At 41.5% G+C, this 60,948-nt stretch overlaps 2 protein-coding genes across 2 annotated transcripts; one reads left to right on the forward strand and one right to left on the reverse strand.

The window, feature by feature from the left end:
- Positions 1-1,181: 1,181 nt before the first annotated feature.
- ATP6AP2 (ATPase H+ transporting accessory protein 2) lies at positions 1,182-11,406 on the forward strand. The gene is made up of 9 exons (XM_027449006.3): positions 1,182-1,339; positions 3,428-3,558; positions 5,519-5,647; positions 6,776-6,871; positions 7,067-7,204; positions 7,508-7,561; positions 8,490-8,639; positions 9,432-9,548; positions 10,393-11,406. The coding sequence occupies exons 1-9, from the start codon at positions 1,282-1,284 to the stop codon at positions 10,585-10,587; spliced, it is 1,068 nt and encodes a 355-aa protein (XP_027304807.3). The 5' UTR covers positions 1,182-1,281; the 3' UTR covers positions 10,588-11,406.
- An 11,463-nt stretch (positions 11,407-22,869) lies between these two features.
- MED14 (mediator complex subunit 14) lies at positions 22,870-60,317 on the reverse strand. Its single transcript, XM_027449005.3, has 31 exons — positions 60,023-60,317; positions 58,350-58,376; positions 51,703-51,808; positions 50,844-51,017; positions 49,963-50,092; positions 47,765-47,893; positions 47,263-47,370; positions 46,598-46,730; positions 45,920-46,070; positions 43,616-43,727; positions 42,518-42,643; positions 41,815-41,893; positions 40,064-40,223; positions 39,495-39,689; positions 38,776-38,910; positions 38,237-38,313; positions 36,633-36,793; positions 36,211-36,357; positions 36,031-36,122; positions 34,788-34,940; positions 34,283-34,552; positions 33,299-33,454; positions 32,659-32,770; positions 31,882-32,013; positions 30,495-30,677; positions 29,586-29,821; positions 28,739-28,918; positions 28,420-28,527; positions 27,848-27,973; positions 27,084-27,273; positions 22,870-23,458 (listed from the first exon to the last, which is right to left on the reverse strand). The coding sequence occupies exons 1-31, from the start codon at positions 60,202-60,204 to the stop codon at positions 23,385-23,387; spliced, it is 4,344 nt and encodes a 1,447-aa protein (XP_027304806.1). The 5' UTR covers positions 60,205-60,317; the 3' UTR covers positions 22,870-23,384.
- Positions 60,318-60,948: the final 631 nt, after the last annotated feature.

A 60,948-nucleotide genomic window follows, 5' to 3' on the forward strand; every position in this document is an offset into this window, starting at 1 on the left:
GTCTTATTTACCCTGTCCCCTTCTTTAACACTTCACATTTTAAAGAAATCCTTGATTTAGACAAAGGAAGAAACTTCTTCCTTTGTATTCTGCTTTCTCTGCTCTGCACTTCCCACTACATCTCCATCTAAGACATCATCACATACCCCTAACGCCCTCCAGCAGTTTCACAACCTTACTGCTTTGAGGCACTGTCCTGCCCCTATTTCTATCAACATTTTGGGTGTATATCCAGTCCAAACGGGGGCTGGACTAAGGGTGACTGTGCAGCTCACAGGAGCTCGCAAATACCACAAATGAGGTAGCACACATAACCTTCAACTGCAACCCATGGACGCACACGTTGTGCGAGCATCGTTAGCTTACAGGATAGTTTTTAACATGTATTTCTGTCTTTCTCAGTGAAGAGAATGGGCCAGGGTCACTGAAAAAGCAGTTATTCAATGTCCTTGTTTAATGATCGTCATCGTTATGTTCTCTTAGCCCTGCTGAGAAGGCAGGAGAGACCACAAGCGGCCTGGTCACACTCTTACTGTGGTGTCCACAAACTATTTGCATTTACTCTACAGCAGCCGTTGTGTGGTGCTGGTTTCGTCATGCGCCAAGCAGAGCATTAATTACGTGGGTGTTAATTGGAAGTGCCCGTGACTCGCACAGCGTGGTTTATGAAGGTTATGGTGACTTAAGGGGAGGCTGGCCGTGGTGCTTAGGGACACGGTTGAGTGGTGGCAGTGGGTGGTCGGACATGGAGCCCCTGGAGCCCTCCTCCAGCCCTAAGGGCTGTGGAACTGCCCCCATCACTAACGGCTCCCACACCCACTGCCCCTCACCGCGCCTCATGGAGCCTGTGATTGGTTGGTTTGCCTGTCAATCAGAGATTTTCCCTCCCCCCGCACGGCCGCGGTGAGGGGGCGGTGGGAGGGGCGAGGCCCTGACCTCTCGCGCTTCGATTGGACAAAGCGGTTGTCATTCACTCCCACTAGGCTCCGCCTCCTTGCCAATTTACCGGTAGGGGGAAATGCCGCAGAGCTCCCCCACGCGATCTGATTGGCCCAGCCGAAACGCCACTCAAACCACGGCCCCGCCCCCTAGCGAGGCAGCGCCTCACCTGACGGGCCGGGCCGGGGAGTGGGCGGGGCTATCCCCTCGGTCCCGCCCCTCCGCCGGGAACCCCGCCCTCTCATTGGCCGCGCCGGCTGCCCGTCAGCGCTCGGCAGGGGGGGGCCGGGCGTCTTCCCGGCCGGGCCTGGCAGTGCGGCGGCGGCCGGCGGCGGGGGTGCCATGGGGCGGAGGGGCGTGGTGCCCGCGGCGGTGCTGCTGGTCGCGGCCTGCCTGGCCGGTGAGGCGGCGGGGGCAGGGAGGGAGTGAGGTGGGCGGCCGGTAGCGGCTGGTAACGGCCGTAACGGTCGTTAACGGCCGGTCGCGCGCCTCAACGGCCAGGCCGCAGCGGTTGGGAAGGGGCGCGCGCGGGGGCGGGTGGGGGAGGGCTGGGGTTGGGGGGCGAGCGGCGGCTCAGCATGGGCTCTGTGGGCTGGGGGGGCGTCGTGTGGGGGCGGGGGCTGGCTGGGGAACGAGGGGACCCCAAAGGCCACCTGGTTCCGCCCCCCTGCCATGGGCAGGGACACCTCCCCCCAGCCCAGGCTGCCCAAAGCCCCATCCAGCCTGGCCTTGAGCACCTCCAGGGATGGGGCAGCCACAGCTTCTCTGGGCAGCCTATGCCAGGGCCTCACCAGCCTCCAGTTACAGAATTTCTTCCAAATATCTATCCTAAATCCATCTTCTTTCAGTTTAAACCATTCCCCCTTGTCCTGTCACTATTTGATTGAGCAAAGCTGTAATTGTAAATTCCTTCTTAAGCAAACTGTCATGGAAACCTGCATGTTTTTCAAGATATGGTTTGCTATACCATTACACTTGATAGCAGGCCACCCAGAGAACCTATATCAATTTAAAACAAAAGTGTTTTTGAACCGGCTCCGTATGCATCTGTTGATTTGGCCTCCTGCCTGCCTTTTGCCACCCTTCCCTGACCTGCTTCACAGTACTTTGTTCCTTTAGTGTGTTTATTGTAACATAGCTCAGGTTTACTGTCAACATTGGTATGCATGATCATGACCCAGGTTTAAAGCAACATCTTCAAGGTCGAATTGGTTAAACTAATGTCAAGACAAATTATAATTGCGCTTCACATCAGTTACTACTGATGCTTGCTTTTTTTATGTGTGTATGTGTAGGGCCTTTAGATTTACAGATCCCCTGGAGAAGTACTTTCTATAGCTGCTCAGGCTGGTAACTAATTTTCAGTGGTCATGAGAGTAGCTGCTTATATTTTCTTTAAAAGTTTACCACAAATGTGTAAGTTTGAAGCACGTAATCAGACTGATGGTGTAATTGGAACTGAAGCTTAGGTGGCCTGCAAGTATTTGTTGCTTTCTTCCTTGGTTTTCTTAAGCATTGTATCAGATCATTTTTATGGTAGAAGCATATTTCTGAAACTCTGCATTGTGTGTGTGACTGCTTACATACAGATTTGCACCAAATATGTTTTAGAATTGATTTAGATAAGCTGTTAGGTGTTTGTGTACACACAGTCTTGCTGTTCTGCCTAAGTGACGTTAAGTAGGCAGCTAGACTGAAATAACTCTCTCATTTCTATGTAGTCCTCTCTGACCTTATTACAGCATAAATGGCATTGTACTACACCCTACAAGGATATGTAGTCAGCTTTGTTGTTGAATGTAACAGGGAAGAGAGGAAAGAGGGATCCCAGGTAAGTGAAAACCCAGCACGAGGAGTACAGCGAGTCGTGGCTTTGCACAGTCAGCTGAGGCCCAGTGCTGCATCAAGCGAGAAGTCTTGTGACCTCCCGTGCTGGAGGAGGCAGGGCAGAGACACCGGAGCTGTTCTGCAGGAGCCAGACTGTTCCTGGCAGCGCTCTGTTTAAACCAGCGCTGATGAGCTCAACCGATCCTGGCTGCTCTGGGCTCGGTGTGCAGGCTGTTTACTACACAAATAGAGGGGTTACGCTGTGCAGTCCTGGAAGGAAACAGAGCCGTGTTGGTGCATGGCTGCTGCTGAGCTGGGTGTTTGGATTCTGCCTGGCTCTGCTGAGGGTTGGCTTTGCCAGTCCTGAGTTGTCACACAGCTCGTGGCCTGCTAGTGAGTAGGTAGAAGCCTGCTGTGCTGTTGGCTTTAGTTATCATCCAGTTTTTGTCACTGTGGATTTGTCCATTCTTAGTCTTTGCTGTATAGATCCGTTGCCTCCTGTTACAGAGCACTAAAGCCAACGTTACTTGTTACATATTCGGCATAAAGTGGTAGGTATGAGAAAGACAAGAATGAATGAAAGCTCTGGTATGCTTTGCTTCTGTGAGGAGAGAGAGAGACTGTAAGAAATGTGACAGCTTGCTTGTTTGTCTGTTTTCAGGTGTGCGCGGTGATGAATTCAGTATCTTACGGACACCTCAGTCAGTTGTTTTTCGAGATGGAAGTTGGCCAATTCCTGGCGATCGGATCCCAGATGTGGCTGCGTTATCCATGGGCTTTTCTGTTGAAGAGGTATGTTAGATGTCTTCATTTTGAAACAACTCTAAAACTAGGGACTTGCTTGGTTAACATACAAATCTTCCTATCATGTGCTGGAATATATAAAATATCATCCTGTCTTGAGGCATGGATGACTTGTCTGAGCGTGGTTTCCAAACCCGGAGCTGTATCAGTCATATGAGCAGAAGGAGGCTGTGCTAGCTGGCTAGTTTGAATCATCAGCTATAGAAGGAAGCAAGCCTGCAGAGTCTGTAGCAGTCACGGTCATCAGTTGTTCAGAGGCCCAGCTACGTGCTGTTTCCCACCCTCTGTAGTCTTGTAGTGAGAACTTGTGGAATCCTCTCCAAATTCTTGTGAGCTATCCAGAGGGATCTTTTCTTGGGTATTCTGAAAATGATGAGAAATGTCTTGGCTAAGCAAGCGTTTTGTCAGGTCAGCAAGTTTGTCTGCTAAGCATAGTTAATTAGAACAAGTGAAAAGGTTGCTTAGGAAGTAATTGAAGCACTTGAAAACCTAATTTGTTTCCCAGATTAGTTTTTTGGATAAACATAGCTTTAGTGATACTTGAAGTGGGGCAGACAAGTAAGAGTTCATGGACAGATTCCACATTGCTTACTGATTTTTTTTTTGCTGGGCTGCAGAAAGAACAAGTGACTATTGAAGTAGCCTATGAAAGTTTTTAATGGCAAGGTGTCTAGCAGCGTCTGTGCGCAGCCAGATGCTGAAAGCTGCAAGCTGGGATATCCTCAGAGTGCTGGCAGGGGAGTTCAGTTCCCATTTCTTCCATACAGCATCTGGGCAAGAGGTCTGATAACGCTGGTTTGAATGCAGGTCTGTTTAGCCTGTATTTTGGGACTTGTTTTACGTAGCACGGTGTCAATTAATTATGCTTGTAGTCGTGAAACTAGTAAAATAAATTTCTACGCCTAGTGTTCAAATAAGTATATTTGCATTATTAAGAAAAAAAAACAAAAACAGAGATCACAAGGTAGGCACCTTCCGACACTGCTGTTGAGAATACTGTGGGTCCAAAACACTCGTTTTGCAGTTTACATCAAGGCTGTAGTCTAGGAAACTAATCTGACAGCGCAGTAGGTTACACTGTAAAGATTTTTAAATATGTACTGCATTAGATTGGCAAAAATAGTCATTAGGTAGTCTTCCCCTTGTTGAGGGAAGGTCAAACTGAACGAAGTTTTCGTCCCTGTTGATGTTATAAAAGGTTTTTTCTTCTGTTTAAAGTGACACAGTTCATAATGTCAGTGACATTTTACATCCAAAATCCAAACAATTTGGTTTCATAAAACTTATAAATAAATAAATAAATAAAGGCAGTTACATCTTTTACACAAATGGAGAAACGTGTTTGAATTCATGACAAACAGTTGAGTTTGTATTTGTGTGCCTGAGTAAACTAGCCATGTACCACAGACTGTGCTCTTCCCCATATGTAACGGTAGTTAGTTACTAAGGAATCCTTTTATGTCTCTATGGAAGTTTGTGGGTTTTTAGGTTGGTGATAGTCTATTAGTACTATTAGCACCCCTCCTCCTATTTCTTTGTGGTGCTGACATATCAAGATGTTAGTGTTTTAGTGTGTCTAAATATGTTTCTGTGTTGTTTTGTGGAAGCTTTTTTTGTTTTGTTTTAAAATCAGAGCTTTACTTAACGAGTACAGACTGTATGTTTACTTTTCTATGGGAAATAGCTCTTGAAGTATCCAGTATGTATAATGTTCTCTCAATGCAGACTTCATTGTGAAATTGCTGGTAGCTTGTAGAGTAGCAGTTTTCCTCATGGAAGCATTCTAGTCATACTTATTTCCCCATGAAATTTCCAGTAGGATGTCCTGTACAGAGATATCAACAAGATAAGTTATTTTGCTGTAATGGTCAGGGAGGATTCCCCTCTGTCTTTCCTCCTGTGTAATACAACTGGTTGTTTTGTTTTGTCTTCCACTATTTTGTAACAGGACCTTTCCTGGCCTGGGCTTGCAGTGGGTGATCTGTTCCACAGACCACGAGCTACTGTGTTAGTAACGGTGAAGGGAGTAGACAAGCTGACCTTGCCTGTGAAAGGAATTTCTTACCCTATTGAGAACGTGAGTATCCGTATCTGGACCAGTCTTTCCCCTTCTGTGAATCTTTTGATCTAATTAGAAGTGCCAGGCTTTCTACTGTAGTCCTTGAAGTTCTCAGAATTCTTAACTTTGGTTGAAGTTCACGTATCCCCCTAGAATGATGGATCAGGCTGTATCGATAAATAATCCAGTCTGACTGCTGTACAAGGTCAGAGGCCTTTGAAGTTGATGTAGGCTCTCCTGCGCTGAGTTTGTTTGACAAAAGGACGACAGAACCCTTACATATAGGGTAGTAGTCTTCAGTCATATGCACGCTTGTAACTTGTAAAAGTTCAGAGGTGTACTTAATGCCTATTTATTTCCCATTAAAATAAATTAAGATTCCTAGTCTTCAGCTTTTTCACTGCTGTGGCTTCAAATGAGCTGCTTCAAATGTATACTGGTTCTCTGGTATTCAAGAATAATTTCAAATGATTATTGCCAAGTTCATGTTCGGGGCCACTGGGTACTAATTATCCTAACCTACAGACTTAGCAATATCTATTAGAAAAAAGATGTTTGTGCTCTTTAACTAATGAATGGAAATGTCATTCTGCTTCTTTCTGGATAAAACCTAGAAATAAGTGTTTAGAAAAACTTTAGAGTTTTATTCGCATACCTGTAATGGCTCTAATGCCATGCTAGGACTTCTCTTGCTCTCGGTAATTTGCATGTGGTTCATTTCTTCGGTATTTCAGCAATTGGTCTTTCTACCGATATATTTTCATTCCACAGCTTTCTGTGGTTCATAACTTTCAATCTATGGTAACGTGGGTTCAGCCTTTTGTATTGCTTTTATATTTGTTGGTCTGGCTTCCTCGGGAAATGAGGCTATACTTTCAGCTTAAATTAGCCTCGTAATGACACAATCATGGCCTCTTGGAGTTCTTAAAAATGTGTGGTGTTCACCATATTTGCAAGTAGTCTGTTAACAGTTGTGCAATTGTTATTTTTTACCTTGGCTCTGATTGGTATCACTTTGAGCAGAGTATGAATAATTCCAAAAAGAGTGTCTCCTATTTTTCCAGACTTCCGTAGTTAAGTAGTTTTCTCCTTTTATGTCATTACATCTGGCTTTACCCCAAAATATAACTAGACTTTGTGTTTCAGGCTGTTCCTTTCAGCATGGACAGTGTTGCGAATGCTATTCATAATTTGTTCTCTGAGGAGACTCCTGTGGTCTTGCAGCTGGCCCCCAGCGAGGAAGTGAGTATTGCTTCAGTTCTGATTGCAAATGCTCTAAATAGGAAGAACACTTTCCACTTGTATGGTTGGAGCAGAAGCAGTTACATGAAAGTATTTTACGTTGGAGTATGATTTGCAAGTATGGTTGATTGTTAATGTGTGATTGGAGCAACTAAAAAACAAACGTCTCTTATTAAACAATGGCTATTCCTGCAGAGAGTGTACATGGTGGGCAAGGCAAACTCTGTATTTGAAGATCTTTCTGTCACGCTGCGCCAACTGCGAAACCGCTTATTCCAGGACAACTCCATTCTCAGCTCCCTTCCTCTCAACTCCCTCAGCAGAAACAACGAGGTAAAGGAAAAAAAAAAAAAAAAAACATAACCAATGAGTACTTGTAGGTTATTTTTTAATATGCTTTTCCACTTTCTTCTTCCTTTGCCTAGAAGAGCACCCTTTTTCTAATTGAATTCTAAAAACTATGGTTTAAGTTCTTCTGTAAGTAACTTTATTAAAAGTAATTGCCTTCTAGTGTGTTTTGATGCTGGAGCAGACATAACCTGTTAGAAAATATGGAGGCTTGCAACAAAATAAGGCTTCTCTGACTCTCCTTTCATCATAAGAAACACATCTTTTTCTTTTTGTATCCTTCCCCAGGTTGACTTGCTTTTTCTGTCAGAACTACAAGTCCTACATGATATTGCAAGCCTGGTAAGATATTTTTATTTTTTTATTTTTTTTGTGAAACATTTCCTACACCTGAGGTCTCAAACTTCAAAGATACTGTTTAAAGGTAGAGAAGCCATAGCCAGGGTACTTGGCAAACAGTGATATGCACTCAAGTGTATCATTGTTTGGTTGCATCAGTTTAAATAATGTGTTCTCCAGGTATTTGAATCAGCCTAAGTGTTATGGAAGGAAATGAGAACTTTGGTTCTCTGTCGCTTCTTTTTTGTTGTGTTCTGAGCTACTATTTCTCCATACCCACAGGAAGTACTCAACGAGGAATTTGCAGGTCTTTCCTTGTTTTCTTACTTGAAGTGTAATGGTAGTTAAGAACATGTTCTTTGCCCTGTCTACCATTTCACTTCAAAATGTCATTGTTCCATTTACTTGAAAAAGATAGCGATTTCTGTAGCATGAATTGTGATGAATAGATAATACTCCTTAAGTAAAATACTTCTGTACGTGGGCAACAGTAAGGTGGAAGTTGCAATTTACTCGCTTCTGCAGGGCCAAGCTTCAGTGGAGGGAATAGTAGTGTCCAGGTATTGTCGTTAAGTTTTTTTTTTTCCAACTTTTATTTTTAAGGCAAGTATAGAGAGAGGATTCTGACAAGAATAAAAGCATGTTTCTTTTACTAGAGCTCTAGATTACATGTATGCAATCTCATGTTATAAATAGATGCTACATGATGATTGTCTGCTTTCTTCTGTAGGTTAAGGAAAAATAAAAATAAAAACAAAACAACACACTTGTGGACACCTTTGTAGTTAAGTTGGCCAAAAATCTCTAGTCAATGTGGAATATGACTGGAAAGTGAGGCTGGATTAGTCCCAGCATACTGAATTTGTGAAAATGTTTTTCAAGTAACCTGTTTATGAATTAAATTCTTCCTGTCCTCAATTGTGTCCCAAAGCTGTCTCGACACAAGCACTTGGCCAAAGATCACTCTCCAGACCTGTATTCTCTGGAGCTGTCTGGTTTGGAAGAAGTTGGAAAACGGTATGGGGAAGACTCTCAGCAATTCAAGGATGCTTCTCAAATTCTTGTAGACTCCTTGCAAAAGGTATACTTTCTAGCTAAGGAACAAAACTCATAGCAATACTAAGGAAAGACTTTTTTTTTTTGTGTTAACAACATAGGATTTAGCTTTTTGATCGTGTTCTGCTGTGAACTGCCACTTAATTAGTGATGGCCTTACTGATGTTTGTTTTGGTTTTTTTATTGATTTCTACAACACATTTGCTCAGTTATAAAATTGAATATTAGAACTTGTTGCTGTATAGAATCATGTCACAATATCTTAAATGCTTTGGATGAAGGAGTAGGAATGTATTAAAACCTTATGTAAGATATGAGGTGATACATCTGTCTTTCCTAAACAAACATCTTGCATTTAAAAACCACCAGCATGTCTCACCAATACTGGCCAGTGAAATGTGGAAATCTTTTTTTATCCTGGGGTACAGTGATTAGTCTCCCCTTGCCATGAAGTTATATAAACCTTAATTTCCAACCATTCAAGAAAGTATTGCTTTAGCTGGTCTTACATAATTGTTAGCTAATATTTATTAAGACCTGACACCAGTAAGTTTCAAGTTTCAAAAGCATGATGGAAAAGTGTAAAAGCATGAATTTACTAAGACAAGTAACTGTTTACTCTGAGATGTTGTAAACCAGCTGGAAGTTGGCCCTTTCTTGCTGGAACTCAAAAATAGTAGCTTTTATTTTACAACTTTCTACAATCGTCTTAATCCTGAAACTGACATGTTACAGTTTAGTACATCTTGCTTACAAAGTACTCCTTAATTCCTGTCTACGGTTTAGGCTTTCAATTAAGTCACTTTTGCTCTTCTAGTTTGCAGATGAGATGTATAATCTGTATAGTGGGAATGCAGTAGTAGAAGTGGTGGCTGTGAAGACGTTTAATTCTCCCCTCACAAGGAAGACTCGCTCCATTCTCCAGTCTTCACAGGTATTATACGTACCTTTTTTTGTATCTCATCTATTGACAGCACAAATACATACAAACTGCATCACTTCTTTACCCAAGCATAACTTTTTAAGGACTAAGGTACTCACTTTGATGTAGGCATGGGTGTGAAGAGGTCAGCTTACCTTTAATGATTTTGAATAAACCATACAGTAATTTAGTTTAAAGACAGCTTCAAGATGTGGTCTAATCTGCTCAAAGCAGGATTAATTTAGGAGTTTGATCAGGCTCCGTAGGTCCTTGTCCTGCCAAGTTCTTGAAATGTCTAGAGAGGCTGCGGAACTTGTAGCCTTGGACAACCTGTTCCAAAATCAAACCACTCTGACTGTGAAAACTTCCCTCGTTTCTTGTTAGAATTTGTACTCCTGCACTGTTTTCCCCAGTATAGTAGTGCACGCAAGCCCTGCTTCATGGGAGTTGGGTAGAGAGAAACCTTCTTTGACCTGCTGCAGCTGAGGATGCAGTTTACCTTCATTGTGGCAGGGGCAGACTGCTGGCTCTGTTCACCCTGTCCAACGGGCCCCCTCTGCAGCGCGGTTCCCCAGCTGGTCAGTGCCCAGCCTGTGCTGTCAGGTGGGGTTATTCTGCCAGGTGCAGGGCTTTGCATTTGTCCTCATTGGATTTCATGAGGATCTTGTCAGCCACTTCCTTTGGATTCCATTAATGTCAGTCACGTAATCACTTTTGCATTTTGTGCCCTAGCATCAGAGTTGTCTAGACAAAAATGCATCTCTGATTTAGATGGCTTGGATTTTTGATGTAGTCAGAATGCGTTTTGTATGCAAAATAACTTGTTAAAGTAATGCACTTATTTTCTTCGTTACAGAGTGAATCAGATAATCCATATAACCTTGCCTATCCGTACAACTACAATTACTCTGTAATCTTCAACATCATTCTGTGGATGATGATAGGTCTTGCTTTAGCTGTGATAGTCATCTCCTACAACCTCTGGAACATGGATCCTGGGTATGACAGCATTATTTACAGGATGACGAATCAGAAGATAAGAATGGATTGAACTAAAGTGTTCCAGCACAGGGAAATGATGAAGAGTAAGGTCTCCTTTACTTTGTGTGGAAACAAATACTCTTACATGGTTAACTGTGGAATTTTTAAAGGTGTATTTATTTCCAAGGATCTTTTTTTTTCCTCCTCCTCTTAATCCTATTTTAAAAGTTAGTTGTAGCACTAGATTGGGTTTAGAAATTGAAATCTGCTTGATAACAATGAAAACACTTCCCCCAAACTGATTGTTATGAAAGTAACATCATTCCATTTTTTTTATCATGTAACATGAGTTTCAGAAATGCCCTGTACTGCCTGTGACCGTGTGCAAAACAGACTGAAATTATGACACAGGAAGATTATGAATTGTAGTTAAATTGTTGTGTTGTATATTATGAACCAGTTGTAAATGTTTGATGTAAATATTTATAATGACTATATGTAACTCTGGAGAGGATAGTTGTTACTCTTTAGTAAAATATTAAATGCTACAAGATCAGGATTCTAGTGGCAGAAATGGCATTTTGATCTCATGATGATGGCTCAGATAGCCAGAAGGGTGCTTTACCAAGAACCGTAACGATTTGGAGATAAATAACACTAGTGTGGCTGGTCTATACAGTGGAGAGCCTAGAAATATGGAAGTAGCACCAGTCTGAGCATAGTCTAACATCCTGTAGTTAAAGGTTCCTATTATGATGCTTCATGTTCCTTCCATTTGTGTTGATGTTATTAAAAAAATGAACAAACTTCTTTTTGATGATAAGAGTGGACCAACACTTGATTACAGTCCTGCTTCGATCGTTCAATAAAACAAAGAACAGTTCCTGAATGCATGTATTGTTTGTGGCTTCATGGGTGGGGACACTTCTATTTTGCCTTCCTAGCTCAGCTGAATGGAGCAGCTGCGAGCAGCCTCCTGTATCTGAGAGTGGGCCCAAGTCTCTTTAACAGCTTAGATTTAAGTGAATGTTGGAGGATCATCTTGTATGCATTCATTTTCTTAAGCCAAAGAGCGGGTGTAGCTAACGCAAACTGTTAATCTGTGGCTTGAGTCTTTTTTAGAACTCCCCACTTTTCAGAAATTTTCAGTTGCTCTTGTGGTAGATGAAATTCCTCTAGAATACAGTAATGTGAGCTAAATCTACTGCTGCACAGTGAATTAATCTGTCTTGCTTCCTGTCTGATTTGGAGGGGTTGAAGTTGTGCATGTGTTCCTGTCTTGGAGACATTTCACAATGCTTTGTGTCGACGTGAGTAACTCAGTGCAGCTTTGCCAAAGTCTAGAAAATCCTGCTTAGTGTTTTTTCTTTTACAATTCAAAATTACCTTCAACAGGGTTTAAGATTAAAAATCCTATTAAAAATAGGATAAATAATGGAAGAGCGCACTGCTGGTTTCTCTGGACAATTTCAACCTGACAAGAGCATTCTGTAATGTATTTGCAGTGTTTTGATGAGCATCAAATACATCTGGTGAAGTTGTACAACTTTATTATGAAAACAGTGCTCTGTCATCCAGTTTCGATAGTCATGAACCCTAACGTTTAAAGTGAACTATAATGTGATAGTCTGTATGTTATTTTAAACTTTGTTGACTGCTTTGAGATCACTTAATGTGGAAGACAGTATCACAGAACTTCAGTAGAAGCATGATCCAGAGTAAGAAAAGGGGAGTACATCAATAGTAGAATCTTTCCAAATTAACTAATTTAATGAAAATGACTTATGTGGCAGGAGGAGGAGTAACTACTGTCAGGCTACTGTTAGATCATGGGAAACATTTTGCACTGAGAAGTCAACACACAAAGGTAAGACAGATGTAAATGCTGTGGGACTATTCAGGAGCTTGTGTTGTTTTCAACTGTCTCGGACATAAAGCAGTTGAAGTAGAGTAAGCTTCTTCATGAGATTCTGCTTGTCCTAAACATCACTAAGAGGTTTGAAATGTTAAAATACTCTTTAAAAAGCACTGACATAATAGTTCCATGATATTTCAAGTCACTCTTTGAAATTTCTTGTCCCTGAATTACGATTCTTGTGTCTTTTTATATTAATTTCTATCTTCCTTAAGGAGATGCTCAAGTTCCATTTCTGAGATTTTTGCTTGAACTTCCTGGTCAATTGCAACATCTTTGCCACAACCTACAGTGATTACAGAACGTTCTGAGATGACCTTATGTACTAAAATCTTGAAATGATGAACTCAACTGTACCACAGGGCTGCTGTAATTCATTTAAAGTAAATGGGAAGCGTTATTGTAACAGGCTGTGAGGATCTCTCAGAGGTTCTTCACATGGAAGAGAAGTACCCCAGGGGTAAAAGGATATTGCATTGTGATTCTGATAGGCTAAGTACTGTTGTATCAGAAGTGCTGATCCTTCACCTGCTTTTATTGCTGGTAGGTGGCTCCAATTGCAGCTTCCCAGGAGTGTTTCAGGTAGTTTTTTTTTTGTTTTGTTTGTTTGGTTTTTTTTTAAAAAAAGGTAAAACATCCTGTATATCTGTCTGGTACTAGAACATCCAATACTTCTGCAAGATTAGGCTAGTAGCCCTGCATGTTCCTTATTCTAAGCAAGGAGGAATGTTGATTGCCTGAAAATTGGTCATGCTAAAGCCTTTTTAGTGAGGATTTACTTCAGGTTGCGCTTTATACTGGCCTACATCCAATTAATGCAATCCTAGTTCACCTAATTCAGAAACTCAGAGGTCCTTATCAGATTAATAGTCCACTTCAGGTACTGGTGAAGAGTTTCCCAGGAGCCAGTTGTTTAAAGTGACTGTGTAATTAATTGTGTTTAACATCTGCACACCAGCTAGCTGGGTAGCTATACTGTATTCAGCATGAAGTTTGCAATATAGCTCCTTGAAATTAAGGATTTGCTATTGAGATGGTCATCCTGCCATCTCTTCCACTTCACTGCTGCTGCAGGCTTGAACTTCACTTTTTAAAGCACGTCTTAAGACTACTGCCACTTCCCACCCTCTGTTTGAAGGACACGTTCAAATTCCCACCTCCCGTGTTAGTAGCACACTTGTTCGCTTTCATGGCTGTGGGCCCCTAGTGGGTGCTGGAGATGCTTTTGAGCACTCTGGTGTGCCATTTCTTAAATTTAACAGCTGCGTTGTACAGGACGAGCTACTTTTAAAGCCACTGTAAGGTCACTGTGCTTTTAGATCAAGCTTTTATATTATACAGCAGTGCTGATCCTGAGCTACTAATCAAATAAGCAATTAGAATACTGATTCCTGAGCCAGAAATAGCCTTCTTGCATTTAGAATTCAATTAATTAATTAGAATGAAAGTGCTGTCAACACCATTAGATGTGCTATTGATCATTACCTTTAGATTCAATCTCCCCAAGAATACAACCTGTTAAAAGGCTTGTGATGTGGCAGAAATTGTAGGCTTTGTGTACCATGCTACCAGGAAAGTAATGAAACTGGCACGAGAAGTTCTGTGAAGAAAGACAACAGTAAAGCCTGTAATTTTGTTTTTGAAAGGGAAATTATCACTGTTTCACTGTTTGCTCAAGGCATTCTGATGAGGCCAGGGGAGAGTGAGGGATGTGGGGGAAAATATGAACACCCTATCAGGATTCTGCCTGAAGTGGCAAGGGCAGGAGAGTGGTCGCACAGCATCCACTGTCAAACAACTCAAGTGTTGCTTTTGATATTTGGATTGAAAAGAGAAAGTAAAACATACAATAAAGGGCTCTTTTAAGAGTCGGTGTGATGCTTTTTCTAGATAATCCCTCAAAGCCCAAACTTGGCAGCTCAGAGTTATAATTTAGGGTTTGGGTATGCTTCAGCTCTCCAGACTGCTCCGTGGTAGACATGGCAACTTTCAAAGTCCTTCCAGCCCATACCCTGCTGCTGCAGCACACAGGCAAGTAAAGCCCAAACCAGGTCTAAAATACACAAATGCTGTGTTTCCAATTTAATAAAAACAAAAGGAACTGGAAGAGAAGAAAACATTGAAATGCAAGTGTTGAACAAGCTTTCACCTGACTGCTGGGAGTTATAGGTCAGCTACACTGGAGGTGATACATGCAATGTCACTGGGCTGAGTGCAGAGATTTCAGCAGCTCCCTTCCCTGCAAGGCTAGCACGGATGCTGGCACCGCTGCTGCCAAAAGCCCAGGTGGCCACAGTCCTGTCAGACAGGATTGATTTTCAGAAGTTCAGGTACAAGAACGCACTGGAGCAGGCCAAAACAGGAACAGACATGCAGCGCTCTGACGGTGCTGTGATCCTGATGGGTTATTTAACAAAATTATTAGGAATGCTGTTCTCAGATAGATGCTGCTTTGTGCCCCTTATTGACCTATGCTTGGAGTGCCTGCGGACAGCTTTTTGCATATAAATCCTATCCTTTAATAGGGACTATGATGTACTTTCAGAGTTAAAAAGGTTCTTTTGTTGTTGAAGAACAGTTTCACAGTAGAGGCTGCTGGCAATCAAATTTCGTAATGCCATCGATGTCATCCAACATCATCAAAAAGACATAGCTAAGTTCTTGGCATGAATGCACAACATAAAACACCTTAGAATGCTTCGTAAGGGAGACAAAATTAATGGTTGCACCAAATGTTTTTAGAAAGGCTGTCAAATTCCACTTTAATTATGCTCCAGTGCATGAATTTACGATGACAAATTTATATGCCCTTAATTTAGCAAGCATATGCTTTACATTAGGCAATGGGGACAGAGTCGGTATGCTAAGATAAATTCACAGTGAGTTAACTGGGATCCTACAGCTGGCACTGTAGGGTCATGGGCTTCTAGAGGACCTAAGTGCTGCCTATCTACCGCCCTGCCTGATCACCCCCCGTGTTTTACTTCCTTGAAATGCTGTGGTCAAAGTGCCCAGGGAATTGATAAAAAGAAAAAAAAAAGTATGTTCCAATACCCGTATAATCAATTACAGCATTTGGAACACAGCAGAGCTAAAAGGGAGCGCTAACTACATCCTACAGCAGGTCATCAATCAAAATCCTGACTAATGTATGAGAGCAGTATGGAAATAAAAAACCCTTTAAGTGATCAGACATCTCTCAGCTCCTCAGAATCTATTCCTGTCACTCCGCATCCCTGCTGCAAGGGGCGGGGGGGAGAAAGGAGGGAAAATATACAAGAACAGCTGTAGCAATTATCTTCAATACCTCAAATATCTCAGCGAGTTGACAGAGCTGGGGAGGCAGCTGGACTCCTGCCACTGCTCACCACAGCCAAGCTGCCACAGCTGCATGGGAGCCAGGCAGGCCTGGCTCTGAAGGGAGCACTTCTCTAAGCTGTGTTTGGGAATGTGCAGCTCTGCCCAACACAAACCTTCAGGGAGGCGAGAGCTGGGTTGTAGGAGCGATCCTGGGGAGCAGAGAGGATCTGCCTGGCATCTCTGAATGCTCATCGTTTTCCAAAGAAAGCCTGGGGGCACCCAGGTGGTCACAGTAGCTTGGGGTAACCTGAAAGGAAAATGCACCAGAAGGAGTGCAGTCACCTGCACATCATGCAGAAGTGGAGGAGTGAGGAGGTGGAACAGGCCTCTATATAAATTGGTCTTGATCTCTTTGTGCATACTTGCGTGTACACACACAGGCACACACTGTTACATCAACCTTTACAAATGAAACATAGGGAGAAGAGGTTTTATCCTTCTATTGAAAACATTTTTTTAAATTGGAAATACATTCTTTCCATCTTTTAAAGGAGATTTCAAAAATCATATGCACAATATTTTCTAGAAATGAGGCTTTATGAACTCAGAAGGCTAATAGGAATTCATGCACCTAAAAGGATATCCTGTAAAAGCATTTGCAGGAAAATTGTTCCCATACCACTGATGTTCACAAAGGTGACTCCATCTACCAGGAACTGGCTTATTTTTGTTACTCTGGGAGAAAAAGATCTTCCTACCAGAAAGTAAACAAACAGCAACCTCCTCTCTAGACCATCCAGGCTTATTTCAGTTGTAGTCAGTCGTCTGAAACATCAGTTAGAAAATATTTCTTTGAAAGCACCTTACTTCAAGCAACGGTGCTGCTTCAAGCGTCTTTTTCCTTGACAAAACTGTGCTATTCTGCAGTGTCTATTGGAATCACTAAATATATGCTTGTGGATTCTTTTTTTCTTTTTTTTTTTTCTTTCTTTTTGTAGAGGTTATCATGCCTGGGGAGGGAGGTGGGGAAGAGATTCTGGCCTTTTGCAATTGGAGTCACTGTCATGGGACCAACTTCCTCATCTTGAATGAGCAGCCTAGATGTAGACATCACAAAACATTTTAGTTCCTCCTCCACTTCCCTTTTCCCCCCCCCCCTTTTGTCCCAGAGGTTCCTGGGGGTTCATCCACCAAGCAGTCACCTTTATGGTGTTCCTCCTTCCCAGCCCGTGTGTGGCCCTTACACGGCCCAGACCTGGTTCTGAGCAAATCCCAGCACTGCCGAGATGTTGAGTGCTGGCAGGGGTCTCCAAGCTCCAGTCACCATCATTTCCAACACTATATAAGAGGCAGTAGTTACTATAACCTAAATTAGCCCTTTGGTGGAGGGGAAAAATATCTAAAAAGCTCAAGTCTTTTAATCCTACCTCCCTCCTAATTCCTTCATGAGGCTCCCTGTAGCATACAACACAGCTTTTAGCTAGAAAATAAATTTACATTCCTACCTTTATTTTCTTTCCTGCTCAAGTTCTTCTTCTTTGGTCTCTATTAAAATTCTTTTTTTTTTGGTTGTGTTTCTAATTTTCAAAGCCTTGTAACCTCTGCCTTTCTTTCCTTCAACAAGTTCTTTATAATCAGCATCTCTCATAAGTGCCGGAGCAGCAGAAATAAACAGACAAAAATACTCTGACAGAATGAAGTATTCCCACAAGAAATGCCTCATTTTCTTGGTATCAGCTGTCTCATCTGAAACTGCGTTCTCTAGCCAGAAATAAACTCTCCTGAACTCATTCATGGGCTCTTCCCCCAAACTGCCAAAAAATTACGGAGGTTGAAATGATTTTAAAAGCACAGGCTGTGACCCAGAGGAAGGATCTAGAAAAGACCAAGATATAGAGAATGCCTGAAACAGGTTCCCGTGATATTTAACCCAAAAGCTGCCCAGGCTGTGGCCAGCTGGATTTGGGGAGCTCTGCATTTTACCACACGCTGCCACAGAAGCCCAGCCTGAGGGCAGCCATTTTGTGGCTTGCTGAAGCCACCACAGCCATGGAGCCGGCTGGGCTGCCGCGCTCACCCAGCCTCCGTGTCATGGGCGTTTCGTGGCCTCGTGCCCTGACCTGTGCTTGTGGCTGAAGGTGGAGCTGCCCAAACGGGCCAGCCCAGCTGCTCCAGCCCTGTGTTGTGCATCAGCCTCCTGTCAGCACCATGTCCCCAGCCTGCGCCCCCATGGCTGCTTCTGCCCAGCACAGAGGCCACAGAGGCAGCCTCCACTCTCCAATGTATTGGTTGAAGCGGAAAATCAATGTTTACTAAGCCACCATCCTATTTACATGGTCAAGAGAGAAAGATTTCCTGATATTGCTGCGTTATCTTCTATACCGCAGCATTGAAAAAGCGCTGTACCACACTGCCCTACTCCGTTAGGTTGAAGGGAGGCGCTCACATTTCTGCTGCCTCCAACACAGAGCCCACAGGACTGTGGTGCTAAGTACAGAGAAAATAACTTCCACATCAGAAACATTTATGAAAATAATCTGTGGGGCCAAATCCCTCAGATTAAAGGCTACAGAAGGCCAGATGATGGCAATGGAGCACCGACGGTCAGGACTGAGATGAAGGAAGACCATGCAAAGGGCTGGCGACCTTCCTCAGCGTGGACAAGGAGGAAAGACCCTCCAACACCAAGCCTTGGTTTGGAAATACCGTGCTGTTTTCATGTTCTATCCAGAGGAATAAGCATGCGTCCCCACTGAACGAACAGCAGAGCCAAGTAACCAGTAGCTGCAATATATTACACAGATAAGAGGGGGAAAATAAATATTTATTTTTATTTTCCTACTGATCCTCACATCCTAAGTACCCATGAGGTCAGAAGCATTCATATAAATAGAAAGCCTACCGCAAAATTTAGGAAAATATGTGGACAGCAGAGAAAGCCAGGCTGAGGGATATTTTCCTCCACCAAAATCAACACTTCATGTAAAAGAATATTTTCACTAGCATTATAAGAATTGCTGTTAAAAAAACAACAAAACAAAACAAAAAACAACACACCAACAAACAACAACAAAGCTTGTTGAAGGTAAAATTAGATTTGTTCTATAAAATCATCTGTGACAACAGCAGAGCAGAGGAGGAGGAAATGCCACATTTGCTAAAAGCTTTATTTTAACTGCCGAGCTATGGAGGAGAACAACAAAGAGCTGTGCGTGGAGGAGGGCTGGAGGAAGCTGTTATCTAGACAATAGCAGAGACTGTCAAAAACAGGCTCTTTTGGAGAGCAGGAAAATGGGATTCTGACAGCTCGGGTTTTGTAAGTGCTTGTCCAAAATTAGAGGTCAGAAAGCACAGAAGTGAGCGCTGGTTCACAACTGAACCGTAGCCAATATTTACCTTTTGTTCCTAGAGTTCCTGCATCAGATTGTGCCCAAAGACCCCAAGGTGCAAGAACGCAATAGAGGCATTACAGGGTGTTAAAATCATGACCCAATTTCTCTGTGCAAAATATTACGGAAGCAGACAAACTTGGGACAACACTGCAGGGTCCCAAGGGCCAGCAGGTGGGCTCAACCTGTAATAAATTCCAGGATAAAATACTGTGAATGTTTTAAGCATCCTCCCACAGTTGAAACTTAAAAGAGTGAAAGAAAACACATTTTCCTTTCAACATGGGTTCAGAATGACATTAGTATTAAAAAGGGAAAAAAAGAAGCGTTGGGCACAGTGAAAGGGTTCCTAGAGTTCCTCTCATGCACAAGGGCAATGCGAGTCAATCCTCCATGGCTGGCCTCCTTGCAACAGTTTGCCTCACAGCACGCTGTCGTGAGCTTAATTTAGCCTGCCAGCCCCTGAACCAGGTGAGTCCTGCACGGTTCCACACATGGGGTTACAGGGAAAAGATTTGGGATGGGACCAGCGGCTGTGTGTGCTTACCTTTACTTATTTGTCTATGCGACTCAAAGGGGGAGGAAAAACTGGAAAAGCAATGCAATACATACATATATATATATTTTTTTTTTTTTCTTTTTGTATCTGAATAAATGCAATGAATCCGGGTTTAAAGACAGGAGGCCACCGACAGGCCAGTATTACCCACTAAACTCAAAGCATAACCCCCCCCATTTCACCTTTTTTTATAGCTGCACGAGCAGTCAACCCCTAGGCACCTTCTTTAACCCCTTCTTCTTTGATCTTCCTCTTCCCCCCCCCTTCCTGGGGTCAGCTTCTCAGCAGCAGGACAGGTGCCAGCACAATGAGGGTGGCTGCCCGTTCCTAGCGGGCTGCCGAGGCGTTACCATTGCTCATGGACGTCTTGGGCAACGTAGGGCTATACAGCACTGTGTCATGAAAGAAAAGAGGTTTTGAAATACTCCGGTCAGCCTCACTTCTGCGACTTTCTGAAGTTAAGAGGCCCGAGGAGTGCTGCTGGGTCCTCAAGCTGCCAGCTGCCCACAGTGTCCTACAGAGTGCACAACCCTCACGGGTCACCTCGGGCTTCAGATGTGCGCTCTAACATCACTGCCTGGCCACAGATACTACTGATGCTTCAAGGCCACATCATCTAAAGGAAACAAACTGAATAATCCTCTTTTAGGATGCCCAGGAGCCCACGTGCTGTGTTTGCTCACCAACAGCGTGTTTGAATAACAGGTTGTTTCCTTCAGACTGAAATCTTTCCTTGTTTGACCAGCTGCAAGTGGCCTGTGCCATCCTGTGCCCAACGTGCAGACAGCAAGAGGTGTATGTGTCTGGGGGGGAGGCAAAACTTTTGTTTTTTAAGCACCCATCTGCAGCAGGAGATGAATACAGTAGTGGAGAGCATCTCTACATACCTGATTTTAGGCCCAAGGAGCGTGCTTTCAAGTCTCAGATGAACAAAAGATGAATTGACATCTGCAGAAATCAAAGGGAATTGCCACACCCAGAGGCCCCTTTGCAAATCCCATTTCTGTGCACAGGGACAAGTGTCTTGAGCTAAGGCAGCTGTCTGCAGCTGTGCTGCTCCGCACAGCCCCCAGCACAATCCTTCCTCACTCAGCATCTCTTATCTCTCCCAGCAGCAGCCGGACGTTTCCTTTAAAATCTATTACACGGGGTCATTTCCCAAAGACGCTGATTACTGCTCTGGAAGAACGTGCGGGGCTGGGAGTACACAGGCAGGCAGCGCAGCACCGCTTCCTCATCAGGTCATGACATTTGTGGAGACAAGCTGGAGGTCTTAAAAATGCTTCCTCAAATACGAGCACACTGCTTCTGATCTATCCAGCCTATGAACCACCAGCTGCTCTCGGGATGTCTTAGGAAAAGGCCCACATATTTTAAGTCAATGAGATTTAACCTAAGCACACATCTATCACATTATGACAGGGTTATACAAGTCACAGCTTTGAAACTACAGCCTAGATATTATGTGCTTAACACATTTCAATTCCACATTAATTTCTTGAAATGCATTCCTACCTTAAAAACATCTGAAATTCTGTGAGTACCAGGAAAATTTGGGCAACGAGAACAATAACCACTTGAGCTAAAATAATAGCTGGCATACCACAACTTCTGAAATGACGCTGTTGACAGTTTAATCATACATCTAACCCAAATGGTCCAAATTATTCTCCCAGTAGTCTATTGTACTAGTGCTTTTTCAACGTAGATTTTGCTTTAAAATGCCCGCTACCTGGAATAACTTTCGACTAATAGATGAAACACATGCTTAGAGACAAACTAAAGCTCTTGACAGAAAAACAGCTTCTGGTTTTATGAAGCTTTGTTTTGGCTCAAATACTCGTTATCAGAACTTGTTTCCTGCAGTCTTTGAAAACTCAGTTAAAACATTTGCAATTTCAGAGGCAAACCGCAGGACGCTCACACATACAAGGACAACAAGCGATTTAAAACTTAATTCAAACAAATCTCACCTTGATTCAGCTCCTTATCTGTGCGTTTGGTTGGCTACCAGAAAACCGGACCAAACACATGGAGAATGAAAATTAAAACTACACTTGTAAACAGCCAAGGTTACTTCTCAGAAAGGAACAGAGTTGTTGCTGGCCTGTGGGAAATGCTTCCTTTTTCTAGTAGTCTTTTTCTTTCAGAAATTATTTAGGATAAAGGCTTCAGTGTGGTGCATGGTAACTGAAGTGGTGTATATACAGATATATACACACACGAAAATTCAATAATCTTACCACAGTCTCAGGTTGGGACTGTCACCTCATACCCACCTGTCACTAGTTTACGTGTATTGCTTTCTCTCCACCCTGTGGGGACTTCCCCACATTTATTTTCAAGTGCTTAAGTTCAGTGGGGCCTTCGTCCTCCAGTACACTCAGCTGCCCATGAGCACAAACAACATCAGATATTTCTCTGCATAGCAGAAAGCTTCCTTTTGGCCTGGGAATGCTCAGACCTCAAACCCAGCCCAAATCTCCAGCAAAATATCCAGTCTTTTTCAGACATTGTTCTATCACCTCTCAGTCTGATGTCACTGGTTTAGCTGAGAAAGACCAAACTACAAAATCTTTCCCAATTGATTAGCAGAAGCAACATTTAAAGATTGCCAGGGTTTTCACCCCAGTGGATAAGCTTTGTGTTTCAGAAACAAACTGTAATCACCTGTTAGACACAACCAAGCTAGCACAGTACTTACTGATAGAGTACCAACACTCAAAACCACAGGTTCAAGGCTGCAGTCTAAATCAGAAACCAATGTAATGATTGTAAATAATGTAAGGGCCTTGACAGACTCATTCAAGAATAAAGAAAGAAGCCTTGTGATGGTTGTTGGGGCAATAGGAGCCTCAAATCCAGCAAGGTAGGCTAGAATACATTCACAAAAGGATTATTAAAATTAGTTTGAAACATCCTTCTGCTTAGTATTTGAGTATACTAATCCACGAAGACAAATGATCAGATGACAGACTAATTCTAAAGGACAGAAATTTTCTCTGATTACAACAGCAGCCTTCTGTCACCACTCACAAAGTTACCCACAAACAATTCGAAGGGTAAACGTGAGATTGTTTCTAAGGTTCACATATAGAGATAGCCATGTAGGTGAGTACAAGAGACCTGGCCAGTAACTTCAGCAGAAAAGGAATAACATTTAAGATTATACAACATCCAGTTTAAGAATATTTTTTTTTAATCCAGTTTATTAAATATTGCTTTTTGGGGACATGTTTACAACAAGCCCAAATAAATTGTTTAAGGATTCAAAGCAGTCATATTAAAATACAGCTTCAATATAAAGTTTGTCACAGTTTTACAGTATTCAAAAATGACAGACCTGCCTTAAAAAAAGACTATTACACCAAAACATAAGAAAAACAAAAAAACAAACAAGTTTGGCATTTTCATACTCTGTATAGTATAAAACAGAATATTAAATCTATTACCAGCAAGCTGATACTTCAATCTATTACCTAGTCTGAAGTGTCTCCCATTAAAACACACTATACAACAGCACTATACAAAAGTCGTGGTGATACTTATTTGATGAAAGTGCATCCCTGAAAGTTTGCCAGTTTATTAGTTAGCTCTTAAAAAAGTAAAATTAGAACGTCCTCTTTTAATTGAAGGCTTAATTTCAGAGAGATTTTTTTTTTTTTTGCTGTTTTGTCTCATTTTCAGCCTTCTTTTAAAAGTGTCTATGGACGCCCACCAGGGGGCAGCGTAAGATTAACCATCAAATCCCGAACGGCTGCAAATATTGTGCATTCACCTGGAACAGGGAAAAAAGACATGTTAGCATCACACGCAACAGCAGAGCAACAGGCAGGGCTTAATTCTAACAAGCAGGCGAGGCAGCGCGCTACTCGCGCCCCCTCCACGCTGGGACGTGCCCTCTGCCTGCTGGCACACTTCGCAGTGTGGCACTACTGCTGTCGTAGCCCCATACAGGGAGGAGGTCCCAATCATTTACAGGTTTAGCTAACACAGTGATGATACAAGAGGTTCACAATAACTGGTGGTTGCAACTTGCAGATTCCAGTGACCTCCAGGGAAGTCTGGATTTGAAACGAGTCCAGCTGAAGAAAGTTCAGCTTCCTCCTGTTGGTCATGAAATTGCAAGAAGCCACTGACAGCAGCTCTGAGCTTTTAATAGCTTTGAGTGTCACAAGTCTACGATAGAATTTATCACATATATGGCACTGCAAACTCTATTTGTATGTATGTTATAAATCAAGAGTGCTACATTTTATCAAGAAAAAAACAAACAAACAACCCCTTTTTCAAATTCCATTTGCATTGATTAAGAACAGAAACTAAACATTTCAGAAGACCCAAGTATGACGCAACTGGAAAATGTTCTTTTGCCCTAAGCCTACTTTAATTCCAAGACCGGGCAAAAATAAAAATTTTTTAGATTAATTGTATTATTTTATTTTCCCACCCAACTGAATTGCTCTGGTTCTAGCCTTGGCTTCTAAACTGCAAAACAAAACGCAGAGCAAATAAACTTTGCTTAAAACTGTTGAAAACAGAAAAAATACAGCCATAGCTGTCACAAGTTTCAAATACTGGCATTTTTTTTTTTTTTTTTAAGACACACACATTCTGAAATAGCTTTAAAAATGGAAACCAACAGAATCAAGAGGGTTTACATAGACCAGCAAGAGGTCAAGCATTATTAGACAGAAGTAACTTTCATCTGCTATTCCCAATAACAGCATACAATTAATAGCCCCTATTATACCCTGCCACCACGGGCTGAATTATTCCTGCATATTTCAAGAAGCATCAAGCAGAAGAGACTGCATTTTGTTGCTGAAGAAGCAGCTGTGTGAGCAAAGAGATGTGAGCAGAGCACGTGGGGTTGTATTAATCCTAACTGCCAAACTAGTGACTCCCAGGACTATTTGGGGCAAGTCATTATCATATCAAAGCTACAAATCAGGGCTAATATCACTGAAAACCAGACATTAGGCAATGCTTAGTGGTGAAGCGTTTTAAGAAATATCACACAAGTCCCTTGAGCTCCTCTCTACAGGTCACCTCCTGCGTCAGTAGGGACTTTCCTTACCAGACATCAGTCCACTACATAATGCAGGTTGTAGGCTTAGAGCTCAGGGTTAACCCTGTTATTCCAGGACATCGATTCCATCTCAGTTCACATAAAACTATTTCCCCAAAATTAAAGGTTTTTCTCCCCCATGGAGTCATTGGTAAAGTGATCTCGGAAAGGCAGCGTACTTGCACCGAGCCAGCGTTTTACTGTTAAACACAGCATCACATGCTTGTCCACAGATCTGAAAATAAAACTCTTCCAAAAGAACTCACTTTTCAGTTACTACCATTTTATTAAGAGGAAAATTACGCTGAATACAAAATACTTCCTCACAAAGAGAGAAAGGTAAAAAAGATACAGCCAAAATGAGGCAACACTGATTACGGGTTACAATGAAAGTGCCAATAATACCATACGTGCATGGTGGGAAGCCCTGCTCCTTTCTGACTGAAAGAGTTAAAAATTCACTTAACCATGCAGATTGCAATTAATGCAGCAGAAGAGCTAACACAGGTAGGAAAATCCTGAGCACAGCACAAAAGCATCATAAGAGAGAGGGTATGTGTTTTGGGTCTCCCATGTACTGCTGTTGTTAAAGAAGCCTCCCAGCTATCTGCTATAATCTGCTGGCTCTCCCATCACTGTCAATGCCAGAGAAAAGAAGGCATCTTTTCTCTTTTGTCAGATAAAATAATGCAAATTTTGGCAATAAGAACACAGGGAATTGCACGTTCAGTGTCCTCAGGAAAGATCCTACGTTGGGTGGGAGAAATCAACAGAGACTCATCTTTTCTTTCAGAAATTAGAGGAAAGCCTACTCGAAACATCCTCTGCTCAGCTGGGATTCTTCTTTGCCTGGGGGTAAGGTCCTTCTTGAGGCCAGAAATATAAAAGCTCTTTTCATATACATTTTTTTCCCTGTCTGTTCTCTGCTCCCTGTACTGCAGTCCTGCATTACTTCCAGACTCGTGTGACAAACAAAAGTTGTCTATCCTAATCTACCTAATGATCACCAGAAGACATCTCACCTAGGATACTCAAGAGCAGCTTTGCCAATTGCTCCCTATGCTGTAGCATTTTGTGGAGGGTTTACCTTAAAACACAATTTAGTGCAATAATACACAGCACAACAAGCAGCTACCCTTCCCCATTAGGGGGACTCAGTGGGGAAGCACCTTCCGAAAGAAACACTCGAAGTTTAGTCAAAGTGTTTTGAAATAAAAGTGCTATTCAACCAACAGTTCTATCCTACACAGAACTCTTACAGGGAATTCAAAGCTATTCTCTCTTATTTACCTACACTATTACTACGTGTTAAACAGAAAACCTTAATTTAAATCTCATCACAGTTCTCCAAAAATGTATACATATCCATACCAATGTAAGATAAACATTACCCATGTTCTAGCAATCGAAATAAACCGTCAGGCATTGTTAAAATTACCACATAACGAGAAGAATAATTATACAGTAGGAGAATTCAACCTCTGGATTCACAATTTCAAGCTATTCACTGGGTTACTGGAAAAACGCTTCCATCTTCAGTGTGCAACTACAGCAGAACTGAAAGATTTTGGTCTTTTAAACCACGTGGGTATTAGGTCCCCAAAGCACTGCTTACAGACAACATAATGCCCAAAGAACCTGCTACTGCCGTTCAGTGTTGTCAGATATTGAAAAAAAACTAAAAAGCATGACAAACAAGAGGGAAAGCAAAGTACGATGCTGCTCACAGCGCACTACCTACAGGCCAATGAACATTCAGAACAATCTATTTAGCTCAAACACTTCACAGCACGTTTGGTGGAGGGGACTGTATGCTCCTCTGCTAGTGTACACACTGACAAAAGGAGAACACAATCACACCAGTTACTTTTAAATCATTCACAGCACATGGACAAGTTTTGATAACTATTTTAACATCCCTTTATATTCTACCGTTAAGCTTAATAACTTTATAGTTAACCATGAAAACTGACACTTGACCATAGCATATTCATTGTGTGATTCATTCTGGGCCCATTTGTAAAAACCTTAGCTCCTACTGTGCAGCAAGAGTCGGGCCAACAGGAGGTGCATCCTATTACTTGGGAGTAATACTCTGACAGTGCTATTCAGCCTGAATCACCAGTGTAACCTTCTGGCATAAAACTCTGCTGCACTGCCAGTGCTTGCTATTAAGTTACGTATTGCCTGTCATATCAGGAGCTTGTGATTGCTAAAGAAGCGTAATAGGAACCCAAGAAGAATTCAGACTTAAGAGAGATTTAGTTTTACACTGGAGATTTGTCACAGATGTCTGGGTGGAGAGAATATATCTACTGGACATGTACAGTACCTGGTCGTGGTGAATTCAGTTCAGCAAACCTCTTTAGAATATTGCTAACCATCATTGGAGCAGCAACAGAAGAGTTCTGTTGCCTGGGAATGTCAGCCTGTTGAGTTGTACCCGAAGCCATATCATAAATAATTGGGACAATAATACTAACAGCTTCCTGGGGGACTGTCGTTTTCTGTGTTAGCTGGAGCTGTGGGGGGGAAAAAAAACAAACAAAAAACAAACAAGAATTGTGTTAAATTGAACAATGCACTTCAGCACAACTTCCCATATGCTTAAGCACTCTAGACCTACAGATAGTGTGCAGTTCCACCCATTCAGTTTTCACACATCAATCCTGTAACAGAGAAGTTACTGCTAAGGAGTGAACTATTTCATTCTCAAGACCCCCCCACACTGAGTGCTGCCTTGGAGCTGACACCTACACGTTTGCTCTACCCATCTCCTTCATGCTGTCCTTTCTCAGCACAGCTCATGTACATCACTCCACCAAGGCAGTAAGAGCCTCAAAGAACAAAACAGCCAAAAGTTGAGCATACAAAGATACCTGCAACTCAGGGGGAACTGAGCTTTAGGATATATTGTCAGCATCTCTTTGAAAGCACAAAACGTGAAGAGATGCACGCAGATCTAGGCTTCCAGACATTAGAGCAGTCTTAGCTACTACGATTGCCAGAGACATCATGTGTATGTTTTGCCCCTCACCAGCGATGACTTCAAAGACATGCAGCCCACAAAATTTTAAAACAGGTAGCTCTACTTACAAAAAACAACATTTTGGATTTCAGCACAACTGCAGGTGTTCCTGGAGGCGCAATTGGCGGTGCACTAGGAGGAATTGTTAAACAGAACTGCACGTTCCATTTCAGCTGACTTGCCTGATCAGGGAACTGTTCAGAGAGAGCATCACAGAGAAAGAACAGCAAAAGTCTCACGTCAGTGTCATTCATGTCTGCAAACTAGGGAAGAGTTAGAAAGCAAAATGTTCCTCTACAGATGTTGCCAGGTTTAGCACAAGTCAGAGCAACTGAAAGAACTGAGCATATGGCAAACAAGAATACAGTGAGAAAGACTCCAGCCAGGCTACACATGTGCCTATAGCTCAGTCACATGCCTGAAGTTTTTTCAAAATCATCAGTTTAAAGGGAGAATTTGGGGAATTTCCAGGAGAGCTAATAGTAAAATGAGAACTTCTTCATTAACATGTAGTGACATATATACAAAGTAATTAATGTGTTTGGAGATAAAGATGTGGCACTTTTTTTTTCCTTTCCTTTTTTTTTTTTTTTTTAATGCAGTAACTGAAGTTGAGTGAACTATGTAGAAGTTAACTTACCAGCTCAAGTTTCATGATGTGAACGCAGTCCCTGAGGATATGCGTTGGAGCCCCTAGTAATTTTGTGAAGGCTATTAGGGTGTTTGCTTTAAAAGGTGGTCCTGCAACCTAAAGAAAGACACCAATTAGTACTGCCTATTTAGATAACAGCTGCACCATTTAATACGGTAAACAGCATGCACACAACTGTTAATTTTTTTTTTTTTTTTTTCCCAGCCCTTAATGACATATCCCAGTGAAACTCAGCAGAACTACTCAAAACACCACCAGATTGAAAGCAACACACAGAAATATAAATGTTACTGATTGGAGTACGTACTCTTGTTTCAAAGAACTTCTCCAAAACTTGTAACTCCTCCGATTTCCACTGTCCTGTATTTTCAGGTGTTACTTTTAGTTGCAAGGTCTGGTTGGTTTTGGGATTGAGAGCAACCCTGCACTTCAGTGCCTCTGTCTTAAACATAATTACACCTGGTTCGTTGGAGTTTATTAACTGTAGCTGTACAAAAAGAAGAATTACGTTCAGTGAGTCGTTCATGAAATTACCTGAGAACACACATATTCACTCTGAAGATTCTAGTGGTCAATCTGTGGTGCATCCAAAAAGAAATGTGACATTTCTGTGACCTGTACATATACAGGTAAAAATGCCTTGAGAATGAACCTTAGATTTGGCTTCTTTCCCTACTACCAAATGAACGCCAATGAAGCAAAGAAGCACGCATTGTCTGTCTCACCCTAAAGCATCATTCATGACTAGATCAGTTATTGTCAATTGGTAACTAATTTCTCGGGCATTCTTGCCAGGCAGAGGCATCCACAGTAACCCTGTGGCTGTTCTAGTTCACTCACAATTGACCTGCTAAACTCACAGAAGCCAGGGCATCAGAAAATTTGGTCATGGTCCTGTTATTGTATCAGTTATTTCCCCTGACCAAATCGGTTTTCCACTTCTTGCATGGAAAAGAAGAACTACATGTTTTCTCTGTATTTAAATGCTTGAGATGGCAAGTTTCAGAAGTATAGCGTACTAAGTTCAATAGCAAATACTTGTTATATTTGAAGCAGTTTGTGTCTGATTTGAAAGACACAGAGTACAGAAGTACTAAAAAGAACAGTTACGAAGTCAGACTTGCAAATCAATATTAAAACAACCTAAACCATACCGTTTCCTGTTGTATGATCCTCTGAAGATGTCTCCTCATAATAACCGATCCAAGGAATCGCTCAAGAGGGGAACAAAGATAGCTGCCAGCTAGTCCTGGCACGAGCCCAGGAGTAGGAGAGGGCAACAGCAGAATATTCAAGGCACTGTGGGTGAGGATTGTAGGTATGGATGCAGCCCAAGAGCGCTGAGGTAGTTTACGAGGTGGAGGCATGCTCGTTGGCATTGCTTGGGAACCTATTGGTAAGGAAGAAGTACTTGTAGTAAGGAGGGATTTAAGGTGAAACCTAAGACATGTATTCACTCTGTTAGCTTTAACTATACAAGCAGCAGGCACCCTGGCCAAAACTTAATCTTTCTTATTTAAGAAGCTGGCTGACTAATGATAGGCAGAGCAAAGTCAAAGAACTGGAGCTTTGACCCTCCACCAATGCAGTCTCAGTTAAATTTAATCCTACTCCCTTCTCCCCTTTTTTCAACATGCCACCAGATACCAGCTTTGTACAACAAACTGAATGAAACCTAAAGATGGCTAGATAAGTCTTGCAAGAGCAGCATTACAGCTCTATAACGTAAAAAGTTACTATCTGCATAGGTAAATATGGTTATCATAGTTTTCATTCCAAAGATTTTTCTCTCAGTAATGGAGCTTTCACAGTTTAAGACTAATCTTTGCAGCTCAAGAAGAAGCATCAGTCCTGTTGAAGTTTATGCTGTATGATTCAACTCATCTTCCAATTTGTTATAAAAGACTTGAACTAGGCTGAAATAAAGGCTTCAACTCCTTAGGTATTTTACTACACAAAGACTGTAAGGACTGTTAGGCTGAGACAAACCTATCAAAAACGATCAAATTAGAAATATTAAACTTGAGTGTTTTGCAGTTTTTAACAGCAGTAACGTAACCTACTTGTTCCAGCTCGTGGGGAATGAGAGGCATCTGGGACAGGTGAATGAAGGGAAGGGTTGGCTGGTGACATTCCAGGCATCCGTGCTGCTGGTGATGGACCAGAGACCTGGGGAGATCCTGGCCAGTTCCCTGCACGCTGACTGGGTGACATCATGGTGTATGGTGAGCTTGGGTCTATGGTACCTACAGATGTTACAAGACCAGCATCTTTAAAAAAGATTCAAGGTTTTCTAACCTAGAAGTCTAAAAAAAATCACAGAAACATAGAAGGGTTTCGGTTGGAAGGGACCTTAAAGATCATTTAATTCCAACCCCCCTGCCATGGCCAGGGAACACCTCCTGCTACACCAGGTTGCTCAAAGCCCCATCCAACCTGGCCTTGAACCCTTCTAAAATGCTTATCAAGATCTACTGAGTGTGAAAATGTCTTAGATTCTTTTACATATTACAACTGTATTGATAAAATGTAATGGGGAGAAAAATAAATAAATCAAGATACAAATTCAAAAAGGGTTTCTGGTTTTATGTTTCAGAAGGTAAAATAAAACTGAACATTAAGGCAAATCAGCATGTTTTAACTGAATCAGCATGTTATAACTGAAACAGAACTAAAAAGCTCTTGCATCTAGACTAAGACTTCTACTGTTCCTTCGTAGTTAAAAGCCTCAGAGACTGTTCTTAATCTATGGTGTGTCTTGTAGTAATCTTTGCAACACCACTTTTGGTTTGGTACTCCATTATAACGACTGATTAGATCAAGCTTCTTAAACAATCAACTATATAGCTCTCTCAGGTTATCTCAGTAATTATAATGGTGTGCTAAAATTACTACCTGAACTTTCATTGATTGTGATCCGTGGAATGGTTTCCAATGCACTGTGATTACAACAAACATTTGTTTTGGCAGCTTTCAAAAAACTGAATACATGAAAAGACTGAGAGATGTTGCTTCCATGTATGTATGTCAAATCAGCAAGACTTTGATAATGTTTTCAAGTTGCAAGGATTTGAATTTCTAATCTGTTCCAGTTTTATTTTGAGTAATCTTAGTGAAAATAAAGCAACTACTCTAACAAGAGAGCGCTCATTAGAAGCTGCAGCCATGGTTCAGCTACAAGTCCACATGGAATTTCCCCACATTAGTAACCAGGAAACAGCGACTGATAGACAATTTTTAAAATGTTAGTGAAGATGTCAACACGCCACGCAGTTACTTTTGACTACTGTTAACAGTTACACCCACATGTATAAAAGCAGCTGCTTAAGACAAATACAAAACTCTATTTTTTTTCCCCAAATTATTTTAAGTATGCCCAGGAACACTTAATTTCAAGCAGCAAACATGCTCCCCCGTCTCTATATCTGGACATGCCAGTAAGGAACTCACCGTGGGGGCTGGCAAAGTTAGCTGTTTGTCCCATTGTGATTCCAAGGGAGGAAGGGGAAGGTGTTGGACCAAAGGATGCTGGTGATGGTGCTCTTAAAGCTCCACTAGGTGAGCTCGCAGCATGCAAGTTTCCTAATCAAAGATAAAACATCACAACACACACATTTCCCATTTTTCTGTTACAATTTTTTCTAGCAACTGCTACAGCTCTCTGCTTTTTAGGGAGACAGCAAACAAGATTCACTAGGATTTGTGCTTGCACTTGAAGGCTGTATTTTGCACATGCATGAGGATTGTATTTTCCAAACTGATTCACCACACAAAAGAAGCTTTCCAAGATATTTGGCTTGAAGAATGGCATTTCCCCTTTGCCCAGCCCTTCCCCAAGCTTAAACACTTTCAGCTGTTGTACTATAACAGCTGGGAACAGAAAGCTAAGCTTCAGTGGTAAAAAGTTTTTATGAAGAAACGGGTATTTAAAACAAACAGGTTTTGACTGAGCAAGCTGTAGGCCTTAAGAATTAAATGGTCCCAAAAGATTTACGCAGCTGAAGATGACACCTTTGCCAAGGGCCTTTTTTTTTTTTTTTTTTAAGCTCCAAAATGTACTTTCAAAGCTTGCCTGGCAGGACTTCACTATTTTTCCACATCACAAGGTGCATTACCTTGGCTAACCTGGAGCTGAAACACAGCTTAAGTGACAGAAAGCCACGCACACACAAAAAGCAGCATGTGTGTTGCCAGTACACGATGAGCACACACTCTCAGCCATCTTACCTGGTGACTGTGTGTGCATCATAGATGGAGAAGGTGTCACTGTGTTGTGATAGGAGGTGGGTGGAGAAGTAAGAGGATACGCTCCTGATGCTCCTGCCTGTTTTGCAAATGGCTGAAAGTGTCAACACAAGACAACAAAAGCCTTTGATCATTTTGAACTAAAAAAGTAAGTATCTGCAAGAGAATACTAAATGAGAGTTTGGTCCCCACCTATGATTTATTTGCCTCACTACGCCACCTTGCTCATAGTTCACTATTTTTTCCAGGGTCTTTCTGTAGTTCTTCCGAGACATAATGCACCTGAACCTCACTCTTTAATATCTGCCACATTATAGAGAGATGCCTCCCGACTCTCCACTCTGTCCCCTCCCCATATCTTTTATCTTAAACAGTCGATTTCCCTCCCTCTGTCCTTTGCTTCTAAAGTAGCAAGTCTCACATGGCCCTCCACAGCTGCTGTTCACCTGCCGTGGGCTTTTTACACTGGAACAAGAAATGACAAAATAATGTTTTGCCCTAAGGGCAATTCCTCCGCACAACACTTTTGTAGTGTCCCTTTCCATTTTTTAATCAACTTTTGAAAGTTAAGTTCTTAAAAACCCACAGTTGTGGAAGATAAACACTTTTGTCTGCAGGCTACCTGTTGTTGTGGTTGCTGTGGTGGTTGCTGGGGTTGAAGCTGTGATATCAAAGAATCCATCATGTCACCCCCGATAGGAGAAGGTGGGTTATCGTCTTCATTTACAGATCGTCTTCGTGCATCCTGATTGCTGTCAACAAACATGTTGAGGAACGTCTGTGGATAAATCAGTCTTGTTATCAAACAGTTTCTCCATTTACATTTTATTATATAAAATGACCACAGTATTTCCTAAGGTTGTTAGCAGTAGTAGAACTAACTACTAGTGGGTATTTAATACACACAGTATGAATAGTTTACAAAATATAGCAATTTCATAGAGTTTCTCAGAGGATATTTAAACTTAATTCCCTCCCCCCTTTTTTTTTCTGTTCGAAAATAAAGGGGCCTTTCATCAGCACCAAACAAGAAACCTTGCTCATGAATATGAAACATCTCTAATTACCTGAGATACCAACATTCTTCTTTTTTGTTACAAACAAGGAAAAGTCTACAACTGGAAATGTCTCTTCCCATTCCTGTACTTGGGCAGTTCTATAGCAGTTCCAAAAAGTCATCAGTAGCCAAAACCTACTGGGCTCTTGTAACACACCTACAATTGGTTACGAATGCCCAGGCCACCTCCTCCTCCATAGCATTCTCTTATACCCAAAGCAATTTAGTGTTCAGTTGTGATTGAAGAAAAATCAGCAAACTAATCAGAAATCTTCACCAAGTTTTAATAAAAAATCCTCCCTAAAAAAGCCTCAACATTATTTTTATCACCTGATTAAGAAAAAAAACCTGATATTTGAAGTTAGCTTTCTTAAAGGAAATGTTTTAATTCAAGCTAATTAACAAATTTACATACAAATCAGAAAATTCCTCCTGCATTCAAAATTTTGGAAGGACTACAGCTCTCTACAAAAGCTCTTCACATCAGCTCCACGCTTCAAGTTAGAAGCTCACTTTTACACACATGCCAGAAAACACAGAAATAGTCACCTTTAATCCGGGTGCAGGGTAAAACCCTTCAACTATTTTACTGTTGTCAAAAAGACTGTATGCTCCGTCACGTATCGCTACCACGCCACGACTCCGGCAGTAGATGTCAATGCAGTACATATTCCTAAAAGCCAGCCTGATATGCGTGGGTGACTGTGGCAGAATTGAGAAACACTGATAGGCAGTGTTGGTGCGTTGAGTCAGACCCAGCATGGGCACAGTTGGAAGTTTGTTGATGGCATTTAACGGAGCCTGAGTGTCAAACAGAACCTGAAACAGAACAGATACGGAGATGAGGTAGCTTACCTTTAAGTACAAGTCTGCAAAAATCTGGGTGGGAGACAATGATAAGGGCAAGAAAGATAGAATGTTCCCCAAGCCACCTTCTGCCAATGAAATTCATAAGCAATCATAATACACACGTAATTTTGAGGACAACAGTTTCATCAGAACCCAGCTCTTATTTACCCCGCGCTTTCCTTGAGAGAAACATTTAAAATATTACCTGTAGCAACAGCACCACATTTGGTGTTTTATTGAACATCTCCTGGAGCTGGTGCAGAATTGTGTTGTGACAGTTGCTGCAACCTGAGTTTGGGCCAACAGTTCCCAGTGAAATGTGGAACTTCTGGAGTATGGAGTTCCACTGAATGCTGATCTACAACATCAAGAACATGAAATGATCTTGGAAGCTAGAATTAAGAGGTTATAAACAAGAAAGCTGATTTGCTGTCATTTTCCCCATTTTTCATGAAACCTCAACAGATTCCTAACTCAACTTCCTCAAGTTGTTGAGGTTCTGAAAAGAATGCTGTTAGCTTTGACACAGCTAATGCATTTAGTTAGTTTGCATTTAGTTAGTTGTTGTCAACCATAAAACTGGACCATTACTCTGCCAAGTCAATCAAAACGAACTATCTCAACAAAGGTGAGATTAAGGAAAATAAACTCGAGAGATTCACACCACAGATACTGATTAAGAGTTGCTGGAGGTAGGCTGATTTTCTCAGCCATCAACATCATCATCACACACACAAGCTGATACGTAAGGAAGTGACATGCAACATCCACACTGCTACTCAGTGAGATTAACTGTCACAATCAAATGGATATAGAAGTACTCTTAAAAGTACTCTTAAAAATTCAGCTTAAAACACGAACAAAAAACCCTTTTAGGATGCAAATTTCAAGTGCATCAACTACTTTGCATCAGTTGCATACAAAAATACATTCTTTGTCTGTAATAAACATTACAGACACCAGTTACACCTCTACTCTGCATTTAATGCAAGGGTATGAGCAAGTACATAGTTGTCAAAGTAATTAATATGCTGTAAATTCAAATACTACAGAATAAGCTAGACTTCTGAACAAGAGAACAGTACTGCTACAAAATACTTAAGGACTGCATAATTTGAAAGCACATTACTACATTTAAAACTAGGTCCTTTCTAATAAGGCAGCATTAAGCATATAACCTATGTTCAGATCAAAAGATTGACATATCCCAGTATAACAGGGAGCAGTGGCAACGCATTTGTTAGAAAAAAAAAGTTACTAAGCCATCTTTCAGCAGCCAGGAGCACATTAACTGTCCTTCACACTACGTGAAGTACATTATACAAGTTCTCAAAAATCTCCACAATAATGTAACGCAAGGAAATATTTTGCAGCGCAATTCTGAGAACTCTACACCTACCCATTCTGTTTTCAAATATACATTTTCAGTGCACTTAGGAAATACTTACTGAGCTCCCCTTGGTAGTTCCATAACAAAGGATAAGTTTTCGGTAATTGTAGATACGAACTTCTGAGAAAACGTTTAAGTGGTTAGGTATGTCTTTGAAGAGAGGAGAGAAAAGAGAGTGAGAAAAATTGTAGTAATCTGGCAAACACAATTTTCAAATAAAAGGAGATTGTTTCTGTACCTGGTAAGGATCGTGCAAACTCCAGGACACATTCATAGAGCCGAGCGATACTGTTCCAGTCATTGAGGAACATCTCAACAACTTTGCGACCTCCAACTGGTTCAGATAACTGGTTTTCATACGTCAGGTAAACATGACGGGTTGGTCCTGCAATGTTAGGAGAACAGCAAATACTGATTAAACTAGTAGTTCCTAACCCATAGTTTACAGACTACGACCGAACCATGATAAGCAACCAGGAAGCATACTTAAATAATAAAAAGTTCATCAACTCAGCAACCAAAAAAAGTCTGATTCAGGTGCACTGTGGCTCATGAGAATTCTTAAGAGCAGACGGTTATCCGTATTGCCACAACAGCAGAACTATACTGGAGCAGACAAAGTAAAACACAAAGGAACAAAATTTACCTGACCTCTCTTACCTTGCTCCCTGGATGAAGTGCTATTAAGCGGACAATTTGCAAACACCAGCTCAGCCACCCACGTGCGATTATTTCTACCTTGTAACCGGAAAGTGCAATCAAGAAGAGATCGGTCCAGAGCCTTCTGCGTTTCCTCATTCACACCTTTACAGGGAGGAATTCTATTCGTGAAGAAAAGAGGTTCTCAGTTGTACACAGTATAGCCCCCAAACTGCAAAATACTACTTTTTTACAATTTCTGGAAGATTTTCAAGTCTGGACGTGAAAGAAAGAACAAACCAATGGCAAGACAGACAGCTGGACTGCACAGACGGATCTGTTATTCCTCTTCAAGGACTCTAATAACTGCGTTATAAAAGCACTCTGAGTTGAATACGTATAAAAACTGGTCTTAACATCTGTGAATTACAGACTACTAAGGGATCTGATGAATTGTCCTGATCTCCAGATGGAAGTATAAAGCTTTTATCCAGAGGCACCAGGCCCTACCTTTTTAAGACTGATGCCTTTATACCACTACATATTGCAGCAGCATAAAAGATTATGCTTTAGGAGGTCTATTTTTTTCTTCTTCATTCTTTGGGATTAACACAGAGACCAATAGTGTTTAACAAATTCAACAACTTACACGATGCAAAGGAATATAAAGTTTGCAGGTGATGCAGTTTGCCAAACTGAAGGAAGCACTCAGTATGCTGGTGGACAGGGCTGCCATTTAGAGGGGCCTCGGCTGGCTCAAGGATGAGGTAACAGAAACCTCATGAAGTTCAAAAAAAACACAAATTCAGTCCTACACTTGGGAGTAGATAACTTCATGCAACAGCTCAGGGTGGGGACTGAGTGGCTGGGTAGCAGTTCTGCAGAAATAGAGCATGGGGGCCCAAGAGAGATGCTGAACAGGAGTCAGCAGATGCCCTTGTAGCAGTGGCAGACCACTGCATCCTGGGCTGTATTAGCATCAGCTTAGCCAGACAAATCAAGTGACCGCTCCCCTCTGGTCAGCATTTGAGATCTGTCCCACAAAACCCTTGGAGACTGGAAAATTCGGCTGATCAGCCCTGCTTTGAGCAGAATGTTGGACCAGATGACCTAAACAGGTCCCTTTCCATGCTAAATTACTGTAGGATTCTCAGATGTTTCCTCCACAACTTCTTAACCTTGAGTTTGTCTTTTTTAGGATTCCTTGCATTTTCCTCTGCAGTATTAGATACTGGTCATTGTTAAATAACACACAGAGTAAGTAGGCCTCTGATCTACCTAAAATTGCAATTATATGTTCCTCAGTCACCACACCATACTGCATCTTCCTTAGCACTGCCTGAACATAAGGACTGAGCACCAGAGGCTGTTTTCAGAGCTCCTCAGTTTAGGCTAATGACAGAAACAAATCATAGTTGGCTCTGAATCTACTCTTGCCTTCCTCTTTCTACTGCACTGCTTCACACAGGAGTGCAAGGCACACAATAATTGTGTGAAATGAAATGGAACAAACTCTCCCTCTACCCCACCCCCCAACATTTTAGTGTTACTCTCCAAACAATCCTTTTTATTTCCTCAAGCATATGTAATGTAATGAAAACAGACACATGAGCATATCCTCTTACTTTAATAAACGTATGGCATGGCTGAAGCCATCTCCTTCTACTTGTACTCCTTGGTGAGGAATGTCCATATTAGATAACTACAAATGAAAAAGAAAAACGTTATCCCATGCAAAAACAAGTCAAGCAAAGTAAGTACTTTTTTCGAGCTTCTTTTTCTGTCTCTTTTTTTTTTTTTTTTTTCTCTCCTTTCTCTAGGGGTGACAGATGTTTCACACCCTCAAGCACTGGAAGGCCAAAAAATGGGCTGTGCAAATCTGGTATAAAGTAGTCTCTCACGCCCTCCCACAGGGATCTCTTTCATCCTCTCATTTTCCCTTTTCCCTAAACTTCTCAAGTCTTCTGTAGTTACTGCTTGGTATTACAGAACCAGCTACAGCAGGAATAGAGCAACCCTGTGTAGAACATCAGCCACCCAGGCTCAGCTAGCAAGAGAACTAGGAAGTGAACATATCCACAAGTTCTCCAGACAGTCACATCTAGACAAGAGAATCAGGAGCAGTGGCGGGAAAGAAGCATACAAAATATTTCTGAATACGTACCTCCATACGAAGCCCTATAAACGGCATATTTGTATCACACATGGCTACTATATGAGCTAGGACTTTATTGAAGGCACACATTTCTCCCGACCGTTTTGGTTTCTTAGGTTCTATGGAACATGTATCACCAGATAACTGGAATTAAAATAAAGACAAATGTACTTGCACGTTTGGAGTAAACATTTTTAAAAGATGTCAGAGCACAATCTCACTCATTCATGTTCTAAATGAACCATGCCCTGAGCACAAACTCCTAAAAGGATTCGTTCCACTTCAGAGCTACAGAAATTGAAGTAATTTAATAATCACCTCCTTCCTCAAAATGGTATTTACCCATCACCAAGCCAGCTCAACCTGACCTGAAGTAGCTCTTATCAGCTCCCGCAAGTCTTTCAGAGACTACGTGGTCTATATGGCACTAAGCATATCATACAGATACCAGCACTTTGCTTATACGAGCTACTCTAGCTACCTCTGCCCAGCATTCTGCCTTGGCTCTTCAGGCCAGCTGAGAAGGCCTGGCACCAATTAAAAGACAATAACCATTGCAAAATAGTTTCCCAACACCTCCCCAGGGAAGCTAGCCCAGAGAACCAAGCCTCAATGTAAGTTGTCAGCTACACAAACTTTGAAATAATACTAAAACTGGTACTAATGTTCAGAACATGTCTTTGGTTTCCACACTCTAGTACTAGCCCGAAGGCTTCTGAAGCACATACCTTGCGCTTGACACCACTTTTCATTTGTTTCCCACTTTTTGTGTCTAGTACCAACTCTTCAATGTTTGGTTTGAACTGTTGTAATAAAAGTGCAGTAGCAGGACTGTCATCTCCTTCAGCATAGCTCACAGAGAGAAAATGGTACTTGTACTCTAGTTCTGTGGGGTTGCCAGAAACGTCAAACATCTCTACAACCTATATTTAAACAAAACAACAAATCAACAAGACCCTCAATTAAGAATATGTCTACATCAGTTCCTATCCTTCCCCCTTTCAAAGAAAATATACTCTTTTTTTAAGATATTTATACTCGTGGCTCAGAAAGGGATCCAAGAAGAGAAGGCAGACTAAACCTTCAGAAAGTAAGAAAACAATACTACAGCCACAGAGTAATAAATATTTATGTCCCTCCTCTCCACGAACCTAACTGCTTAACAAATCCACTGACAAAGTAGGTAGAAAAATGTTAGAGGCAAAAGGATTACAGCTATGACTTTGTTCCTAATGTTAGAGTTACCCGTATGAACTGCCTGAGAACAAAAGATAAGAAGCATTTTTCAGTTACTTACAATGTAGTACTGTGGAAGGCGAGTGAGTTTGATAAACAATTTGTGTTTGGAAAGGTTTCCCACTGGATGGCTAGCGTAATTAGCTAGCTGAAGAGTTTCACTGCTTACTGTAGGCAGATGCTTTATAGACTGTTTGCAACGCTGCTGTCCAAGCCAGAACCTTACAATGAAATAAAGGCATTAGTACCCCAAGACTGTTTTAAATTATTCTAGTACATTGCTGTTCAAAGCATTAGTGTCAAATGAAGACCCAGTCAGATTGCAAGACAACACCTAACATTGCCAAACAAGCTAAACACAGAAAATCACACAGAAAATTTCCTGAGGTTATATTTTCTTATTACTCTCATTATATATGGTCTTCAGCTTGGGTAACAGATAGCTGCTAATTTATGAAGAAAAGCTCTGACATTATTTGCTCAAGGAATATATAATCATTTTTATACAGAACACGATATAAAATTACAATCTAAAAAAGAAGGGATAAGTTGTAAACCATGCAGATTACAGTCATTTTATGATTTAGCATTTTCAATTATTTTTGGTATAGAAAAGTAGGTCTTTGCTCCTGTACAATGGTACACAATACAGTCAGGAAGTCACCTAGGATGGATTAATGTCACTCTAGATTATATTATAAACAAACTCATTCACCTGAGTAAGTTTGAAAGCGAAGAGCCACAGCAAGACACCAAATTTATTCTGATGTTTGGATTTAAACTTTTTTCTGCCCTGATGGATTTTGACCAGTGGCAAGACTAGAAATCGTAGCTAGGCTCTAAGGGCCTCAGAAATGCGTGGCTTAATTTCTCAGTGAAAATTCCACTGAGCACAGCAGTAAAAGGTGTGGGTGTTCAACATCCCTCCATCAGGAGAAGCCATGTTTATTCTCATAGATACATATGAGGTATCTGTCCTAAAAGACATTTCACAGGACTGCCTAGCTTCCTCAAAAACAGCAGCACTACCCAAGCCATTATCCGGAGTACATTATCTATAACAAAGGGAGGTTGATTAGTTTCTCCAGGGTGCCAGTGCTTCATGCGTCATCATGCTTCTTTTAGAAGCAAAATTCCTCAAACAGAGGGTTCACTCTGCAATTAGCTCAGAGTCCTGGGAATTTCCAAAAAGACTGAGCAGGTGGAACTCAATTTTCATGCAGATGCAAACCGTATTTGTATTAGTTGCTACAGCCTCTTACAGGGGAGCCAAATGTACCTTGTGCCTAAATCTCAGGGCTTTATAAAGGGCAGAGGTTTAAACCAGCAAGGGCTGAGGTGTTAGAAGATAGACAAGATACTCTTTAAATCATTCCAGGCCAATTCCTGGTTTTCCCTCTGTATTGTGAAAAGGGAGATTGTTCTTGCTGAGAAACAAGCAGAACTCAGCTGTAGAAACAGAGTGGAGTAGAGGAGATGGAAAATGAGCATGGAAACAAAATGAGAACCCTAGGAAGCAAGTGATCTGCTACTGACAAAGTGAGAAGACCTCACACAACATGTGCACACAGCAACACCTGAGGCTACAAGCAACAAGGCAAACTAAAGGAGGACTATGGAATAATCTTCCAGCAAAACCAGAACTTCCTCCATCCATTTAGAGGAGACAGCAAATACTCAAATTTGCTTAGAACAGAGAGGAAGGATATTCCCTACTGTGGCAAAGCACAAAGCCAAGCAAGTATGCTCATCCAAAATATAAACATGGTGATTCATTCTGTGCAAACTAAATTAATTATACAAGTCACTTACTTGAGCTGCTGGAGCCAAGGAATGATACGTTTCATATCATCATTAACAGACTTCTCTATGTCATCCAGCGTCAGTTGATCTGTAAGAATATTAGGTGAGTAAATGATCTTAACAGCTGTTCTTAAAACAGCAAACTTTTGACCTGTTAATGAAAATGTCTCATCTAATTTAACAACCACAATTAAGACACAGAACAAACGACCCATAATGCCTGTAGAACCAAAGTAGTACATTTTTATGCAATTAAGTTAAAAGAATTAACTTTTCTCTCTCTCTCTTTTTTTTTTTTTTAAGGTAATCTGAAACCTCAAGTTCGACTTGAACCAATATCTCAAAACATTTAAAGTCACATAATGCAATTCTCAGTTAGGCCCATATGAAATGACTGCATCAATTACCAGTACTGCCCAGGGATCACGAGCCATAAAGAACAAGAATTGCAAATGATGCCTAACAATGCTTAAGTCTGTCCTGCTCTTAAAAGATGCTTAACTGAACTGTAGACCTTGAACGCAAAGATCCACTTTTCCATTCCTCATAAACTCAAAGACCTATCTGATTAGTCAACATGCAGTTTTTATTTGCTTAACTCTTATTTACTTACAGAGCTTCACAGATTTGACAGAGCTGTTCACACAAAATAACCTCATAATACAAGGTTGTTGCAAGATATCAAATACAGCCTGTTTTTTCACCTACTTACCAGCACCATAGAGCATCAGTTGAAACATTCCAGAATGAAGATCGACAAAAACATGCAGACACTCTGATCGACCACATGGTTCCAAAATTGGAATTACAAGAGTTGGAAGAGCTGTCTCAATGAATGCTAAACAACAAAAAAAACAGGATGTTAATAATTTGACACAAGCCCATCATATTAAAACTCAGCCCATTATAACACTCAAACCTGTTTATTTTTAATAGGAACAATCTACTTCCAGCAGTCCTGAATTCAGTATGAGTATTTGCACATTATTACACTCAATATAAAGAGGGAATTGAATACAAGAATTTCTCTATGAAAAAAGTGCTAATAATAAACCAGCCAGAAGAAACAGACTAAATTTGACAAAGATTATAAATCCTTGAATAACTTCTAACTCACTGCTTCAAGATTACAGGTTCAATTTGAATCCCAAATGTTTTGAAAGCAATTAAAGCAAGGTCTTCACCCAAAACCAATTCAAGAAAGTGGAAGATTTGCTTTCGATTCCAAACAAGTTTCACAATAGACAATGTTTAATCATTCTAGCCAAAATCATAGAATCATAGATTATCCCGAGTTGGAAGGGCCCCATAAGGATCATCAAGTCCAACTTCTGGCACCGCACAGGTCTATCCAAAAGTTTAGACCATGTGACTAAGTGCACAGTCCAATCACTCCTTAAATTCAGACAGGCTTGGTGCAGTGACTACGTCCCTGGGGAGCCTGTTCCACTGTGCAACCACCCTCTCGGTGAAGAACCTCTTCCTGATGTCAAGCCTAAACTTCCCCTGCCTCAACTTAACCCCGTTCCTGTGGGTCCTATCACTGGTGTTTACAGAGAATAGGTCACCAAATATAATACTCTATCAACTTTACCTATTATACTACATTAAAGGTAGATATTGTTGAGTATTTTAGTTATCAATGCATAATCATTTAATGCTAGGTCCTATTTTTGAGCACACTGCCTTTTATTTTTGTTCATGTATTTTGTTCAAATTAATGAAAACAAGAAACAACAAGAAAAAGGAAAAACGTTCCCAGGCATAAAGGGAAATAAACTTGAAATAATGTTCAGTAGAAAACACATACAGTTGTCATTAACATTGTAGCTCTTAAGAATGGCTTTCAGCTCCTGGAGTTTCTGATGAGATCTTGCATGCACACTGTCTATCAGGAGTTTTTCTATTGATAGATGGTCAATCTGTAAAAAAAAAAAAAGAAAACAAAAAAAAACCACGTGAGCAAACAAGTTCAAGTTTGATGCATAAGCTTTATGAACTAGCACACAAGAACAATGTTTAATAAAATGATCATTCTGGAATTAATTTGCTGAGAACTGTGGTGAATCAAATACATTAACCTTAGTATTTGGGTCACTACAAAACACGACAAACATATGATGTTGCCTGTGAAGCATGCAGCGGGAGGGCTTTTGAGAGTAGAAGAAAACGTAAAAGAAAAGTTTTACAAACTATGCTGTTATCACTTCCTGTGCACACCTACTTGTTCTGGATAAAGGCTGGAGTATTCTCCACCTTAGCATTTATAACTAGCCTAAGCTAAGGAAAAATAAACAAAACTCTATTAGAATGTGATTGCCTCTACAAAATCACAGAATCATAGAATAGTTTGGTTGAAAGGACCTTAAAGATCATCTACATGTAGTTCCAACCTCCCTCCCCCAGCCATGATCAGGGACGCCACCCACTAAACCAGGTTGCCCAAGGCCCCATCCAACCTGGCCTTGAACACCTCCAGGGCTGGGGCAGCCACAGCTTCTCTGGGCAACCTCTCCCAGTGCCTCACCACCCTCTGAGTGAAGAATTTCCTCCTCACATCTAATCTAAAACTCCCCTCTTTTAGTTTAGAGCTGTTACTTACTGCTTGTCCTATCCCTACACTCCCTGACAGAATCCCTCCCCAGCTTTCCTGTAGGCCCCCTTTAGGTACTGGAAGGCCACTATAAGGTCTCCCCAGAGTCTTCTCTTCTCCAGGCCGAACGACCTCAGCTCTCTCAGCCTCGTTTCATAGGAGATGTGTTCCAGCTCCAGTCCTCTGATCATTTTTATGGCCCTCCTTCGTGGTCCAAATACATATGTAACTATAGCATGAAATATAACATACTAGTTCTAGTTTTGCTAATAGGGTAACAATAGGGTTAAGATGCAGTGACAGAGTGTGAAAATGAGCTACTGAATCTAGGAATTCTCTACAGGCTTGTTGCACTTCCAGCACTGAAGCTCATGTCACCAGCTTATATTCACTGTAAGTGACTTGTGCAACACAAATTGAAGCATTCGCATTCATATCCATTCGCATTAGTTACATTCTTTACATATTTTGCATAAGCAAAGCCACAGCTTACTACAGACCCTTTCTCTAGTTAACATCATGCTGTTTTGAAAACTGTTCAAGGTGAATTAAACCCAAATTTTATTCTAGCACAGGAGATAAATGAAGAAGAGTTTTATACCAGCACAGAATTACAAAGAATTTCAGTACCTGCCTTCAGGTATACCAGAACAACCTTCACCTAAAAGACAGCTTTCCAAGGCAAGGTCTTAAAATCAAATGTTTATCCATTCACAAGAATATTTCAACTCAGCAGCCAGTCAAGTCCCTGTCTTCACTAACAATTGACTCCAGCTTCTACTGCTACAAGAAATTTTCAGTACGCTGATGTATAATAACCCACTTAGCCATATGTTTGTGCCAGCTTTGTGTATTATCTTAAACAAACAAATGCAACATGCTATCTACATCATTAAACCTAAGATCATTATTCCAACAGTAGAGCAGCAGCATTTACACCACAGCCAATAAAATTTCTAAGCTCTGAGCAAGTAGTTAAAGGGAACCAGCATTAACATTGATAAATCTCAAATTGACAATGACTTCATTAGTGATAACTTAAAACCAAGCCTTGAATAACCCTCGTAACAAGCAACCCACATTAACTCTTTTGTATATTTCCAAACCATAACGTAAGATTTTCTAAACTGAATAGCACTGCTGAGGAGCCAGCTCAAGCCACATGGGGAAGCTGAGTTTCAGTGGAAGGCTACGCAGCATCTCCAAGACAGGAAAGGGAAGAACTGGCTCCTTATGAAGTATTTCACACCAAGCACTAACCGTAACTCAAATTTTGCTGCTGTTCCCTCCCAGCCCCAGAATTTTGTCATCAGAGGTGGTATAAAAGGCACTGGAAAAACTGGTGTAACTCTAAAGAAAATGAAGACCACTAGTTTGTAACAACAATTTAGTCACAACATAACACACTGTGACCTAGAGTAACGTGAGTGTAAATCTTAGTACTGCTAGGAATCAAAGCAGAACAAATGTTTTTAAGTTGCTCATTTATAAAACTAGATGACTATGGCAAAGCAAACTTACCTTCATGGCTCTTTCCATCAGCTTAGAATCACACGCTGGCAGTGGAGGTTCATGAGATATTTGTAAGGGTTTTGAAACATCAGTCTCATCAATCTTAATAGTGACCTTGTGAACAGAAGCAGTCCCCGTTTTCCTGCCAAGCACCTGTTGGCTTAAAATAAAAAGAAAAATTAAAACATGTAATTGGAGTAGCATGAAGTATGCTTTCCAATAGCTAACCCTTGATTCTGAGAGTTCTGCACAAAAATAGTATTACCTAAGCTGAACTGAAAAAACATTTTTGTTTAACCTTTTAATGCAGAGACATTAGTAAACAATACCCACATAAGTCTTAGATGGCTGCAAACTCAACATAGGAATCAGAAGAGCCCTTGGATTTTATATTTTATTTTGTCTAGTGTAAGTCAAGCAATAGCTACAGTGAAAGACTAACAAAGAATTGTCCATTTATTTATATATTCACATAAATATGAGCTGATTTTATGACTGCATCCACTGTTCTCATGTACACCCCTCACTTCTTTGCAAGTACAGCAACACATAGGTACTTAATAACACGAATCTCAGAGTCCCACATCAAGAAGAAAATACAGTTCTGAAAATTCTGGCTCAGGCTTGTAAATGAAAAGGTTCCTATTGTTTCATTTATTGTTAATAGCCCTTTTTAAATCAACTTACTTCCAAACAGAGAGTGAGAGGCACTTTCCTGCATGGTATCGCTCTACTTGCACTAGGTCACCCCAGCGCTCTCGAATCAGCATTAGTGTTTGTGAATGCAAGACTTCCAGCTGAAGCGCTAAGCAGAAGGAGTCTGAGGAACGGAGTTAAGAAAATAGAACACATCCGAAGAATCCGTAAACTACATAAATCCATTTCTGTATGTGACCTAAACCCATTCGTCACAAAAGTCAGACGAGATGCTACCTGAAAACACACTAATTAACTAATCCAGAGATAAACACACACAAACAGAATCCAAGGGTTGTTTTGTTTGTTTTTTATACTACGGAACTACAGTTCTACAGGAAGAATTGTCAGCTCACATATCTTTAATGCAGCACTGTATTCCATCTCCAGAATCAACACATGCAAACAGCTGCTGCTTCACTGACTTACTGCACTGCCTGATGTTTCAAGCACCTTACCTTTGTTAAGTGTGTAAAATATTTTTTTTTAATACACAGGCAAGTGAGAATAACCATCTCCAAGGCCATCACTTTTTACTCTAATTCCAGACATTTCTCCTTAGCTTAATAGGGCATCCATCTTTCTTGACTTCCAGCTACCAGAAAGGGTAAGACTACATCACACAACTTATTCAGAAACAACTTTCAGAAGGATACGCAGACAGCTGTACATGTCCTGAAGTGGCTTTTCATCAGCGAACAGCCGGGACTGGACCAACTGATGGATGAAGTTGATCTGCATGCTGTGAACCAAGGCTCGACCATCTTTCAGGAATTAAAAATAATTCACAAGACATCAGGAAAGCAGGTATTTAAAATAATTAGATTATAAAAAATTAATAAATCATAAAAACCATACAAAGCAATTGCCACACTGGACTTTCTAACAAAGTAACACAATCCTTGGTTTACTCTGTAAATTTTACTCAGTCTACTGTAATGTCACAGACTACTACTGGTAAGGTATCAAAAGCATACAGAGTATGGTGAAAACCAGACATCTATATGCTGCTTCATTATCTCAAGTTGTGATACGCAAGACAGCGTATAAACAAGATCTGCTGTACCAGACAGAAACACCACGTTTACATTGAAGTGTAAATATTTTTATTATTATTATTATTATTATTATTATTATTATTATTATTATTATTATTACCGCCGGTTTCCTTGTCTTCGACCAAAATTTCCAGCTTGAGAAGGCGCCAGGGGATGTCAGGGTCATCACCCATCACAGTCAAGGTGGCCTCAAACTCCCCCTCAACTCGGAATTTCACACGGCCATTAGCTAAGGAAGAAGAAAACGTTTTATTTTCCTCAGTCTTACAAGATGCCTTATACAGTGGGCAGACAGTGATAAGACAAGGGGTAATGGTTTTAAACTAAAAGAGGGGAAATTTAGATTAGATGTTAAGGAGGGAATCCTTTACTCAGAGGCTGGTACCGGCACAGGCTGCCCAGAGAAGCTGTGGCTGCCCCATCCCTGGAGGTGCTCAAGGCCAGGCTGGATGGGGCTTTGGGCAGCCTGAGCTGGGGGGAGGTGTCCCTGCCCATGGCAGGGGGGATGGAACTGGATGTTCTTTCAGATCCCTTCCAACCCAAACTATTCTGTGATAATATCAGTGTAGTAGCTCCTGGCACTCACATGGATTACTTCCCTGTAATCTTTGCTCTGCTGCGTATGTTTCTGTTCCACTCTGAAGACGTGACAGCTGCTTATATAACAGGACCAGCACCAATAAGCAGCGTGGACAGAAGTCCCCAACTGTCTTGCACAGCAGTACTTCAGTCAGGATAATTTAGCCTTTGTGCTACTTTAACACAGAGTAACATTGAGTTGACTGCTAGCATGTCAAGTTACATAAACAAAATGTCTACCTTAATTTTCCAATTCTTTGCTATCTCAATAACTAGTACTTGAAGCAATATTCAAAAGAGGTTCACGAAGAAAAAGTCCAGGCTAGCATTGAAAACACGTTATATCACTGCAAACCATTTACTTAACATTAAAATATTTTAACTTCATTTTTATGTAGGGAAGATACACTTTTGCACAATTTATATATATGCACACAAGCAAAGATTAGGTACACTATTTATGCAATTGACACGTATGTCCTTACATTTTTGTAAACACTGCTATCAGTTTCAAGAGCTGGGAACAAAGATGGCCAAAATTATGTAAGTAAGGTCATAAAGAGAATGAGTAGCAAAGCAGACAATTTGGTGCAAATCATTAATATAAACTGTGGGTCAATCTTTTCAATCACCTAACAAAACATGTCATACATACACCTTTACAATTCTTGAAATTTAGAAAAAATCCTACTGAAATTTTAACCATTGAAACTCAAAGTTGCATATTCTGAAGCATGCCAGACATACTCTTAAAACAAAGTCCAAACCAGAAACTACTAATCATTGAAATGTTAACTAAACAATCTGAAGACTCAGATGTGTATTTACAATACATTTACACTATAGTTAGACCAAAAAAAAAAGACTAATATTGGTATTGCAAGTTTACATAGGAATCAGTGAAAACTATTACTATGATTTTTCAGAAACAGTCTAGATCTGTGGGGTATGAGTTATATGTGGCTAATATTGTGTTAGTGAAGAGTATGGCCTAAGTCTATCCCAGACCCATTTTCTGTCTGTGATTCTGCAATAATCTATTTATCTATTTTATAGCCACCCTGCCTGTTTAAAAAAAAGACAAAACGTCATCATAATGTCTACCACTACTTAGGCTAAATGAAAACAGATCTCAAAACAAATCTCTGTTAATTAAGAGATCTGGAGCTGCAATGAGCCACAGAACAAAATGCGTGCAGAAATACGAACAGATTTCATGCGTGAAGATGAATATCAAAACAGACTAAAAAAAGCAACATTTGAGTAACTTGCTTAAGCTAAAATTCCAAGTTACTACAAGAAACACCTAACAGTATAATTATATTGCATTTTTAAAGTAACTTAAGGCAAAGCAGTCACACTGTTAGGTTTAACGTGGACCAGGAAATGAGCATCTCTATTTGTTACAGTATTGTCTTAGAAAGGGGGAGAACCTTTCATAATACACTTGTTGAAAGAGCAAGGCAGTGTCTACAACCTTTTGCTACCACCTGCAAAAGGTTTCTGTTTGAAAGTAAATATTTCAGCAAGATTCTGAGTGTCCTCATTTCTCAATACGGGAAAAGACATAATTTGACATGCCGAGACAGAATCCCAGTTTTATAGATCAAAGATGCCTGATGACTGCCTAACAATCTCACTTCAGTTTTTAGCCTTTTTTTTTTTTAAAAAAAAAAAAAAAAAAAAAAAACAACTTCAAGAAGTAATTGCTGTTCTTACCAACTGTAAGATTTGCCAACTGGGGAGGGAGATCTGTAGTCACTAGTCGATGTCGAAGAATCTGGTTTAGCTGATGAAGGGTGGTTTGCTTTTCACTCTTTGTAATTGGGTCAGGAGGGATAATTTTATCCTGTTAAAATAAACACGAAATAATCTACACATCTCAAACACATTTAATACATTACCAGAAGCAATGACAGAAACTTATCAGGAGTCTGAAAATATTAATACTACAGGCTAATACAGATGAGGAAAGCTGTTTCCAACCCCACCCCCCCAATTATTTACATTTTACCTGAGGCTGATATCACGGAATAAAACTGCTCAACTTGGATCAGTCAAAACAATTCTTGGCCTTACAACAGGCTAAACTCATTGTTAAATACTAACATTTGAAAGCTATTCCTTATCTGAAGCTGTAGGTCTAAGTCACAGATACTGTTGTTTATATTTCTTCACAAATCTTCTTATTTTGCATTTCATCAGTAAGAAAAGGCAGCAGCATTAAAGAGATCAGTGATTAGTTCAGTACATTTCCAAATATAATATGCTATAGCCAAAACAGAGAACATCAGATGCCACTAATTTTTACACCGCATTTTTCTGGGATGGTGTCTTAGCATGTACAAATTGATAAAGAATGCAAAGAAAAGTTGTTACTATACTCACCCTAGAGCAGAACCAGTTTAAACTGAAAGAATGTTTTATTGGGAAAGGAAACCTTTTTCAAATAGGAAGTGCTCTGTCAGAAACTGACACTATAGAGACTTTATGCCTGTATTAAACTAAACTTCCATTTGCACATATCAGAAAATTAGGTTAATTAGCATGCATTTGACTGGGATCCCTCTCACCCCAAAACATACTGTAGCGTTATTTACCCTAATGCAGGTAGGCAGACGTGGGTATGATCCAGTTGTCAGAACATCAATTGCATATGGGATAGCAAAACTAGGTAGACGAGCATGAACCAACGCATCTCTAGCTAGAGATGCCAGACGATCAGCAGTGTCCACAAACAGAATGGCTTGCTGATCTAAAAAACTTGATATCATCTGTAGAAGACAAGGGGAAGGAAAAAGAATGTCAAAAAAAAATAATCACAAGTCAATGGCTGTTTACATTCAGCTCATCTAGAGCACATAGGACTGAGATGATTCTATCCCTGTCTGTTACTTCCTTTCCACTCAAGTAATCACATGTGTAAAACAAAGAACAAATGCTCCGGCCATTTCTTACATTCAGATGCTGAGGACACTTTAAATCTGCATGCCATTTCTGATGCTGTGGAGGATCTGTGAAGCCTCACAGCTCTTTATCTGATGATTCCTACCGGAATGCTACCAAACTTGTTTGTCATCACTCCAGGCTTGGTGTTTGGTTTGCAACATTCTGGGCTGTACTCATATTTAGCCAAGAACAGGATGAAAATGATAAGAACTAACACACTGAGATCGCCACCCTCCCCAGCCTATCGCCTAACCCCCGAGCACTCCTAGAAACTCCGTGCAGACATGTCTTTTTCATTTGCTACCACTGAGTTTTTGGGAACATGACCTGTTACGAGACAGTATTATACATTTTTCTAATAGGAGGAAACTGGTTGTCACTTAGTATACCTTTGCCTGTGAAATACAAGTTTGGGTTTGTTTTAAACTTCCATAGCAAGGAAAAGTTAGGGTGTACCAAAATCCCATAGCACTAAAAATTATTCCATACCAACCTCTGTTACTAACTTACCGCACACTTTTCCACCTTTCCAGCATTATTAGCCCATTTGACTAAGGCTAACAGACGAACAAACAGTTGACGAGTGCGGCTTGCAAACTGTACTATCTCTATTTTTCTGCAAAAACAAGAAACAAACAGACATTAAACCAGCATTCAGATAAATAGTAAAGCTGCAATTCAACTCTTTACCAGTAAAAAAAAAAAAAAAAAAAAAAAAAAAAAAGCTGCAATGATAAAATGATAACTTCTAATGGTGTTAACGTAGGCGTCACTAATAGATTGCATGTTTGAACAGAGTATGTGCTTAAAACAGTGAGCTATTTTTTTTTTCCATAAATGCTAACAACATGCAGAGATTGTAACCAACCAAGACTGGCTGGGGAAACAAAAAAGCATACTCATGTGAATTAATTACTAATTTGAAGAGAAACAATTCCCTAGTGAACTCAACTACATTATCTGTTATACCTTTTATGATTAAGTTTAAAGTAACAAGAGAAAGCAGACAAGAACATTCCTCACCACAACAGGTATTGGCCTCTACCAAACAGAACTTACATCTCTCCGTCTGATCCTAACCTGTAAAATACATACTCATAACACAGATAGAATCTGCTCCTGCCAAGTGTTGGTGTAACGAGGTAAACCCTTTTGTGTCCTACATAAAGCACAATCTGATTGTAGCAGATGACTGTTTAGGCCAGAAGTACCACTAATACCATCTGGTTCAGCCTCCTGCATTACTTACTATAAGCCTCATCCAAAAACTTGGGCATCAAGTCAGTAACTTCTCTTCATTCCAGAGCACGTATTTCAGAATGCCATCCAGCCCGATATTAAATTTTCATATGATAGACAAGCTGCTATGTAAGTATCACTCTAATACTACAGTAACTACAGTAATCAAAGCAAGATGTTACAAATTTTAAAAGGTTAACAAAAACATAATGGTATTTGGAAGATGCCTACAGTGAGATTTCATGTCAGAAATCTCCCCAAAAGATCCACCGCAGAGGATGCTAAAATCTAGAAGTAGTTACGTCAACCAAACATTTGTGGTGAAAAAGGCATGATAGCAAGAAAAATTCAAACTGATGTTCTGTGGCTGGAAATCAAAGGGTATCCAAAAAAATAAAGAATAGAAAAAAGTGCAGCAATTTAATAACTTTTTTTTTTTTTAAGTACAGTATCCCAGTAACTGTTTCATTAATACCACTATTTGAAATTACATAAAGCTTGTTATTTCTATTTGAGACAATCCTATTCCCATAATCATGGCTATCACCCCTTAATCACAACTGCACTCGGGAACAACATCCATCTACACCTCTACCAAGAACCCAAAGAGTTTTTCCAATATTGCCGTGTTCTTTCATCCTTCATTACAGATACAGAACCTTATGCTGGGCTGCACAAAAAAAATCGTTCAAGGAAGATGAAACTTCAGGAAAGAATACATTTACAAGTCCTATAAATGCAAAGCAGAGCACATTAAAAAGCTTTTTAGTGACCATGTTTAAGAAACCCTTCAAAATAATTCATCTTTAATATAACCAAAAATCACAAATGCTTTGTTTCTAACAAAGCCTGTTGCAAGGAGCAGAGAGCCAAGCAGGTTTGGCAGAGGCCAGCTTGACTGCACAGGGAACCCCTGACCAAACTTAATGCAAATGGGAAACACAAAGAAGGTGGGAGAGGGCAATACACAAGAACTGTTCAAGCATACAAGTGTAGGAAAATCAGAACTCAGAAGCAAAACTAACTGCAGATGAAAGGCAACAAGGACTTCTAAAGGCACATCAGCAGCAAAAGACTAAGGAAACAAAAATCCAGTGCTCAGCAGAGCAAGATGCAACTGACATGGAAAAAGCCATGGTACTGAGTACATTCTTTGCCTTGTTCTTTACTGCTGAGTTCTGATCTCAGGTATTTCACATCCTTCATCCTAGTGGCATAGTATGGGGGTGTCCTGGTTTCAGCTAGGATAGAGTTAATTTCCCTCCTAGGAGCTGGTAGGGTGCTATGTCTTGGATTAGGATGGGAAGAGTGCTGGTAACACGCTGATGTTTGAATTGTTGCAGAGCAGTGCTTACACCAAGCCAAGGACTTTCCAGCTCCTCACTCTGTCCTGCCAGCGGGCAGGCTGGGGGTGCAGCAGGAGCTGGGAGGGGACAGCATTAGCTAGTAGGAGAATACCAAGTCAAGGACCACTTAAGCAAGCCTAAAATACTAAAGTCCATCGGAGCAGGTCTTCATGACTGGAAAAAGGCAGACACCATGACAACCTTCAAGAAGAAGGTTTCAGGGACCCACGTGGCAGTCAGCCTAAGCTCAGTTAACAAGAAATATTATGTAGAAAATCTTTCCAGAAGCTACTTCCAGGTAAGCAGCAAACATGAAAGCGGTTTGGGAGCTGTCAGCGCAGATCTGCCAAGGATAAACCCTGAACAACACAAGGGTCTTCCACAGGACAGCCAGCTCCACGATCAAGGGGAGAACAGAAAATGTATTTACACTGAATTTTCCACAGCTTGTGACAAAACTGCCCATTAGTATCCTTACAGTCAAGTTGGTAACATACGAATATGTAAGTGCCAGACATAAAAGGCTGACTGGCTGCCAGTTGGATTTCCTCAACAGTGGTTACTACTCATGTTTCTTAAGGGTCAACACTAGGGCCAATACTATTTAACGCTTCTATCAACAACCTGTATGATGTGAAGGAATGCAACCTTTGAAAACTTCTGGGTCATGTCAAACTGGACAGAGCAAACAAAGGGAGCTCAGCTGGACAGAGGAACTGGTTGACATGAATCTGAACTTGGTTCACTTGGCAAGGGTTTGGTAGCAAGGGGGTTGCAGGGGCAGCTTCTGTAAGCATAGCCCAGCATAGTCGCACATCAGATCATAGCCAGCTCCAGCTGGCTCCAAAAGGGACCGACTGCTGGCCAGAACTGAGCCAGGGAGCAACACTGGGTGGGCCTCTGGGAGAGCAGAGTTAGGGAAAGGAAAAAACACCATGCAACAGCAGCTGGGGGAGAGGGGTGAGAACTTGTGAGGGAAGCAGCCCTGCAGCTCCCCAGGTGAGTGCAGCAGGAGGGCAGGAGGTGCTCCAGGCAGGAGGCAGCAGTTCCCCTGCGGGCTGTGCAGGGAGAGGCCCCTGGTGGAGCAGGCTGTCCCCCTGCAGCCCATGGGTCCCACATGGAGCAGATCTCCACGCTGCAGCCCCCCCATGGGTGGAGGAGCCCCCGGTGGAGCAGGTGGATGTGGCCTGGAGGAGGCTGCGGCCCATGGAGAGCCCCCGCAGGAGCAGGGGGCCTGGGGGGAGCTGCCACCCACCCGTGGGGAACCCGTGCTGGAGCAGTTTGCTCCTGGGGGATGGACCCCGTGGGATGGAGCCGTGTGGGAGCAGTGCTTGGAGAGCTGCTGCCTGTGGGCAGCCCCGGAAGGCATCCCGTGGGAGGGACCCCACGGGGAGCAGGGGCAGGGAGGGACCCTGAGGGAGCAGCAGAGATGAAGCGTCAGGGACTGACCGCAGCCCTAAGGAGGGCACAGGTGGGGTTGATGGAGGGAAGGTGTCTTTATTTTACTTTTCTTACCACTCTAGTCTGGTAGTGGTAGGCAACAAATTACATTAATCTCCCTGTGTTGAGTCTGTTTTGCCTGTGACAGTAATTGGTGAGTGATCTCCCCGTCCTTATCTCAACCCTTGAGCCCTTTCCATTGTATATTCTCCCTTTTTTCATTTAAAGAGGGTGAGGTGAGAGCACTACTGTGGAAGTCAGCTGCCCAGCAGGGTAAAAGCACCACAGAACCTCATGAAGCAAAGACATGCAAAGTCCTGAATGTGTAACCAAATAAAATCATGTAACAGCAGAGGCTGCAGACAATGCAGCAGCTGAGCAGTTATGCAGAAATGGACCTGAGGGTCCAGGTGGACAGGTGAACAGGCATCAGCAACATGCCCTTGCAACAACAGCAGGCTGTATTACCACAAACCCAGCCTAGCTCAGGGAAAGTGATTATTTGCCTTGAGTCAGCAATTGTCAGACTGCACCTGAAGCATTACACCCAGTTTTAACTCCCTAGCCTAGAATGATTATCACCATACAGAGGTAAGTTAGGGGCTAGAACACAGGAGATACAAAGAGCAGCTGGGGAAACTTTCTTTGCTTTTGCTTCAGAGGTTATGGTGAGATACTCCTGCTGTCTTCAAATATCTAAAGGGGTGTTCTGGCGAAGATGGACATAAATTCTTCTCAAAAGTGCAAAAGGATAAGGAAAGACAGACACAAGCTCCAACATGGAAGCACTAGTTAGATATTAGGAAAGTAAAACAAAAAACACACAATGAGTTAGTCAAAGACTGAAGCAGGTTGCCCAGAAAGATGGTAGGAATTCTATCCTTGAAGATACTTAGAACTCAACTGGACATGACCCTGAGCAAATTGAACCAACTTTGAAACTGTCTTTTACTTCAGGCAGAGATTTGGGCCAGGTATCTCCGAAGCACGTTGCAAACCAAAATTACGTATGCCTATGAAATGAGTGAAAAAGCAGCTATTTTGTCATTATTAAGGAATGAAAAACAAACATTTTATAAAAGATAGGCAATTGTACTGCTGTTGAAGTTATGAATAACCCATTTTTACAACAGCTCTGAACTCTGTTCTCCTTAAAATCTTCTCATGTAGATGATAGCCTTTCCTGCAAATTTGAGAAAGTAACAGACTGGTTCGCTAACTACTGCAAAAGAAGAGGGAAAATTCTTGGTTTTAGGAAGTGTTTATGTAGTTGTTGGAAGAATAATAACAGGAATTGTTTGTTGGGAAACACAGGTATAAGGTTCTACCTTCCATTTGCCAACAAAAGAAGACAGGGCCTTGCAAAGGCATTGTAATCCGGGTTCCAGTTAAAAAATCTTATACAGGCATTACTGTATTTAGAAAAACAAATTTCATGTACATCACACTGTTGGAGGATAAAGGAAAAGAAGATAAAGAATACTGAGCAAAACAGTTCCCATTACCAAGAAGAAAGTCCCTGGATTTTCCCTAGAATTCAACACTATTTTACACCACATTATGGTTTTTAATCCAATTACTTTCTTGACAGGTAAAGATTTCAAGGGTGATTTATTCCTATCAGTGATAATTATGCTAATAAACAATGTTTTGCAAAGAAAAGCCAATATTATATTAAGATTCATAACTTTCTATCAATTTTTCTTTTCACAGCTTCTCTTAGCTTGGCACCATAGTAAAGAATTTAGATTTTATGTGAACTTTATTAGAGGGTAACAGCATCACATATTCATCAAAGTACGTATGCCATGTCACTAGGCTAGTTTCAAGAAGCAGTGCTTAAAGCACAGCCACTGCTGCCATTGCAGCTCTCAAAGTTAGGAAAAAATAGAATAATTTGGATAGTTAAACTATTCCCCTTAAGAGATGTACTTCAGAGCTGGAAAGCCATTTCATCAAGAAGAGCTAAGTAAGTCAAAGTTAACATGGATGCAAACATTTAGTTTCAAGATGCTTTCAACTGCAGAATGTTCTTTGTAACTATTCAGGACAGTCCTAATAGGATACAGGCAAACGAAAATAAGCCACATGTGTTACTTCAATCCTGTGTGTCCCACACAGCAGGGAAGCCCCCATATGAGTAAGAGGGAGCTCTGGACCCAAGCTGAATGTCCTAGCTTCAGTAAATATAGTGAAATTTTCAAATACAAATAGATTTTTTTTTCTTTATAAAATATTATGTATAAGAAAAGAAAAAGGAGGTGCAAGGAATCATCCCAGGTTACGACTTTCTGAAAATGGGATCAATTTCACAACAGGTTATGAGAGTTTTGAGGTAATTGAATTAATGCTCATCCTGTTACACAGAATTCTTTACTGGCATTCTTAAGAATATCATCGCTGTTATGTGTCTCCAAAGAAAATTAGGTCGATAAGAGTGTTAATACAAATAATAAAGGAAATTAAGTTTATTTAAAAGAATAAATAATGAAATCTCATAAAATTTATTCAGAGAGACAAAAATCAAGCTCTTTAATCTTTGTGGAAAGGGACGGCAGACATTTAAAAAAAGGAAAGCCTGTTCTGGTCTCTTACACTTGCTCTCTAATAATCTTAATAATGCAAAACCACACAGAACAGGTAAAGAACACGGCTCTCTTAAATGATATCCTTACGATAAGGAAGACAGGTAACACAGAAAAAGGCAAAAAAGTTTTTACCTTGTTTCCATTGTTGAACTGCTACTTCTGATCAAAATGTTTCTTTATCACACTAGCTAGAACCTATTTAGGTTCTGCAGATCCCTTTCACATTAGATTTACTGTCTCTTCACTGCCTTTAAGAGAGAAATGCCCTTAACAGATTTCACCTATTATAACAACAACAGTACGTTACTGAACTGTGCAAAAGAAGAGCCCCAAAACCACCCTCCCCTACAGAAAAAAAAGTTAGTATTGTCATTGATGCTGAGGAAAATCTTGAAGCTATGTGGTGACAGCAAGACAATGAAGGCTTATTTTCTTGTATAAAATATAAAATTAGGAGAAAAACAGTCTATTGAAACAATTCTTAACATCCTAAACAAAGCTGTATATTTTAATAGGCATTACAGACTGTCTTATCATAACTCACCTTTCCATATCAGTCTTTCTTGGTAATCTGCATTAAAAAAAGGGAAAAAAAAAAAAAGCATATTACATATTGTTCCATTCCATGTCATACCACTATGAGAAATCGTTAGTAACCTTCAACTAAGCGCATGAAGAACTTACACATACCTACAAAGAGCATTTCAAAGTTTCTACAGTTGCAAATGTTTCCTAAATACAATGAAATTGCACATTTGACATCTCTAGAAAATGGTCTAGTTTAGGCAGTAGGGGGTGGGGAGCAGGGAGAATCAGGTGTGTGCTGATACCTGATGGGACCCTGCACCAGTTAAGCTGGAACTGACCAAATGAATTTAAAAGCTTGAAGAACATTAAAATCCGAAGGTTTCTGCTAAACCAGGAGAGCCACACGTACAGTACCACTACCTGCGCTTCGCAATTTATGATTCTTAGTAAGCATCCGTGACGAGCGTTAATTAATTCATAGTAGCAATCCTAGATCATCTACAGCAGGTGTTAAATTTGGCTGTTTACTGACTCGCCTGAAGTGAGTTTCTCTTTCAGCAGTCTAGACGGGAAGAAGCGCCATACTGCGGAGCTTTCTAAGCTATCTGTATGACAGATACTGATGCAGAAAGAAGACTGTCACCCTGTAAATCAGTGTTCAAGAGGCGTTACAGGCACCTCATTTCACGTAGTTTTCATTCCAGGACTAGGCTGATGCTGGTAAAGGAGCAAGAACTCATTTTGTTGGAAGGAAGAATACTTCCCAGACAAGCTCTTTATTAGCCAAATCCACACTTTACAGGGAAATACAGCAGAAAATTCTAGCTCATTCCACTTTTGGAGGAGACATCGCATAGCTTATAAACTACCTGGTGAATCAAAGTGCTGAAAGCAGTCTCCATGTGTTTTTCAAGCTAATTTACTTTGTACCTTAATTACACTCAAGTCAAAAGAACCAGTTCCACACCATCAAACAAGCACAGAAGACATCAGAGGCACACGCTCCTACAAGAACGTGCACAGAATCAATTGCTGCCTGCAGATACCGCAAGCATACAGGAAAGATACTGAGTAAATTCTGGAAGCTTTGCATAGCAAACTAAAAGTCCTTGTCCTTTCTAGAGTTTGGACAGTCTTAACCCCAAGTTTGCACGCTCGCCAGGTACTGTGTTGTATAAGAGGTATATGTGTTTTTGTCTCTATTTTGTTCTGTGTGTCACATCTTAAAACATACACAAACCTCACAGGAATCTCTAAAGTTCAGCAGGCTAAAAGAGAAAGAGGCTCGCTCGCTATCAGAACGCTTTCAGGGAAGTTTCCCTTGGCCCAAAAACATTCCTTTGTTTTGCCACTTCAAACGCAACAACGTTAGCAGAACAGACAGCCAAGCAAACATAAATATTTTCTTTTCCTCCCAAACAGCCAAATGGTGTTTTTAAGGAGTGCTTGAGCAACTCCAAGAGCTGCAGCACCCGAAAACGGATTAATTAATGCCTTAGTTAACGCCTTAGCTGCGTGCATTTCGTGCAGTTGGACATCAGCAGCAACCCCACAGCTGGGCTTTCTGGGGCTGTCCCGGTGCGAGGCAGCGCCCCACGAACCGGGCACCTCCGGGGGTGGCCGAGGAGCCCCGGAGCCCCCCGGGGCCGGGCCACAACAAGGCGGGGAGGGAGGGGAGGGGTCACTCACAGGTCTGCCAGCACGGTGAGCTCGGCGTAGGTGCGGTGCAGCAGGAAGTCGATGAGGGTGCTGAGGCGGTAGCCGGGGCTGGCGGCGGCTGTCACGGCGCCGGGGGCCGGCGGGGCCGGTGCTGAGGCGGGGCCCCCGCCGGCCGGCACCAGCTGGTTGCTCTCCAGCTGCACCGGCGCCATGGCGGCGGCGGTGGCGGCAGCAGCGCCTCAAGCCCGGGCAGGAGCGATCTCGGCAGCCCGGGGAGCGAGGAACCGGGGAGAGCCGGGGGGTGGCGGAGGCGGGAGGGGGGAAGCGGAGCGGGGCGGGCGGCGCTCAGGGCCCGCCGGGCGCAGGGGCCGCCGCCATCTTGGCGGCACGGAACCGGAAGCGAGGGGCCGGGGCGGACCGGAAAGAGAACTGCGGCGGCACGGCCGGCGGCGGCGGCGGCGACTCCGCGGGGGGGGGGGCGTGGCCTCGCACAAGGGGGCGGGGCCTCAGGGAGGGGGCGGGGCCTGAGGGGGGAGGGTGCTCGCGGCCGTTGGCGGTGGCCGTTGAGGGGAGCTCGCGCCGAGCCGTTGGGGCGGGGCCGCCTGAGGGGGAAATGGCGCCGCGCAGAGCCCCTGTGGAGGCTGTGTGGGGAGAGGGGCAGCCGGGCTGCTACGGGTGTCCGTGCGCAGCGGGGGGAAGCCTTTCTGAGGCGCCTCGGGGTGTTTTTGGCTTCTCCAGCAACTGTTTGTTGTTTTTTTTTTTTGTATAAAGAAATATATAAAAAGTATATAAAGGATAAAGAAATGACGTGGGGGTGAGGAGGGGAGCGGTGTAAATCCCTGGGAGGTGTTCGTTAACGGCTCGCTCGAGTGTTAAACCGTAAATTCGTGCCGGGTGACTACAAAGAGTTCCCCAAAGTAGACGTAATATAGGCTATAAATAACCCAAACCTGCAA

Source organism: Anas platyrhynchos, chromosome 1 (assembly GCF_047663525.1).
Source record: "Anas platyrhynchos isolate ZD024472 breed Pekin duck chromosome 1, IASCAAS_PekinDuck_T2T, whole genome shotgun sequence".
Taxonomy (NCBI): Eukaryota; Metazoa; Chordata; class Aves; order Anseriformes; family Anatidae; genus Anas; species Anas platyrhynchos.

Coding starts and splice junctions, on each gene's coding strand:
- ATP6AP2 (XM_027449006.3), top strand. CDS start 1,282: ATGGGGCGGAGGGGCGTGGTGCCCGCGGCGGTGCTGCTGGTCGCGGCC. Junction 7,205..7,507: donor CCCTCAGCAGAAACAACGAG/GTAAAGGAAAAA, acceptor ATCCTTCCCCAG/GTTGACTTGCTTTTTCTGTC. Junction 8,640..9,431: donor TTGTAGACTCCTTGCAAAAG/GTATACTTTCTA, acceptor TTGCTCTTCTAG/TTTGCAGATGAGATGTATAA.
- MED14 (XM_027449005.3), bottom strand. CDS start 60,204: ATGGCGCCGGTGCAGCTGGAGAGCAACCAGCTGGTGCCGGCCGGCGGG. Junction 50,093..50,843: donor GTCTGCCTACCTGCATTAGG/GTAAATAACGCT, acceptor TTATTTTAACAG/GATAAAATTATCCCTCCTGA. Junction 41,894..42,517: donor ACTGATGCTCTATGGTGCTG/GTAAGTAGGTGA, acceptor ATATTCTTACAG/ATCAACTGACGCTGGATGAC.